General features: G+C 35.8%; 1 pseudogene; it reads left to right on the top strand.

The window, feature by feature from the left end:
* Window positions 1–19,942: 19,942 nt before the first annotated feature.
* Window positions 19,943–70,712, top strand: LOC149166886 (mitochondrial phosphate carrier protein 3, mitochondrial-like; annotated as a pseudogene).
* The last annotated feature ends 1,377 nt before the right edge of the window (window positions 70,713–72,089 follow it).

The following is a 72,089-nucleotide window of genomic DNA, read 5'->3' as shown; positions in this document are numbered from 1 at the left end:
ACATTTGAATATGATGTACATGGTACACAATAGTGATGTGGCATATGAAATCTCATGAAAAAACATGACATGGCACTACTGATATGAACTTCTTGGTTATTGTGGCAGTGTCAGGCCACTACAGCTATTATGAGTGATGCCTTCTTGAGAATGCTTTGTATTTCACCTCCTCATGGCTTGGTGACAGGAATCTTCACCAATATCAAGTCTTAGGTTGCAGTCACGAGTTGTTGTCCTTTTGTCTTGATAGATCAACTTTCGTTCTCAGCTACAAGAAATTCCTTTGCATGTCTTCCCATTCATCTACTTCTTCATCATCCCACCAGGTTCATGTATCTACAATTCACTCATGATGAGACGACATCAACCCGAAAAAATCCTAGCTTAAGATGGTGCATTCTGGTCTAAGGACTGAGTCAGAACTAAGTTGCAATTTCAGAAGGGAGGCTCAGTGACTGCGCATTGTATAGTCCTAGTACCCAGAGCTGAGGTTTAAGGGCTAGAACTGCGTAATGTGCAGTTTAGGCTAGGCTGAGGGATAGTCTCTGTACAGTTTTGGGAGACAGTGAGTCTGGGCCATTATGGAACATTTTTGCACAGTTCTCGAGAGGAAAGATGACTAAATTTTATGTAGTTCTAGGAGATAGTGAGCCCAAATGAGGGGAGGACCAATGAAGGCAGCTTCTGTGTAGTTCTAGAAGGGAAGGCTGGCTGAAAGGTTGTGCTATTATGGAAAGGAAGGGTGGGTCTTGGGTTCATGAATTGTGCAATACAACAGTCCTAAGAGATAGGAACTAGGAATTGCACAGATGCAATGGTCAAGGTCATAGTCTACTCACTAGAACTTTGCAATGCGCAGTTCAGGCAGGCTAGGTGAAGCCAAGTTGAAGGTTCAAGGAGTTTCTGTGGAAAAGGAAAAGTACTAGACCGGTGAGACTGACAGGTGAAATGATGAAGCTTATACTGTGTCTTAACACTTACAATACTTGAAGACTCAAGAAAATTGATCACCCATGACATATGAACAACACTTTCACTTGTTTGTGCATACTTTGTGACCAGTTAAGACAAAGTGCGACACCTAAGATAGACTTTATGATGACCGTGACGACACTTGTGCGACAGTGCTCAAGAAATTTTGAATGAGTGATACATGTGTTTATATGGTAAGGAGAACTCATAAACACAAAGATGAGCCCTTAGAACCACCAAAATGAGCTTATTCATAAAGTGCGACAGCTAGCATGCAAAAAATCAACATATTTCCTATCTTGCTAAAGGGAGCAAAACACTTAGAGAAAACACATGGCATGGCTTTCAGCTTTTGTGACCATACATGTCATTGAAGACATAATGATATGACAATGGTAACCTATCCATCATACTACACTAAGAGATCCATTTCAACTGTTGGCATTATGATACCGGTGTTTTCCTCGATGGCAACTCACTCAGATGACAGTTCACAGTGCAGCAGGTTAACGGCAAAAGATTACAGATCAGACTCCAAAGAATGAAGAAAGAGAGGTATATGCAGGTTCACTTTGTCTAAGGAGTGTATACACATGGGTTAACAGAACAAAAAGAGCATATAACGTATACATGCACTTTCACAGGAGGAAAAGCGTGTACATGTTGGAAAACTAAGTTTTTGGTCCAAGGTATTTTTGATCCAAGGTATTGGTCCAAGGTATTTGGTTTGAGGTATTTTGTCCAAGGTATTGACTCTAGGTATTTGGTCCAAGGTATTGATAAAGGCCTAAGAGTATATAAGGAGGAGAGGATCATTAGGCCAAGTGTGCAAGCATTAAGATTATAAGGAATACTTCTATCTGAAGTATATTTTATGTTGTAGGGTTATGTTTGGGACTAGATCTGAAATATTCATGTGCACCTTGAGTTCAATATTGGATCAGGAATCATGAGACTTGAAATGAATTATTCTTGAATGATCTGATATTAGGTGAGGCTAGATCTGATGTTTTGTGCATGTTCTATTCGTTACCTATCGTGATCTAGGTTTGTCTGAAGTCTGGAATTGCAACAAAATTCTGAGTCAATATTTGCAAATCTGTATGCAGGTTCGTCTCAGCCAAAGAGCATATACATGTAGGTTCGGTTCCTTCAAGTAGCGTATACTAAAGAAAAGTTTCTTTTTAGATTTGATTGATCTATCTGATAAAATTATGTTATTTTACTGCTATCTGTCAATGAAGTCTTCTTAGATCTGAATGTAAAACTGAATGCATAAGGAGGCTGGCATTTGATTGATTAATTGTATAAGTGAGAAGAAGTGATCTCTGTCCCCACCTGTGTAAAGCTCTGAAAGTTGATAGTAGATATTCAGAATATTGATAGTTGATTCAAAAGTTTATGTTTGCAGTAGTTTTAAAGGTATACATAGGTTCAATTAATGAAAGTAGCGCACACACACAGTTTTGGTGTAGTAAAATAGCGTATAAATTCTAATGCATGATTTTTGAGGTTATAGCTGGTTCTGAATGATGATGCAGGGTTCTGGGTTCAGTACAGTGTTCTGGTGTCAGTGATCTGATTGTTCAGATTAATTGAATATTGGTTGATGCATTTTAAGTTTAAAAGCTTTGATGGGTCCAGTATGAAAATTTGATGAAATGTGGCCTTCAGTTTGTGGTGTTGTGATCCAGGAGTATCTAGTCTGAAAATTCATGAAACGTGGTCCCTGGTGGAAGAGTGGAGTTTTCTGTAGGCTGACACCTACGTACTAGTAAACATATTGGCTAGTATAAGAGCTAGGGGGTTGTAGCTCCCTTCCAGTAGAAGCTAGAGAACGAGAGAGAGTTGTAACCTTCTACAGGAAGAAGCCTGCGTACTCGTATGAGTCTGCACCAGTACAAGATTGTAAATATATTTTCTTATTATTAAAATAAGAGAGAGACGACAACAACAAGTGGTTTTTACCCACATTTGGTTTCCACCTTAAATCTTGGTGTTCATGTATGTTTCTTATGTGTGATGCTTTATTCTACTTTTACTGCACTATCTAATAAATCTTTGACATACTGGTTTAAGCTCAACACATGATAAATTGTATAAATCACAAGTTCTCTGCATATACGCTTGTTTCCTTAAGCACAATTGCGTGTACATGCTAGTTCACTTCACTGAAGTAGAATATATAAATATGTTTGGGTAATAAAATTATTGATTTGATAATACTAATTCACCACCCTCTCAATATTATTTCCAACAATTGGTATCAGAGTAGGTCCTTTAGAAGAAGCTTGATCACTTGAAGGGAGATCCATCAACATGAATAATCAAGAAAGCATGGGATCCATCAGACCGCCAATCTTCAATATGAGAAACTTTGTTTATTGGAAAGTAAGAACCACAACCTATCTACAATCACTTGAAATGGATGTCTGGGAAATTGTGGAAGGAGGATATACATTTCCAACAACAATTCCTACAGATGTGGTAGGTAAAAATCAATATGAAACCAATGCCAAAGCTGTCAATACTTTATTGGCAAGTCTGTCACAATCAGAGTTTGTCAAAGTCATGCAGCTCAAATCATCCAAAGAAATATGGGACAAAATCGTTCTTAGCTATGAAGGAGACTCTCAGGTAAAACGTGCTAAGCTTCAAACTCTCAAAATTCAGTATGAAACTCTTAAGATGCATAGTGATGAAAGTATAGCTAGTTACTTCTTACGTATAGATGAGGTAGTTAATTGTATGAAGAATTTGGGTGAAGAAATAAAGGAAGTTACCTTAGTTGAGAAAGTTTTGAGATCCTTGTCTGCTAAATTTGAATCGAAAGTGTCTACCATAGAAGAAAAATAGGATCTGCAAAATATCACTATGACACAGCTTCACGAAATCTGAACTTCCTTTGAGATGAGAAAAGGAGGACCATTAGATATGAGAGAAGCCGCATTTAAAACTTCAGCAAAAGGAAAGGAAGAACACAATGAATTAGGACATATTTTAGAAGAAGAAGGTGAGGCAAACTTTTTCAAGAAGCTTCAACGGGGTTCTAGAAGGTTTAGAGGTAAGCTACCCTTCAAATGCTTTGCTTGTGGCTGAGTCAATCATTATGCTGCCAGATGTCCTCATAAAGATAAATATGAAAAAGGAAAGGAATATGCAAAAGGAAATAGAAAACAAGTTGTGAATAAAAGAAGTTACTACACTCATGAAGGTAGCGATGGTTTATCTAATAGTGATGAAGATGAAATTGGACAAGATTACAGACTTCTCATGGCCTATGATAGCAATGATTTTTGGGATAGTTTAGAAGAGGATAGTGATGGTTTATCTAATAGTGATGATTATAGACTTCTCATGGCTTATGACGATGATAATTTTTAGGATGATTTAGAAGAGGAAGACCTTCATGAAGAAATATCTAAACTCAAAATTTGTTTAGAAGAAAAGAATATGATTATAGATACCTTAACATACCAACTTGCTAAAAAGGGAAAACACAATGAAAAATTAGAATGTGAAATTGTGGGTCTAAGAAATGATCTTGAGAAAACGAAATCTCTCAATATTAGATTTGCTAAAGGATCAAAAAATTTAAATGAAATTATCAAAGTTCAGCATTCTCCATTGATAATGACAGGTCTTGGATATACTGAAGAAGCATCTCAATCACAAAAGTCATCAACCTCCACCAAAAGCTATCTTGATGCAACAAAGACCAGTGAACAGTATGAAAATCATTAGCAAAGGTATAAAGCTAATCACCAGGTAAATCATATTCAATTTACTCCAAGGATGAATAGAAGCCACAACCAACCTCAAAAAAATCATACTCAATTTGCTCCAAAGATGAATATCAATAGAAATTACAATCACTAGGTTAATAGTCGCAGGAACTTATTTAATGGGCAATGTTTTTCATGCCATAATTTTGGGCACAAAGTTGCTCAATGCATTGATTACAAAACTTTTCTCCTCTTGAAAATGAAATAGAATGTTCAATCTGTAACAACTTTGGTCATGAATAATCTGAAGGCAGGAGAAAATTTCGGCAAACATCTCAAAAGGAGCAAACGCCATTAAATCCCAAGATATCGAGAAGGAAAGAATCTCAAACAAAAAGATGTGGTATAGCCTTGTATGTAGAAGGATAAGAAAATTAGTGGTACATCGACAGTGGATGCTCCAAACACATGATAGGTGACAAAGAAAAACTTCACTCATATGATGCCTTGGAAAAGGAAAAGAATGTCTCATTTGGAAATGACACTCCTGTTGTCATGAAAGGTAAAGGCTCTATTTTCTTGAAAGAAAAGGTTAAAGCTAGAAATGTTATGTTTGTAGATAGTTTAAAGCATAACCTGTTGAGTGTCAGTCAAATGTGTGATCAAGGAAATGAAGTGGTGTTTCGATCAAACAAATGTGTTGTTCGTGAGATTGATATAGGAGAGACCGTGATCAAAGGTACAAGAAATCCAAACAACGTATACATACTCAAGAGAGGACAACAATAGTGCTATTTAAGAAAAAATGATGAAAACTGCTTGTGGCATAGAAGATTGGTACATCTAAGCTTTTCTCAAATAAGAAAAGCATGCAGACTCAAGGCTATTCGTGACCTTCCAGATATCAACATCCCAAAAAATATAATATGCAAACCATGTCAAATTGGTAAGCAAACCAATGTTCACTTCATGGAAAAAGAAGGGTCAGCTAGTAAGCCTCTTGAACTTGTCCATACTGATTTATGTGGACCATCAAGGAAAAAGTCACCTCGAGGAGAATAATACTTTATTTTTTTCATTGATGATTTTTCCAGAATGGTGTTGGATAGGTCTTCTAAAGCATAAAGATGAAGCATTTGAAAATTTCCAAGCCTTCAAAGCTTTGGTTGAAAATTAATCAGATCGAAAAATCAAATGCCTCAGATCTGATCGAGGAGGGGAATTTACATTGGATGAATTCTTTAACTTTTGTGAACAACATGGAATAAAAAGGCCATTCTCCACCGCAAGGACTCCTCAGCAAAATGGTGTGGTAGAAAGAATGAACAAAACAGTTCAACAAATGGCTCGAGCTATACTAGATGAGTCTGGAACTCTTGCAACCTTCTGGGGTGAACCTGCATTTGCTGCCATGACTATTCTCAACAAAGAAAATGTTCAGGTAAAGAGCACTCAAACTCCACATGAATTTTGGTATGGTAAGACTCCTACTGTAAAATACTTTAAAGTTTTTGGAAGCAAATGTTTTATCAAAAAGACTGATGAAAAACTTGGTAAGTTTGAGCCTAGAGCAGATGAAGGTATTCTTCTTGGTTATTCTTCCATGAGTAAATGATATAAATGTTATAATAAAAGACTTTGGAAAATTATTGTAACCATTGATGTTGTAGTTGATGAAGCATGCAAAAATCCAAAATAGGTAAAAACAGAAGATTATGACAATGAAGAAGATGGGGACTATTTTCCCACATCAAATCAAAATGATATTGAAGAAGAAACCAATGAAGCACTAGAAGAAAAGATAATGGTAGAAGAAAATACTCCATCCAGGTATGTTTAAAAAAATCATCCAAAAACTCAAATTTTAGGGGAAATAGAGGCAGGTGTACAGAGAAGAAGAACTATTACAGGGACCTCAAGCTATCTAGCATTACTATCCTCCACCAAACCTCAAAATATAAATGAAGCATGCAAAGATGAATGTTTGGTCAAGGCCATGGATGAAGAACTTGAGAAAATTGAAAATAATGATACTTGGGAATTAGTTCCTAGATGTCATGATAAAAATATTATAGGAACTAAATGGATATTCAAAAACAAGCTGAATGAAAATGGAGAAGTCATTAAAAACAAGGGCAGACTTGTTTGTAAAGGGTATGCTCAACAAGAGGGTATATATTTTAAAGAAACTTTTGCACCTGTTGCCAGACTTGAAGCCATTAGGATGTTTCTTGCCCTTTCTAGCTTTCAGAAATTCAAAGTATACCAAATGGATGTAAAATCAACTTTCCTTAATGGAGCTTTATAAGAAGAAGTTTATATTGAACAATCAGAAGGATTCATTCTTTGAAATGATGCAAAACTTGTATGCAGACTCAAAAAGGCTCTCTATGGTCTGAAACAGGCCCCAAGGGCCTGGTATTACTGCCTTGAAAAATATCTATGCTAACAAGGTTTTACAAAAGCTTTAGCAGATAACAATCTATATACAAAGATTGAAATTGATAAATTGCTAATTATTATTGTTTATGTTGATGATATCATTTTCGGTAGCAATGAAGAATCCATGAGTCAGAATTTTGCTTCAATAATGCAGCAAGAATTTGAAATGTCCTTGTTTGGTGAACTTACCTATTTTCTTGGACTACAAGTTCAACAAAATAAAGATGGTATTTTTCTTTCACAAACCAAATATCTCAAACAGATCTTGAAAAGGTACAAAATGGAAGATTCTAAACCTGTATGTACCCCAATGGTAATAGGATGCAGTCTCAGCTCAAATACTAAATCAAAAGCAGTAAATCAACCAACTCATAGATCCATGATTGGCAGTATGCTTTATCTAACAGGTACCCGACCTAACATCATGCATGCAGTAGGAATAGTTGGAAGATTCCAATCAAATCCAAAGGAATCACACCTTCAGGCAGTCAAAATAATTTGCAAATATCTTCAAGGAACTCAGGACTTTGGTTAATGGTGTCCTAGAGATGCAGATCTTACTCTTCATGCATATATAGATGCAAATTGGGCAGGAAGTGTTGATAATAGAAAAATCACTAGTGGTGGTGAATTCTCTATGGGTTCCAGGTTAGCGTCTTGGTTCAACAAGAAAAAAGGTTCAATTGCTTTATCTACAACTGAAGTATAATATGTGGTTGTTGCATCTTGCTGCGCAAAACTACTTTGGATGATGCAAACTTTGAAAGACATTTAGATCACATGTACTCCACCCATCTCCATTCTATGTGATAATACAAGTGCCATCAGTATTTCAAAGAATCCAGTCATGTACTCCAAGACCAACCACATACCCATCAAGTACCATTTTCTACGTGAACAAGTGCTTGAGCAGAAGGTCAAATTGGAGTATGTTCCCTCCAAAGAATAGGTTGCTGATATATTCAGTAAACCACTGCCCAAAGAAACATTTGAATATCTCAGACAAAGCTGGGAATAGTTGCTGCATCATCTTGCTGTTAAATCCAATTTTTTTCAGAGAAAGGTTATTATACGCGTGTTTCATGAAGTATAGCCGCATACACACGCAAGTTTCTGTGGGTCAAGGAGTGTATATGTTTTTCAAACAGGAAAAATAGTGGAGGAGGCTCTAATATGGGTGCTCTGTCTGATGTTGATGATTACAGTCTATCGATATGCTTTGTTCATTAATTTTTATTTGACTGACAAAGATGCCTTGATCATTGACTTGTTAACAATGCACAGGTAGCACAGGTTCAGGGGGAGCATTAGCCTTCACGTGCATTCTGCATTGTTGGCATTTTGGTTGCTAAGTCTAGCTATGGCTTCAGATATCTATACCATTTGTTGCTTAAGTCATGTAAAAGTCTAGGGTGTGATATGTCTTCTCATACATTTGAATGAGTCCTCTTGGACAAATGATGTAATTTGTATCCCCACTTTGCATGGGATGGATGATGTAATTTTTATTTGCATTTTTGTCATGTATAAACAATTGGTATATCCCCACTTGGTTGGGTGGATGAGTCAAATTTGGTATATCCCCACTTGGTTGGGAGATGGATGTATGTGTGAGTCATTGGTGATAGGAAGGTTATACTCACATAGTTGAGTTATAGAGTCATGTTATTCTTTTGGAAAATATTTTGCAGTCTGTGTATGTGCTCAAGGGGAGCATGGATGGTGTAGTGCATCTCAGCATGTACAAAGGGGAGTTCAATCAAAGAATTCAGCATGTACTCAGGGGGAGCATGGACAACATAATGTATATCAGAGGGGGAGAATATCTTGTTTTGCCCTTTGCCCTTGATGTCAAAGGGGGAGAGTGTCTTGGTATTGTTGTTGTCATCAAGTCCAAAGGGGGAGATTGTTGGCATTATGATACCGGTGTTGTCCTTGATGGAAACTCACTCAGATGATAGTTCACAATGCAGTAGGTTAACAACAAAAGATTACAGATCCGACTCCAAAGAATTAAGAAATAGAGTATACGTAGGTTCATTTTGTCCAAGGAGCGTATACAAGCGGGTTGACAGAACAAAAAGAGCGTATAACGTATAAGCGCACTTTCACAGGAGGAAAAGCACGTATATGTTGGAAAACTAATTTTTTGGTCAGAGGTATTTGGTCCAAGGTATTTTTGATCCAAGGTATTGGTCTAAGGTATTTGGTCTGAGGTATTTGGTCCAAGGTATTGACCCTAGGTATTTAGTCCAAGGTATTGGTCCTAAGTGGTTTTGGTCCAAGGTATTGATAAAGGCCTAAGAGTATATAAGGAGGAGAAGATCATTAGGCCAAGTGTGCAAGCAATAAGATTCTAAGGAATACTTCTATCTGAAGTATATTTTATGTTGCAGGATTATTTTTGGGACTAGATCTGAAATATTCATGTGCACCTTGAGTTCAATATTGGATCAAGAATCATGAGACTTGAAATGACTTATTCTTGAATGATCTGATATTGGGTGAGACTAGATCTGATGTTTCTCAACTATTCTATTTGTTACCCATCATGATCTGGGTTTGTCTGAAGTCTAGAATTGCAACAAAATTCTGAGTCAATATTTGCAGAAATGTACGCAGGTTCGTCTCAACCAAAGAGCATATACACGCAGGTTTAGCTCCTTCAAGTAGTGTATACTAAAGAAAAGTTTCTTTTCAGATCTGATTGATCTATTTGATAAAATTTTGTAATTTTACTACTTTTTGTCAATGAAGTCCTCTTAGATCTGAATGTAAAACTGAATGCATAAGGAGGTTAGCATTTGATTGATTGATAGTATAAGTGAGAAGAAGTGACCTCTATTCCCGCTTGTGTAAAGCTCTAAAAGTGGACATTAGATATTCAGAATATTGATAGTTGGTGAGACTTGATTCAAAAGTTTATGTTTGCAGTAGTTTTAAAGGTATACGCAGGTTCAATTAACGGAAGTAGCATACAAATGCAGTTTTGGTGCAGCCAAGTAGCGTATACATTCTAATGCATGATTTTTGAGGTTACGATTGGTTCTGAATGATGATGTAGGGTTCTCGGTTGAGTACAATGTTCTGGTGTCAATGATCTGATTGTTCATATTAACTGAATATTGGTTGATGCAATTTAAGTTTAAAAGCCTTAATCAGTCCAGTATGAAAATTTGATGAAACATGGCCTTCAGTTTGTGGTGTTGTGATCCAGGAGTATCCAGTTTCAAAATTCATGAAAGGTGGTCCCTGATGGAAGAGTGGAGTTTTCTGTAGGCTAGCACCTACATACTAGTAAACATATTGGCTAGTACAAGAGATAGGGGGTTGTAGCTCCCTTCCAGTAGAAGCTAGAGAATGAGAGAAGGTTGTAAGCTTCTGCAGGAAGAAGCATGCATACTGGTATGGGTCTGCACCAGTACAAGATTGTAAACATATTTTCTTATTATTAAAAGAAGAGAGAGACAACAACAGCAGGTGGTTTTTACCCACATTGGGTTTCCACCTTAAATCTTGGTGTTCATGTGTGTTGCTTATGTGTGATGCTTTATTCTGCTTTTACTGCACTGTCTAATAAATCTCTGATATACTAGTTTAAGCTCAACACATGATAAATTGTCTAAATCACAAGTTCTTTGCATATATGCTTGTTTCCTTAAGCACAATCACGTGTAAACGCTAGTTCGCTTCATTGAAGCAACGTAAATAAATCTATTTAGGAAATAAAATTATTGATCTGATAATATTGATTCACCCCCCTCTCAGTATTATTTCCAACATCAAATTCATGAAAGAGGTGCTTTGTTTTCCGTACCTACCCTCCAAAGGGTTGTGAATAAGATGGAGTCTTCATATGGTCCTGATCTCTAATATTCTATCATATGTCATGGTTCCTTAGTATTCTTATCTGGTGATTACCTTTTCTGCTTGTGTCCTTTAATGTCATATAGCATGTCCTTCTTCTTCATCTCCTTCTTCATCATCTTTCCATAGTGTAAGAGAGTACCTACATCTATAACTCACTCATGACGAGCTAACATCAGTTAGAAAACCCCTACCCTAAGATAGAGCACTTGAATTCATGAACTGGGTTAGGGTTGAGTGACATGTCAAGGGAGAAGGCCCAGTGACTATGCAATTGTGCAGTTCAAGTAGCCAAGGGTCAAGCTTGATCACTAAGACTGTGTAGTGCACAGCTTATGCTAGACTATGGGAAATTTCTACTAGTCCTCACTGAGGGAAAAATTTGCGTAGTGCCCACTGAGGGACAAAATTGCATAGTTCAAGAAGGTAGTGGTTGCTATGGGATGGGGCCCTGGGAGGAAAAACTATGCATTTTTAGGAGAAAAGGGGGATTGGGCAGCTGATAGACCTGATGGACATAACTATGCAGTTTTTGGGAGGGAGTGAGCTTCGGCTAAGGGAAGGACACTGGAGGAAGCATCTACACAGTTTTGGAGCTCAAGGGAGGTTGGGATTTCTACACATTACATAGTTCCAACAGACAAGGGAAATTGTTGAAGGTTGAATATGTAAAGTGCGCAGTTCAGGAAGACTAGATGAGGCTAGGTTGCTAGGAATCCTCAAGAGTTTGGCTAAGTGTGGGATTAGTGGAACCGATGTGAAAAGTGATAGAACTTGATTGTGACCACACACTTGGATAATTGGTGATACTAAATAGGTCATCTAGAGCATATGAAAATATACTTCACTTAAGGCAACAACCTTTGTGGCAACTTATGACAAATGCAACTAGGTCGATAGACTTCGTGAGGATAACGACGACACTCATATAATGGTGCGTGAAACTTTGGAAATGAGTGTGAAACATGTCTATATGATGAGAAAAACTCATCGTCATAAATATTTCCCCTTGAAGCAAACCAAAACTCCCCTTTGCATGAAAAGCAATAATTTTCGGAGACAACACCATCTATATAAAGATAAAATCATGAACGACACTTGATATCCGAGAAAGGGGATTGAAATCATCAATTGACCAATAAGTGACTAAGGAACGATCGATCACAGAATCCGCAGTAGGCTCCAAAATTTGAGTGTAGGCCACAATTTTGGAGGGTTTTGTAGCTGCTACAATAGGCACAAAACCTTGTTCCATGCTCAAAACTTGGGTAACTTTAGGCATTCTCAATTGTTTCCTCATGATTCAGAATTGTGCAGCCTAATTATCAATGTACATTCATGGTATTAAGGTTCCATGCCTTACATATATTTGAGTGTTATTTTGAGGGTTTGATCTTGCTATATTTTTTATCTTCCTATATTCTTGGTCTCTCTAGGGACACAAAGTCCTATTGTCTAGGATCTAGGGATAACCTTTGACCATAGAAATTTTTTGGTGAAAAATTTTAATGGTTTAAAAATTCAATGAACATTTTTTTTAATATTACACATTTTATACAATTTCACCCCATATATATCTATATATATATATATATATATATATATATATATATATATATATATATATATATATATATCTATATATATATATATATATATATATATATATATATATATATATATAGATATAGATATATAGATAAAGATAAATTTGGTCCATGTATTTTCCCTATTACACCTAAACTTTTCCCATACTCGATGTAACCAGTTCGGTTGATCACATTAAGGCCAAAAAATATGATTCAATTTTCGTTTGATCTTGTGAAAGACCCTGATGTCAAACCCACCATCCAACCCTAAAACAATGTAATTCCCACTCCAGGCGATATTATGTTATGCTAAGTTATTAGCCTACCCGCAATGATAGATCCTTACTAGTGATATTAGTATCCATATGAGATATATATGTGCTAGCTACATACCCACACCTTTCATGAATAAAATAGTATTCTGTGGTGCACTTTTATAGCTATATCATAATGTAACATAATGATTAACCCTTAAGTTCGAATAAATATTAATTAATATAACATTTGATTAATCCTTAAGCTTGATTAGTGGTTAATCAAATGATTATCTCTTTATCCTAATTAATAATTAATTAATGACATGGATTTTCATATGATTAAATTATTATTAAAAGTTCAATGGGATTATTTTAAAACCATTTATTTGAAGTGACTTTTGGATTGTAATATTTAAATTCAATATTTATTCTATGGTGGGTTAATAAATTGACCACCCGAGGCACATTAATTGGGTTGCACTTGAGAGATTTTGGTGGAGTCTTCATAATGGAGGGATGTTGACACTTGGAAGGAGGAGATAACAAGAATGGAAATGAAGTAAGGGGCAACCTTTTTCGAAGGAATTTATGTTTTCAAGTGAAGGAGGTTGAGAGAAGAGGGAGAGAAAGAAGCTAGATAATGGTTTTTAGAGTTGGTTATCGGAAAGATGTTTAGCATCCAAAACTTAGAAAAGCTACAGTTGCAATTCTGGACTGGGCTCCAAGGGCTAGGGACTCCATAGAGGTTTCCTAGGCTAGGAAGTCAGATAACCTATCCCTAGTTGGTAGCGTCGCATATTCATTTGGGTGATCCCAGGAGGAGAATTACAATAGAGTCATAGTAAAATGGTGTTTCTATTATTTGTTATTTTCATTTAAGAATATCTTGAAAGAAAACATATGTTGTGGAATCAAACATAAAATTAAAAATTGTTTAATTGTATAAAATTATTTTTTTGTTGCATATAAATAATTGATTGCATGTAATATACACATAATATACCTCCAAATAGACAAACATAAATTATACACACACTTAGTTAACTATGGCATCTTGCCATTGGCCTAATGTGACAATAGTACTCTTAACTTCATATGTTTCTTTGTAGGAGACTTGCTCACTCTCTTTTTGTAATATTTCTTGTCTTTGAAGTCTTTTGAATATACCAGTTGGGCAATAACACTCTTACATGAAATCATTGTTTGGCTACAAGTTTGTATTTCTAGTAGTTCTATGATAAAAAACTTCACCAAATATGTATGTACATATCAAGAGGGATTATAACCATATATTCATGATTCTCAAGGTGTGTCCTTAAGTTCCTATAGCCTCATCATATATACCTTTTGTTTATTTAACTTAGCATCTATAGTAGCTATACAACTTCTCCATGCACTAACCAAGGGTACTCCATGAGCCCTTAATGGTAGCTACCTCATCAATGCTAGGGAGAATTAATGAGGGTCCACTGCCTTATGTATTTTCACAGGTTAAGGGTTCAAGTGTGTCCTTGTGATCATATCACAGGTGGATGGAATGGATCTATTCTCCATATGTAATGATGGAAATGAGGTGTAGGCACGAATCCTAAAGATAGCTACCCTCACCCGTCATCATTTGTGGTTGTTTCCTTTTTTCATTTGAACTATTTATATCATTACTTAGGTTTTGGTTACAGAGGTGTTTTTGAATGTTTTGATGGCATTGTAGAAATCTTAGAGCGTTCAGCTCCATTGAAGGACTATTCCATGTGCCAATAGTAGGTAACCCTCATACTTTATCCATTGAAGGTTGTTTTACCAGTAAACATTTTCATATTTGTTATTTCCCTAATACTTCCTTGGTTCTTTTATGGTGTCCTTCGTGCACTAATAATATTTTGTTCTAGGTTTGAAGGTTCTACAAAATATTTTGGTTTTTGGTCTGATTTTTTTATGGTTCCGTTCCCAATTGTTTAGCCTCATCTGTCCATCCCCAGAGGGGAGGTTATACTCCAAAATGCCTTGTTATGGCATGGATTTTACACCCTTTGTGGACATAAATAGCTTTGGACTCAATTAATTTGATGGTATTCTAATTCAATTATGAAGTTTAACTTGGATCACATAAGGTGATACCCAATAGAGGAATTTCATACCGTTCATGGATATTATGTACAATTTTTTTTTTTAGCCATGGCAAGGGTTTTATCAACAATTATAACTTGGATCTTTTTTTATTTCCACGACACAAGTCAAAGCTATGGGAAAAAGGGTTAGGGAATCCCCTTTTGTTTTCTAGTTAAGGATTCAATTTAACTTTATTTTATTTTTCCCTATTGCTTAAAGTATGGCCATGCAATAAGGATTTCACATTATAATTTATTTTTTGTATTTATTGGGTTTCAATTTGTTCTTGAAATTTTGTTATTTGTATAGGGTTTTCATGAGGGTTCTTCATGAGCTACCCTATTAACAAATAGTGTGGGTTACCTATGAGTGACTTCCACTTCTCTTAGGTAAAAAACCTTCATCCTTAGCTTTTCCCTAATCATTTTTTTTTATTTTTCTTGTTTGCAGGTCTTATGAGACTAAGCTCTATATATTTGAGCATTTTATTTTTGCTGTTTATTTTTTAGGGTTATCGACTATAGACCAATGTCGTCGGGTATTTATGAGCCTTGACCTTAAAGGACTGCTTAATTGGTAACATTTTGATATAATTTCTTAGTTTTAATTTTCTAGGGTTTTCTTGAAAAAACTTGATTTTATCCTTCTGACTGGTATTATTATTTCTAGTTATTTCATGTTAGGTTCTTAGTATATTCCAGATGCACTTTCTGTGTATAGAAAAACCCACGTTCTATGTACCGAAATGGTTGTTGAACCCTTCTTCTTCATTTTTGCGGGGTTCACCTAAGCCAAAAAGGTTGGATGGATTAATACTGCCCTAGTTGTTTTTCTACTAAAGTTATCATAGGTCCAACCTCCATTATTAGATTAGTTTCTATTTTGAGTTTTTTTTCACTCAATTATATTTTTATAAAATTTGTTTCAAGTTGATGTTGTAAAGCTAAGCATTAATTACATTATTTGTAAGAAACTTGAATTCTCGTTAATACAATTACTATGTTACTTTTTATTTAATCATCAATGGAGGCATATTTGGTTTCACTACAACAAAATCTTATGATTAACATCCCTTTTTGCTTCCTTTTTTGCATCAGATCCCATTTTTGGTGCTATTTGTGTCCATGGTGTAAACCTTGATGCAAAATTTGCACCGAGTTTTTCACCAAGTCTTACACCAAGTTTAGCACCAGGTATTGTAATAGGTTTTGCACTAGGTTTTATGCCAAGTTTTGTGCCATCCTTTGCACCAGGCTTTGTTCCAGGTTTTGCATCAAGTTTGGAACCTAATTTTGTTTCACCTACTTTTGTATCCACTATTCCATCCACTTTTTGTGCCTACACTTGCATCAACTTTTGCATCATATTTTGCATCCTCATTTTTTAAATCATTTTTTGCATCCTTTTTTCATCTACTTTGCGCCAAGTTTTGCATCGAGGTTTCAGTCTATTTTTGCATCTACTTCTGCATCTACTTTTTTTGCACCCACTTTTGTATATTTTTTTGCATCCATATTTACATCCTCTTTTGCATCTATTGTTGTGCCCACTATTGCATTTAATTTTGTTGTACCACAATTTGCACCTAGTTTGGCAGCTCCCTTTGCACACATTTTTTCTTCTAATTTTGCATCCATGTTTGCATCCTCATTTGCATCTAGGTTTTCATCGACTTTTACATCTATTTTTGCATCCCTTTTTTCATCCAATTTTGCATTAGGATTTTCATCAAGTTTTGTGTCTTGTTTTGCATCTAATTTTGCATTAAATTTTATTGCATCTACTTTTGCATTAAATTTTATTGCATCTACTTTTGCATCAAATTTGGCATCCACTATTACACCCATGCTTACGTCCACTTTTGCATCACTTTTTGCATCTTTACTTCCTCTATGCTTGCTTTTTTTCTTTTCATATATCATTACATCCACTTTTGTTGTGCCACAATTTGTGCCATGTTTTGAACTTACTATTGTACCCACGTTTGCTTCCAATTTTGCATCTCTGTTCATATCCTATTTTGCATGCAAAATTTGCATGAAATATTGTATATTTTTTTTGCGTACACTTATGTGTCTGGTTTATGCATTGCGGTTTTCATTTGATTTTGTATCTACTTCCATTTCATCCATTTTTTGTATCCAATTTTGTTTCATCTGTTGCACCCATGCTTGCATCCATTCCTTACATCACTTTTTGCACCTTTTTTTGCATCCAAGTTTGCATGGTTTTTTTTGTGTTCTCTGTTACATCCACTTTTTCTGCGCCACAATTTGTGCCATATCTTTCACCTACCATTGCAACCCACATTAGCATCCTCTTTTGTGTCCAAGTATGCATCAAATATTTTAATAGGTTGGCCTTTTCCTCTCCCTAGTATTACAACAATTGATAATAAATGATCGAAGGATAGCCTTAGACATGATAACTAATCCATTAATGATACATATAAGTGTGTTGAGGTGTGAAGATTACACTCATAGTTATAACAAAATTCCTCATCTGTAAATATTGATTTCATTTAGTAGAAATCCCTCCTTACTTCCATATTGTGTTTAAAACAACAAACTCTCACCCATTCAACAATCGAAGCAGAATTATCCTAACTAAACTTTTTCATGTTTCATAGAATACAAAACTATAACAATTGCAAAATTGAAAAGGAGTGACCTTTGCATCTGTAAATATTTATTCCATGGGAAAGCAATCCTTCCTCTCCCTTTTGGTCTTTAGGCCTCACTAACCAATTTTTTAGACATCCTAAAATTTGAGGTTGTTGACTAAGAGCTTTTACTTAAATTGAGAGCCAAATTTCTAATCATATTTCACTCTACTTCTAGAGAGTCAATTTGTTGTTTATGTTGTGCTAGAATAATCAAAATTGTGGAATTCTGGGTAGGGACACTAGTGTTCCTTCTCATGAACCTTTGAAGTAATTGAGAATATGGAAGTCCTATTACTCTGAATTTTATTTTCAGCTTTACTGAGGGATCTCTAAAAGTCTTGGGCCTCTTTATAATCCAAGAAAAAATTGACTAAATAGGACTACCAAATTTCATTTGAAGTGGAATTGAGTTAGGATGTTAGATGCACCTCATTACTTTCCCATTCAACGAGTGGTAATCTAGCACGAAAGGACCCAAAGAGATAAGGAGAAATTGCCAAAAACCCTAGAAAAGGAATCAAAATTACCCATAGGAACAATATCACAGACACTATGAAACCCAAGAGAAAACAAGACCATTAATGCCAAGGACACAAAAAAAATATAGAAGCCAATAATAAAATTCATCACATAAAATCCAAATCCCAATAACCAAAGTAAGATAACTTGAATGAAAATCTATTGTGGAAAATTTTTAGTAGATAATCTACAAAGAAATGAGGGTTCTTACGAGAATAGTGTCCTTACTCCAACCAAAAGAGTGTGCATCCAATGCAATTTCCATTATCCCACCATTGTAATAATAAACCTCAACATAATTTCCGAGGGACATTCAAAGGTTAGGAGTGAGCATGCAAACAATTTATGCACACGTCATATCATGTCCCTCAACCTTATATGTAATCCAGAAATCTTGACAATGTGGCATAATGTTAATTTAATGAGAGGATACATTTCATGATTAAAGAATGAGCTATATTATAGGATCGATGGTAAAACAACACCTATTTTTTTCTTAACAACCTCTAAAAAAAATGTGGTCTTGTTTCCTTAGACATCTTGGCAATTTTGAAATCAAAGCATTTGAAAAAACAAGATTTTTTAAAAGAGGAAATCTTATTATCAAATAAAATAAATTCAATAATATTACGTTAATTATTAAACTTGAGTTCCTAATAACTATTAAATTCCTTATTCTCAATTTAGTTACAAGTAAACTTTAAAAAAAAGTATAAGCTTAGCCTAATTATTTAAGCATTCTCCAAAATCCCATGTAAAATTTGTTTCATGTTTTTATTTGAAATCATGAATAATGCCCTTCGTACATGCCATCCAAAAATAAATACAAATACAAATTATAGTAGTCTAAATTATATACAAAATGATATTTTCACCAAAATCTGATGATATAATCTCAATTAAAATTGTAATTTTTTGTTGTTTATAATGCTTTTTTTAAAGCATAAATGGATTCAACACCCTAAAAGACCCTTTGGGTACTCAAATACTACGGATTAAACAACTTAAACTCAATTTTTAAAAATTATGTGCTAGATTTTGATTAAAATTAACTAGAAAAGTGCTCTTAAAGAGGTCATTTCATATATAAGTTAGATTACGTCCAAAGTCTATCTTTATTTATTCTTTCTAAGTAATTTTAATAAAAATATATTCAAATCAATTAATAAAAATGGTTATGCATTATTTAAAATCTTAATTATTATTAAAAAAAGTGATACTATTCCACATTAAAATTTGAATTCCTAATAAACATGTTACACATCTTATGGATGGAGTTCCACCACAATAGGGAGTGTATTGACCATATAATTTCACCCCTTATTAACCAATGAAGTCTCACCACAACAAGGAGAGCATTGGCCATATAATTTCACCCTTTATGAATGAATAGAGTCCCACCATAACAGGGAGAACGTTGACGATAGAATTTCACCCATTATAAACCAATCCCCATAGTTCCTTGAGAGAGAGAATTGACCATGAGATTTGAAACAAAGGATGATAGGCCCATGAATGAATCATGGGTAGCCCCTCACCAAGGAGAAATAAATTTTAAATACAACACATGAAAACCGCCCCCCACCTCCCCTCGAAAAAAAGAGAGGAGAATCTTACAATATTCTTCAATAAAAATAAAATAAGAATATTAATAATAATTAAAAGTTAGAAGAGGTAATCTGAAGCCCTTCTCAAAAACCTAGCCAAAGACAGGGCCGTTGGAAGGAATGTAGAGGAAACCATCTTTCTCTCTCGTGCATTTGATATAGCCACGTTACACATCGATCGATCAAATCCATGGCCATGTCAATGTTTGAGAAAGGCACTCAATATATGATTCCAATCTTTCTTTACTTGCCATCTTCGTCTTCGTTGAGGCATATCAAAGGAGGCTCATTTGTACCAGAGACTCTCCTAAACAGTAACAAACTCTCTATCGAATCTCAACAACACCATGTGTTTTGTAGAAAATGTAAGTTCCAATGCTAATGATTCCAAGAAATCTTTTGTGCTTGTGCCGAGGGAGCCGAGGAGAATCACCATGTATTCCTCGGCCTTCTATGCAACATGCACCATGGGTGGAATTCTTAGTTGTGGTATCACGCATACAGGCGTAACCCATCTAGATCTCATTGAATAAAATATGCACGTTGGGTTTAAAAGAAAAAAATCTATTTTGCCCACATTGGCATTTTAAAAAATAAAATATTTTTAAGCATCAGGATACTTCTCGAGATCAATTTTTTTCATCCTGTGGAGGACCAAATCAATTTCATGTAGTTGGGTATCTGTTAAATCAGTTTTAGTCTTTTCCCTTATTTATAGTTGGTAAGCTATGTGGTAAAGTCTTAAATCCTCTGGTAGGATCTGTTTCTTGTTATTTTTGTTTTTCATGTTGTTTTAGTTGATAGTTGTGTTTGATTGATCCGCTGGGAGTTGCTTGTTTTTCATATAGCTTTAACAGATAATTGTTATTGATTATCCACAGAGAGATTTGAATCCAAATTTGCATTAACACAGTAAATTCCACTTTAACATTGAGGTAGAGATTTCCATTTCATTTGAACTTTTGACCTCTTCCTTGCATGATCAATGCCTTCAACAGCTAGCAACATACAATCTTAGGTAATCTGAGATCTATATTGGTTTAGCAATCCAAGATTTGTATTAATTTATTTTGAAATGATTTTGTTAGTACATGTCCTAGCTATGAACCATGTCAACCTTAATATGGTCCGCGTGAGCATGGATGCCTAGTAAATCTTGGGTAATCCATATTGAATGGTTCTCTAAGCCTGCCAGTGTTTGAACCTGAGATTTCTACATGTTGACATACCGCTCAATCAGGCATATTCGAGATTTGTTTTAGTTGTATAGCCATCTATTTATTTTTATTTTGGGTTTTTGATTATTTGTTGTGATTCTTTTATCTTAGGAAAATCGTTTTGAATCTTGTGTGCATCTACTAAACTTTTTTCTATGATTCTGAGCATATGCTTTGATGTAGCGCTTGCCCATTTTTTTGTCTGTTGAGTTTGATTTTCTTATCTAGACACTAATTCATTTATATCCATCTCGATGTTTGTTGATATGTGTGAGATGATATATACCCTTTTTAGTAATTTCTATGCATCTTGAAATTTCTTAAAAGCTTTAGGAATCCATCTCATATTGGGGTCTAAGCTCGCCTGGGCTTGAATCTGGAATACTTTTGCATGATGACGTCCCATCCCAACCTCTTGGTTAGGGTGGATTTATGATTTGTTTTAATTACATAGACTATTTGTTTAAGTTATTTATTTATTTTTATTTTTCTTATATATTTATTGTCATCGAAAATTTTAGGGGCTAATATTAGCAGGTGGGCTAATCTTCCATGATTTTTCCAAAAGCAATATTCGTCAATTTCCATTTTTTCTAAAAATGATTTGTTCAAATTTTACGATATAAGATTATTTTACCTTTAAAATCACCTACATTATATAGAGGATATATATAAAATCATTATAAATTTGGATAGTTTTACAAATATATCAATAAACATTTTATAGTTTTTATATTAGAAACTAGTGAGATTTGCCAATGTTTTTAAACTTCAAGATAATTTCCCATCTTTAAAATTTTCCCTGTTTATTGTTAAACTTTTCCAATTATCTGTTTTGATTCTTCAACTTAGTAAGCCCTTTCCAAGCTTGTAAGCATCCACTAAAGCACCTGTTAAGGTTTTTAGCATATGCTTTAATTTGGATTTTGTCATCTACTTGTTTTTTGAGTTGGATATGATCATCTAGACACTTAAGTAATTCCTTTCTATCAATCCTGGTGTCATTTGAATCTATTTTGAGCATCTGGTCTTTTTAATAATTTCTATGCAGCTTGGAATTTCTTAAACGCTTTGGCCAACCCATCTCGAATAGCATTCTAATATCGTTGAGCTTTGAACTCTATTCTTTTGCATTGGGATTCCCTATCTCAACCACCCGACTAGGCAGACTCAATATTTATTCTAGTTATGTATGCTTCTATTAAAGTTGTATTTTCAGTTTCCAATTATCCATTTTGATTCTTTTATCTTAGTAAAAAAAAAATCATTCTGGATATCCATTAAATTATCTATTAAGATTCATACTATCTGTTTAAATCCAAATTTTTCCATCTTCTTGTTTGTTGAGTTTGATTTTTTTAAATGGACACTCGGGTAAATTTTTTTCATCCATTTCGATGTTTGTTGAAATTTGTGGTGAAAACAGCTGGTCTTTTTAATACTTTGTATGCAACTTTGAATTTCTTAAAAACTTTGTTAAGCACCTTGCAATTTTCAATTATATTTTATTTAGATGTCTCATCTGCATCTGCCAATTTGTTAAATGATATTTGTTTGCATGGGAAACCTTGAAAAAAAATTTAAGCATCTTCTACGCTCTGTGTGTGTGTGCACGTATTATTTGTCCCATGAAACTATGCAGGGGAAATTCCTTGATACTTCATTGTTGTCGAAAAGTGTAAGTAACGTAAATTGTTAGTGTATACTCTAGTATGCTTGACTTGGTAGGGACATCAAGTATTAACGTCACATATAGCCTATGATGCATTGGTCCTTGGGATGAGGGAATGGTGGGGACATGGGGATGTGTCCCAGGATGGTGAGAGTAAACCCAAAAAAATTTCAAGAGATGGAGGGTTGGGGAATATCTATCTATCTATCTATCTATATCTATATCTATATATATATATATATATATATATATATATATATATATATATATATATATATATATATATATATATATATATATATATATATATAACATTGGTAGTTGTTTCAAGATTGTAAGAATAACAAAATATACCATTAGGATTATGCACAACCCTTGCACTTGCCAATTATGAAATATCTCAAGCAATTTAAAAAAGTGTTGAATGATATTCTATTATTGGTCGTTGGACACAAGAGATATCTTTAGGAAAAATCAGTGTAACTATTTTTAATTATTTCATGCTAGACATGTGCTTTAGCTTTAGGAGACTTAAGTTAACTATTTTAAATTTGCAAGAAGGTCCATGAAGGATATTTTAGATAGAGAAAAATATTTATAGCAGTTTTCTTCCTCACATTTCTTGTTAATGGTGATTATGTTAAACATAAAACACATTCCCTTCTCCATAGGTTTTAAAAATTGATATTTTTGTGTTGAAAACATCTATAAAATAATTTGGTTCTATAAAGAGATTAAATTAATAAATTTATATTTCAGATTAAAAAGGGGATTGAATAGGAATTTATTCAAACATTTAATACCCAATCCAAGTCCTATATGATTGTTTTCATAGTGTTTGAGGTTGGGGTGGTGGAAGCATTGAATTTGAATGAGTCATGGAAACCCATGTACAATACGTAAAGGATGAGATGATCTGAAAAATGAGAAAGAACAAGATAAATAAATAGAAGATTTAGTATTTAGGGTTTTGAAACAATACGTTTTTTGTTTTCTTGACATGGAGGCTTTTTTTCTTGTGATTTTTCCATTGAACATTCAATATCTAGATCACCACAAACCCAAATTAAACCCCATCGTACAAAACCCATGTTTCGAGTTGCAATTTTTACAGTAGATATTGATTTAACACAATGTAAAAATAATGGATGGGAAAAATGATCATAATGTTAAATTATCAAAGTCCATGGTTGTCAAAACTTAAGATATATGCTTGGATTATTCCTAAAATTTTCCCAGAACATCCCTGATATCTGCCCAGAAAACCCTTGAAATCTGCCAAAAGCATCTCTAAAATATGTTCAGAATGGCCCTAAAATATTCTTGGAATATCTTGGGGATGGCCAGCAAGTCCCTGAATCCCCAATGAAGTCCCCAAAAATTTAGGGACGTTTTCTAAGGGTCCACAAGTATCTGAAACATGGGAATGCAGGGTACGCAGGTTTTTTCTTGGGTGGGGGGGCGAGGGGGGGAGGGTGGTCTCGTGCAACATTGTTTGATTGGGGACATGACTCTGAGACATTTTTCCCCTAAGGAAAACCTTGTATGGAAACTCAAGGTATGTTTCCCCACATTTTTGTATGGTGTTGCTAGTAAACCTGTTGACTTATATCACTACACCTAACCTAGGGTTATTTCAACTCGATAGTTGTTGGTACAAAACTAGAAAAACGCCCAACAACATTGGTGACAACTAGTTGAGCTAAGCCCTTTGGCTAATAAATGTGATGAAAGATCTCATCCCACCTTCAATAATGTAAGAAAGTGAAACTGCTTGTGCATTCAACTTGGATTTTGGAAGTGGGTTTGGGGGGAGTGGTATAAACAATTTCTCCTTTTAACCATCCAAGCTAGACCTAATTGACAACATTTTGCAAGCATATCATCCCACTCCCAAGCACTTAAGAGAGAGTAATATTGTTGGTACCTTTCGAGTCCTAATAGGCCCATGGGGGAAAACATGGTGGGATTTGAATTCACTTGGGGTGCGGGGGATAACAACTTCTCTTCATAACCACCTACGCTAAATCTAGCTTTTAACAACAAAAATTTACTTACATTCTACATTTGTATACATTAAATTGCACCTATTAAGATGGGGTTTTGTTAAATTCATAGTGAGAAATGGTTTCTACAACTAGTTCTAGAATTTGTACATGCTTGAAATATGATTTTCAACTGGGGGATATATCAAAGTCTAAAAGTTTCTTCATCCAGTTCTATATTTTCTTGAAATCCCAATGGTTGAATGCATGTATTTCTTAACAACTGAAGAAGTTTTTTGTTTGTGTTCCCATTAATTCCTGACAAGACTCTAATTATGTAAACTATTTTCTGTGGGGAAATATAATCTCTAAAAGATTAAAATCTCTTAACACAAGAAGCAGTGAACATACACATGATATACTTGTTGGGAAAATAGGCATTCTAATTTTCTAGCAAGGCTTCTGAAACAGAGGATCCCCATTTGGATCATGAATCTTCTTGGTTGTCATTGAGGACTTGGATGACATGGATGCTCGACAAGCCTTGCGGCTTACCTTAATATATTATTCTTGAACACATGAAGGTATAAATTAGAAAATAAAATAGACTACATGTCATTTTGGCATCATTTTCAGGCAAGTGAATATTTTTTGTGACCAAAAAATTATTGCAAGCGAGACTATGAATTTTCTGTGTCCTACAAAAGATGAACCTTATTCTCAAGCTTATTTAATAGTTTGACATGATTATAGAAATAGTTTTTGACCAAAATAAATTTTCCTCGAAAATGGAATATATGATTTCTAATCTTCCAAGTTCTTTTATTGACTTCAATGTTTTATCCTTTCCTAACTAATTTTTTTACATCCCTTTTGTGTTTTTTGTTGTTACTTTTAGATTGACCCTATGAAGTACAAGAGAATCTCCATTGGTTTCGGTGTTTTTCTTAAAGAACAAGGAGCAAATGGTTTATTCAAAGGTTGGGTGCCAACTCTTCTTGGATATAGTGCTCAGGGTGCTTGCAAGTTTGGCTTTTATGAGTTCTTTAAGAAGTACTTCTCAGACATTGTAGGGCCTGAGTATACTAGCAAATACAAGACATTGATCTACTTGGCGGGATCTTCATCTACAAAATTTATTGTTGATATTTCCCTTTTTCCTTTTGAGGCTGTAAAATTTAGAGTAAAATATACTCGGCTTTGCTAGAGGATTATCTGATGGGATTCCAAATTTTGTTAGATTAGAAGGAGTTCTTGGGTGAGTTTTTCTCCCTTTCTTACATATTTTCTATCAATTTTGAATAAACTTTCATGTAGTACTCATGAAACTTTACCATGTTTCCTCAATGATTGCAGTTTGTACAAAGGTATTGGTCCACTTTTGGGATGCCAAATTCATTGTAAGTATCAAATATCACAATTCCTATCATTGTTATATATATTGAAGCTTTATATAGAGTATTATAATAACCTATGTTCCTTAGGGGACGAAGCTCTTTTTTCTATGTTTATAAATATATTAATATATTGGAATACAAGGGATAAGTGCATATATTGAGGCTTTATGTAGATAGTGTTATGATAATCTATGCTCCTTTGGAGAAAAGTTTTATTTTTAACATGTGTTTAAACCTATTTCAGTGAATTAAATAATTTTGTAAGAACTAAACCTTTTAATATTTGTTATCAAATGTCCACAGTACCCCTACTCCAAACTTGTTTTATCTAGATATGTTAGTGTTAATCTTGTGCACTCTAATAGGTTTTTTTGGTGTATCATTGTATCATCGTATATGCTAGTTTAAAATTGGACTCTATTGAAATCATTGTAGTAGGCATTTTGTTTATTTGTGCATGACAATATATTACATATGTTAAGTTCTAATAGTTTACGTTGGTATCTACTTTATAGGTATGCCACTTGCCTTAATTTGGAATGTGTTTCCAAGATACCGATTAATTAGCACTGGAAATGATTTTAAGCAAAAACAAATTCTGACCCACTTTGTCAACCTTAAGAAAAGAAAAAAGATATAAGCACTTTTTAGAGAGAACCATGTCAAATTTCATCAACATTCCTTTATTCTTTCCCATTGCATGTATAATCCCTTGAGCTACCATTATCTGATAGATTTTGTGTGTCTACCACAAAGCTTACTTGTTTCAACTTCAACAACTTGAAACACGTTGTGTGGAGTAGAACCAACTATAACAAGAGCTGGAACAATCTAGGAAATAGGTGATGTTGACAAGGTGCCCATGGTATGATTTTTAGTGGCTATCAGGAGGGTATTTGTGTTGAAGCTGGGTATTTTTACCTGTAGGGAATTTATATTGGAGGAATTTTTGGTGACCATATTTCATTTGCAAATGGATCTGCTAATGTAGGTATCTCCTTAAGTGAGGATTTTTATTTTGAAATACTTAAATAACTGTATATACATGATTCATTGTACCCTCATGTATCTTGCAACAATTTTTTTCATCTTGTTGAGGTGTGGGAATTGATTAATTCTTTCTATATTATTATTCAATATTCACAAAGAGTTCTTATCTTTTCACTTAACTTCTTTATCCATCCACTTCTGGTTATATAAAAATAATTCTTTTGAGATTAGGATGTATGTTTTCTACTATAAATAATAGATGTTGACATCATGAATTATTATCTAAAGAGGAGTTTGTATGATTAGAGTAATCACTAGCAGATATGGAAGGCCTCACACTATGGAAAAAATACGTAGTAGTACAGTTTAATGGAGTAACAGTAGGAGGAGAAAAGACATTATTTGTGTATTGAACTGACATATAGATCCGAGGTCGCTTCTCATTTCAACACTAATACAAATGTAAGAAAAAGATAATTATGGAAGATATGAAATCTCATATTTGGGTATTGGGATTTGGATCTTTCCAGCTTCGATTGGAAGGTTTTTGATATTTAAACTCCAAATAAATATAAATTCATTTACTTTGCAATCTCGAATGTCTAGATTATTTAACGCAACATGGATGAATTACTTTATGGTTCAACAATTATCACCAGTGTGATTGTCTTATTGGAGACACCACCAATCATTGTCCAAATTATTATCGCTCGAACATCTCGTGAAAGGGAAATTTAACTATGCAGTGTCATTTGTAAAGAAACCCAATTGAACTAATTGAAATGTCACCTATGAAGTTTGTCCACATAATGGGCCTTGAAAGTCAATCCCCAGTATGACAAAAATGCAAACAATAGATTATGTGAACATACAAATTCTTGAGACATCTAGTCCGAAAATTATGCAAGAAGATATGATTTGAAAGTTACAATATAATGGTTTACTAAAGATGATAATATGGATTTCCTGTATGTTTGGAGATGAGGAAGGGGGCCAATATTAGTACAAGCCAATTAAATATTACCAAAATATGTGATATTTTTTACCAAAGAAACACTTGTGACTTTATAGTGAGGTGAAAAAGGTTATGTTTTGTATGCGTTATCGTGCATAGGAGTAGCAAGACCATACTATCCACAAAGATCCTTGTACAAAATGTATTTACTAACAAAAAAGACCCTTGACCAACTTAAAGCAAAAGAGCCTATATAAGAAATACTATCTAGGAAATCAATCGATGTAAGGAAAAATCCATAGAGATTGTCATGAGAAGACAATCTACTGGAATGGTAAACATAGAGAGATCATAATATATGAAGAGTTTGGGATTATTAGGGATGGATTCTTTGTTTGTGTGATTATAGAGATCCAGGAGACTTTCAGTGACATTAATTCCCTATTTTGGTAGGTTGTCTACATCCATGCTATGGTGCCTGTAAATATGACTGAAGGTGATGTTTGATAAATTTATCTTTTGAAGAGTCACTTACTTAAGAGCTGGAAAAAGATAGATTTTGTGCAAAACAATTTTAAGAAGCTCTTCTAAAGCTCTGCTCTCTAACTACTTGTTAGAATTTCTCCCAAGAACCAACTTGAAAGTAACAAAATGAGCATCAAAAAAATATATCACACCCTTAGCTCCATAGACTTTTGAACTCTCCTTACTAGCTCAATTAAAAATCTGCTTACTAGCACCATTGAAAAGCCCCAAAGGGTCTCTGTCTTAATCATCTGAGACCTAGCTTGTATTGATAGATTTTATGAAAGACTTAAGTGGGAGAATAAGTCTCACCCTTAAGGATGATATTATTTTTGGTGATCCAAATCCCCTTTGATTTGTGACTTGACATAGATAGGTCCTCCATTCAACAATTGGAAATGTCAACTTGTGAGGATCATTCCTATTTACCTTTTCTATCTATGAGAGGTAGGGAGATCCTTCCAGACTTCTTTTATGAAAGTAGAATCCAAATGGATATGCCATGTTGTTTTTTCATTAGATTTGCAAAGGGGAAAAAATCTAGGCCTTTTCCAGGGCCTTCTTTGGAGAACATCCCATGTGAGGGCCTTGTTTGACAAGGGAAGCCAAAACTAGATTTTTGACTTAGGACGGGGAATTAATATTCCAAATTAGTGTCCACCACTAGCGAACTTAAGGTAGCTCCTTAAGAAAACTTGTGATATAATCTGTTTTTTTGTGTATATATTTCCAATTAGATTCTTTGACTAAACCACAAAATCTTTGTCCTTAGACAATCTAATAAAATTTATTTAAAAGTTCAGAGTAAATAGGTCCCATTTCTAAGCTAGATTTGGATCCAAATGAAGAAAATGCTCATCCTTGCTGCAAAAGAAGTGTATCTAAGGGTTGTTGCATCTGCAGGAGAGAAGATGTCTTGTTTTCTTAACTATAATAATAGCTAATTGGAGAGTATGTTTTTCCTTTCACAATAACCCAAGTGTCCATACCCAACATAACACTTCCTTTTACTAGTTTATAGTAAAAGTAGTTTCCCCCATGAAGGAAATCCAACACTAGTTACTTCCATAGAAGGAAGATATTTTTTTGGACTTATGGGGAAATCTTATCCATTCGTCCATGGCAGGGGGCTATATATTTAGCTTGCATAACTTGCTTCCATAACCCAATAGCTGTAATCATTCTCCAGAGACTCTTTTCTATGAGAGCTATACCAAATTTATTAATATTCTTCAATCCGAATCCACCTAGATTCTTAGGTCTGGAAAACCTCTACCATTTGACAAAGGGGATGGCATCTTTATCTCTGTTACCCTATCATAGATAATTGAAATATTTACTTCTCTTGTCTCAGATTCCTACAGGGACATATGATAAAGAGTACCAACACATTGGTGTGGCTTCAAAGATAGATTGGATAAGGGTATGTCTGCCTCCTTTTGATGGCCACCTTGAACACCATCATGTGATCTTCTTTTCAACTTTTTCGTAAATACATACTAAATAAAGGAAACCATATGCATTGGGTTTGGGAATGAGCCAAAGATACTTCATACCAGAATGAAAGTCAACTGCTTGGAAGGGTAATAGTGTCATTAGATCCTTTAACTCATGGTGTTTGGACCTTCTTTACATATTTGATCTGTAAACAGTAGGCCTATGGCCTATCCATTTTACAAACACTGATACTCTATGGAATGAAATTAAAATTAGGTCTTTGTAATTAATAGTAGGGTGAGAACATGTTCAAATATTGTTTATCAAATACAACATTTATTTTGAAAAAATGACAAAGAAATTTTGGGTGAGTTGAATTTCAACCTATGGAAAGAAAGTCTACTATGTTTGTGATATGCTTCATTACTCAATTGCTTGCAATCCCAATTTCACGCATCATTCCACAACTCTTTTGTAACAACCCTAGTGAAAATTCTAGGTAATAAAAGTTAATAAAGGCAAAAATAATAACCATGGTTGATGGGACACTTATTCCAAGTTGAATGTTAGAAACGGCATCATAGTGTGGGTGTTCATTTGGTTTATTATGGCTAAGGAAATTGGAAAAGGAAATGGCAAAGGCTTTGGAAAGGTAAAATGGTGTTTTTGGAACATTTATTTGTGAAAATAATGGAAATTAGGAGAAAAGGAAGGTGAAAGGTCACAGGTTTGAAGCAATGAGGAAAATGAAGAAAATAGAGGCCTAATTGATAAAAGGGCTTCTCAGGATGCGTTGGTACCTTTTTGTTAGTTTAGTTTTGGAGTTCTCTCATTATTCCCTCTCTCTCTCTCTCACTCTTGAACACTTAGAGTTTTCTTGGAGCACAATGGCATTAGATCAAGAAAGGAAAAGAAGGCAAAAGGAAGGAAGGAGCAAGCAAGGAAGACTAGGATCAAGCAGATACAACATGATTCTTTGTAGGTATTGATTTTCATGTGTGTTTTCCTTCCTATATTTGGCATGCATGGTATTGCATGTGGTTCTTTGTTGTTATGGCATGGGTTTTTCCAAGTATGGTAATTTTTTAACCTAGCCTTTCCATTTCCGAATAGCGATGGTGTGATGGGGTTATCATGTTTTAGTTGAGCTAGATTCCTGGATGGATTCGAAGCTGAGTGAGGTGGATCTATGAAAAATAGAACACATGACCTAGTAACCTCTGAAATGAACTATGGCTTGGGGTAAAGACGATTTTGTGTTGCCTCAATGGGCTTAGGAATCCTCAACCGGTGAAGGGTGGGATATAGAGTAAAGCCTAGAGGTGGTTTCTCTCCATCAGGCCTAGTAATCTCAGGATGGAATATGCGGTAAGCCTTGAGAGTGGGTGTCTGTTTAGGTCCTAATTATCTGGTGTGGATTGTGGTAAATCCTAAGAGACTAGGAGATAGGAAAATTCTTCACAGTTTAGGTGGAGAATTCCAGTGGTATCTACACTTGTTCCGGCCTAGTGATTTGGTGGAGATCATGGTAAAGCCTGTTATTACATGTTTATTGTTTTGGCCTAGTGATCCAGTGTGGATTGTAGTAAAGCCTAGTTTCTATTGATGAGGGTGAGGAGCTTTAGCCTCGGGATGCCCTGGTTGGTTGTTTTGGTTTAAGTCCCACATTCATACTTGGAATATGGCATGGAGGTGAATGAATGAAGAGCGATTTGGCTTAGCCATTCTATGGTTGGGTGGAATGTGGTAGTCACATTCTGGTTTGGATTTTGCATTCATTAATAAGATGGTTTTCCTTGACATCTCATGTGTAAATTTATTGGTTTATAGATGGATTCTATGGCTAATGTATCCTTGATATTTCTGTTAATATTATGTTGGTTATAAGAATGTATCACGACAATGATGATGCATTGCTCTCATCATGTTTTGATTTGTAAATGAATGAACAATGTATATATGACCTAATAGATGATAATGCAGTTAATGATATAATGGAACAATGCTCCTTAGTGCTTCTTAAATAAGTACGAGACCCCTATGCTCAAATCCATTGTTTAAACTTGTAGATTGCATATTTGTGATATGTTCAACGAAATTCTTGTCATGGCTAGTAGGGGTCCAGTCAAGTCCTTATTCAAGTAGTTGAATTTACATCCTTATTATGTTGTTATCTTTCAACTCATAAAGTGTCCTTGAGTTTTTGGTAGTGACTTGGGCTCTGGGCCTAAAAAGTGGCACAAATCTCGGAGTTGCAGGCACAGGTTTGAGTAGAAAAGTACCTAGATGCATTAATACCCATGTTGTGGGGGCATCTGGAGCCTCCTGGATGCATGCTTGTCCATATCAATAGAGAATCAAGGGGATTAATGGTCTAAAAATTCACTTGGTCTTAGGGGCTAGTTACCTGAGTCGTTGGATTGGTTCCTAGGTGTTCTGTTGCTAAGGTGGAATGTTTGTGTGGTGTGTCTTCATGGATTTCGCTTCCTTAATATCACCTAGGAGGTTGAATCCCATTATAGTGGCCCATCATCGCATATTTAGCTTGGTTGGCCAATTACTTGGGTAGATGTGGGATGAGGGTCTTACATAATGGTATCAAAGCATGGTTCACGCCTTGGATTGGATGGGAAGTGTGCGTTGGTCATGCATTCATGTCAGCTGCATGTGTGTTAATTATCCTTGTGGTCTATATGCTTGTTTCATATGCATGGTTTCAGTCATGGTTGTAGTGATGTCGCCATATGAAAGAGCATGTTGTTGTTGTGAAGTATGTCGTCATGAGTGTATGATTAGTTACATGTTGCATATGCTTGTGTATTGTCAATGTACATTGCTATGGTTTTTGTTGCCATGCATGAGGTCATCATACGTGTAGTTGATATGGTCATGCAATTATGACTAGAATCTAGCTATACTGATGGTTACATGGTTATATGATTATGTATTATATGTATATATGTTGCAATGATTATGTTATACATTTATTACATTGATTTGATGATCTTGCATATGAGATATCCTCCCTGAATTTCACTAGGTATGTTGGTTTATTGTGATTTGCTTAAGCTAACATAGTATGCCTTTCAAGAAGGAGATCAGAAATGACTAGAAAGATGGTATACTACAAAGATTTCCGCTATCAATCAGATGAGCAGCGTGGTGTTGGGAACTCTTCTGACTTAGAAGACACATTGAGAAGCTTGAAGGAAGAAATAAGGAGTTTGTAAGGCAGACAATGACAAAATCATGAAGACACAAGACAAACAAGCAGAGGTTAATTCAATGCTCCTTTAAAGTTTGTTAGAATTGCAACGACGGGGGCCACTTAGGATTAGCCATGGGTAGGAGGACAAAAATAATGGGGCATGTGGCAGTAGGTCTCATGGTGGTCACAGGTTAGATAGAGATGACACGGTTAGAGATGGAAGGTTGTTAGATACTCCAGATAGGAGAGGTGATGGACACAGGTAGTACTGTAGTTCTGGTTCTGATAAGAATTATGATCGTCATCATTATCATCCTTACAGGAGGAGTGATGAAGGAAATTTTCCAGATGAATTTAAGAAAGAAAAACCATCTACTTTTGATGGAGATGTGAAGAAGGTGGAAGATCTAGATACTTGGATACTTGGGATGAAGAAGTTCTTTGAGTTGCATAATTACACAGATAATATGAAGACTAGAGTAGTTAGCTTTAGCCTAAGAGGTAATGTAGACATCTGGTGGGAAGATGTGAAGCAGGTCAAAGACATTAGGGCATAGGACTTGAGTTGGCATGAGTTCGAGAGGCTTTTCAGTAAGAATTGTTTTTCAGAAAGGTACTACAATAGTCAGGCCAAAGAATTATATGAGCTAAAGATGGGATAAATGACAGATGAAGAGTACATGGCTAAGCTCCTGGAGCTAAGTTCAACGATTTTGTAGGGGTTTTCCATTATCATTTATAGATTGGATTGAGTATGATGAGCCTCAGTCACTTGAGGAAGTTATTGGGAAATTGAAGCATTGCTATGATAAGTTGAAATGTAAGAATGAATATCAATAAGGATTGAAAGGGAAAGATAAAGGTAAATGGCAGCTAAAAAGAACAAGGCCTCATAATGTAGAGGATAAAGAAAATATGGCACAACAAAAGAAGTTCAATGCAGCTAGATAGGGACATGGGCCACAACAACATCATAGAGGTGATGGTACTGGACAATTGGAGTGTTGGGCATGTGGTAAGGAACACCTTAAGAGAGATTGTCCACAGAGTTAGGGTGGTAGGCCTCAGATATATAGTGCACAGGTGGTGCAGGCTGTTGGGGATGTGGGTCAGAGTGTTCCTCGTATCTATGCATCATTGGATAACAAACATGCAATCCATCGGGCATCTATCATTGAGATGGATGGTAATCTTTGTGATCAAGTTGTTCCTATTTTGGTTGACCCTAGATCTAATTATATTTATGTTAGTCATGACTTGGTGGATAAGTGTTGTTTGAATAAAGAAGTGCATGCATAATCTTGGTTAGTACAGTTGCCTATAGGTACAAAGAAGTGAGGTCATCATTGGGTAAGAGCTTGTGCATTTTATTTGAATGGTATGCATACTACAACACATTTGAATGCATTACCGTTGGGATCATACAATATGTTGTTGGGAATGGATTGGTTGTACCTTCATAGGAACAAAGTGGATTGTTATGACAAAGCCATTTCATGCTTGCATGACAATGGGAAACCAAGAATCTTATAGAGAAAGAAGAAATCCACATCATTAAGGATGGTGACAACTATGCAAGAAAAGTGCAGTCGTAGAAGAGGTTGTGTGTTATTTCTAGTGCATATTTCTAGAGACAAAGGTAATGAAGTTGACGATGTAGATGTTTTGAGTAGGTACCTAGTTCTACAATAGTTTCAGGATGTGTTTCCTGCGGAGATTTCAAAGTTTTCACCCCATAGGGAAGTAGAAATTTCTATTAAGTTGGTACCAGGGGAAGCACCAGCATCAAAAGCACCATACAGGATGAGCACTCCAGAGTTGGTAGAGGTGAGGTTGCATTTAAAGGAGATGCTTGAAAAGGGATACATTAGGCCAAGTGTATCACCTTGGGGCACACAGGTATTGTTTGTGAATAAGGAGGATGGTAGTCTCATAATATACATTGACTACATGTAGTTAAACAAAGTGACCATCAAGAATAGGTATCTGTTGCCGAGGATTGTTGACTTGTTTGATCAACTGAAGGGAGCAACAATGTTCTCAAAGATTGATCTGAGATTTGGATATCGTCAGGTATGCATTAAAGAGGAGGGCATTTACAAGATAACTTTATGGACCAGGTATGGGCATTATGAGGTTTTTTTAATTCCACTTGGTTTGACTAATTCCGCAACTACATTTATGTGCTTGATGAATAGTGTGTTTCATCCTTATTTGGACATGTTTTTTATTGTATTCATTGATGACATCTTGATATACCCCAAGAATGAAGAAGATCATGCCAAGCATTTAGTAGCAACACTAAGATTCCTAAGAGAGCATGAGTTGTATGCCAAGCTTAGCAAGTGCAGCTTCTTTTAGATATTAGTGCATTACTTAGAACATGTTGTTTCCAAGGAGGGCATAACAGTGGATGTAGAAAAGATAATGATCATTATGGAGTGGGTAGCTCTCAGGAATTTGGATGAGGTGAGATATTTCATGGGGTTAGCAGGTTATTACAGGAGGTTCATCGAGAACTTCTCATAGATTGTTTATCTTATCACATCATTGGAGAGGAAATGTAAGAAGTTTGAATGGACGTAGGAGTGTGTGGTCATTTTTGAGCAACTCAAGTAGTTGTTGACACATGCACCAGTGTTAAAGATTGCAGATCTGGACAAAGAGTTTGTAGTACGTACATATTCTTACAAGAGAAGACTTGGTGGATTCGTTATGCAGGAAGGATACATAGTGTTCGATGAGTCATGGAAACTAAATGAGTATGAAGAACTATCTGACACATGATCTAGAGCTAGCAGCGATCATACATGCATTAAATATGTGGAGGAATTATCTTCTTGGTAGGAGGTTTGTATTGATGAGTGATCACAGTGGATTGAGGTATTTATTTGACCAGCCGAATATGAATGCTAGGCAAGCTAGATGGTTGGCCATGATCAGTGAGTTGATTTTGAGATCACATACATCAAAGGAAAGGAGAACAAGGTCGGAGATTCTCTTAGTAGGCGGATACAAGTAAATCATATAGCAGTTGTCAACTCCTCTGGGAAAAATCTATAGGATAAGATCTTGTAAGCATGTTAGGAGGATGACAGGTATATGGAGATTGTGCATAGGTTGTAGCAGAGTGCATTTATAGGTACATGTATAGGTAGTGGTATAGGTATAGGTACAGGTAGTGGTAGAAGTAGAGGTGCAGGTGCATAGGATGTGGACTATTATCATACAACAGATGGATTGGTCAGGTTTAGAGACAAGATATTGTGTCAAAAAACAGTGAGCTCAAGAAGGTGATATCGAGGGAGTTTCATGCCAAACCATATTCAGAACACCTAGGCTATCAGAAGGCATTGACAGCAGTGAAGAATTTCTATTATTTTCCAAATTCAAATAGAGATGTAGCAATGTTTGTGGCTAGATGTTGGGATTGTCAGCTAATAAATGCAAAGTGTAGGCATCCAAGTGGACTGCTACAGCCGATTGTGATTCCTGAGTGGAAATGGGAGGTCATTTCCATGGACTTTATCACAAGTTTATAGAGGATATGTAGACAACATGATTTCATCATGGTTGTTGTGGAAAATTTGACAAAGGTTGCGTAGTTTATTCCAGTGAAGTCTACATTCTCAGCTAGTGATGTAGCACAAGTGTTCATCAGACATGTGGTCAAGTTTCATGGTGTTCCAAAGACGATTATATTAGACAAGGATGTAAAGTTTACTTCGAAGATTTTGAAGGAGTTTTTTGTAGTTTTGGGCACAGAGTTAGCCTTTAGTAAAACTTATCATTTGCAGATAGGTGGATAAACTAAGAGGGTAAACAGGATATTGGAGGACATGTTGAGGATGTACGTGATGCATCAACATTGAAAGTGGGAAGAGTATCTTCCACCGATAGAGTTCACTTACAACAAAAGGTATCAGGAATCTTTGAAGATGAGTCCGTTTGAGGAATTGTATGGGCGGAGTTGTAATAATCCCATCAGTTCGAGTGATCTAGTTAATAGGGTATTGATTGGACAAGAAATGTTGGTAGACATGGAGCGGGAAATGCAGGTAATCAAGAAAAATTTGAAAGTAGCACATGATAGACAAAAGTGCTATGCAGATCAGAATAGGTTGTTCAAGGAGTTCCAGGTTGGGGAACAGGTGTACTTGCGCATCAAACCAAATAAGATCTCCTTGCGGGTTGGATCATGTGCCAAGATGGCACCCCAGTTTTGTGTACCTTTCAGGATTTTTGAGAGGCTCGAACCAGTAGCCTACCGTCAGTGAAATTATTTGATGTTTTCCATGTGTCATTTCTTAAGAAGTATGTTAAATATGTTGATCATGTGATTGAATGGTTTGTATTATACATGGAGCTAGATGGAGGATTCTAGTCGGAACCTCAGTGTGTATTGTAGCGAAAGGTGCTCATGCTTGGAATCCAGCAATCGAGTAGGTTAAAGTGTAGTGGAAGCACATTGAGCCTCATAAAGCTACATGGGAGATGGAGGATCACATGTGGGCTACGTATCCTTCATTGTTTGCCGGATGAGGCAAAGCAGTTTTGGTATGATGTTTTGGTATATGTTTTGGCATATGTTTGGGTGATGTTTTGATATATGTACATATGTATGTGGATGTAAATACCACCACGAGATAAGTTATAAAGCTCCAATAAGTGGTATGGGTGTCATGTAATTATATTTATTATGTTGTTACATTGTCGTGTTGGTTTGCTTCTCAGCAGGGTGATCATTATAAATACTGCATCGCGTTATGTTATAAAGCTCCATGGGAAGTAAATTTTATTTTCAACAGTCTTGCTAAGGTATAAGTGTGGTTGAACACCAAGGATGGTGTACCCTAAGGGGGAGGCTTTTGTAACAACCTTGGTGAAAATTCCATGTAATAAATGTTAATAAAGGAAAAAATGATAACCACGGTTGATGGGACACCTATTCCAAGCTGAATGTTGGGAAAGACATCCTAGTGTGGATGTTCATTTGGTTTATTATGGCTAAGGAAATTGGCAGAGGCCTTGGAAAGGAAAAATGGAATTTTTGGCACATTTATTTATGAAAATAATGGAAATTACGAGAAAAGGAAGGTGAAAGGTCATAAGTTTCATGTGTAAATAAAAATGAAGGAAAATAATGGAAAATGAAGAAAACAAAGGTCTAAGTGATAAAAATGCTTCTCATAATCAATTGGTACCTTTTTGTCAGTTCTGTTTTGGAGCTCTCTCATTATTCTCTCTCTCTGTCTCTCACTCTTGGACACCTAGATTTTTCTTGGAGCACTTTGGCATTAGATCAAGAGAGCCAAAGAAGGCAAGAGGAAGGAAGGAGCAAGCAAGGAAGAGCAAGATCAAATAGCTACAATATTCTTTGGAGGCATTGACTTGCATGTGTGTTTTCCTTACTAGATTTGGAATGCATGGTATTTCATGTGATTCTTTTCTATTATGGCATGGGTTTTGCCAGGTGTGATAGTGTTTTCAACCTAGCCTTGCCATTTCTGGATAGCCATGGTGTGATGGGGTTCCCATGTTTTGGTTGAGCTGGATTCCCGGATGGATTCAAAGCTGAGTGAGATGGATCTCTAAATAACAGAACACATGGCATACAAACCCCTAAACTAGACTATGGGTTACAATAAATATGGATTTTGTGTTGTCTCATTGGGCCTAGGAATCCTTGACCGGTGAATGGAAGGATATATGGTAAAGCCTAGAGGTGGTGCTCTCCATCAAGCCTAGTAATCCCAGGATGGGATATGTGGTAAAGCTTGGAGAGTGGGTCTCAGTTTAGGGCCTAGTGATCTGGTGTGGATTGTTGTAAAGCTTGAGAGACTAGGAGACAGTGAAATTCCTCACGGTGTAGGTGGAGAAATCTGGTTGCATCCATTCTTGTTTAGGCCTAATGATCTGGTGGAGATCATGGTAAAGCCTATTATTACATGTTTATTGTTTTGGCCTAGTGATCTGGTGTGGATTATGGTAAAGCCTGGTTTCTATTGATGAGGGTGAGGTGGTTTATCCTCGAGATGCCCTGGCTAGATCTTTTGGTTTGAGTCCCACATTCATGCCTCGAATATGGCATGAGGGTGAATGGTTGAAGAGAGATTTGGGTCAACTACTCTATGGTCAGGTGGAATGTTGTAGTCCCATCCCGGGTTGGCTTTTTCATTCATTAATAAGAGGTTCTTTCCTTGACACCTCATGTGTAAATGTATTGGTTTATATGTAGATTTTATGGCTGATGTATCCTTGATATTTCTGTTGTTATTATGTTGGTTATAAACATGTATCATAACAGTGATGATGTATGGATCTCCTCATGTTTTGATTTATAAATGAATGAAAAATGTATCTATGACCTAATAGATGATAATGCAATTAATGATATAAGGGAACACTTCTTCTTAGTGATTCTCAGATAAGTATGAGGCCCTTATGCTTAGATATATTGTTTAAACTTGTAAATGACATATTTGTGATATGTTTGATGAAATTTGTGTCATGGCTATTAGGGATCTAGTCAAGTCCTTGTTCAAGTAGTTTCATTCACATCTTTATTATGTTGTTATCTTTTAGTTCTGAAAGTGTCATTAAGTTTTGGGCAGTGATCTGGGCTCTGGGCCTCAAAAGTGGCACAAATATTGGAGTCACAGGCATAGGTTTGAGGAGAAATTTCCCCAGACGCATGCATACCCATGTTTTTGGAGTGTTTGAAGCCTTCTAGATTCATGATTGTCCATATCAAGGGGGAATCCAAAGGTTTAATGGTCTAAAATTTTAGTTGGTCTCAGGGGCTGGTTACCTGAGTGGTTGGATTGGCTCTCAGGAGTTCTGTTACTGAGGTGGAAGGTTTGTGTGGTGTTTTTCCATCGATTTTTATTCCTTAAGGTTGTTGGGTAAAGTTAATTGCTTAATAAATAAATAAAACAACTAATCACCTAGACATTAATTATCAACTCGAGGAGCATCTTTTTATTTCAAGGCAATCGAAAAAATATATGCATAACAATACCAATAGCTAACATTGGTTCTATATGATTGTGTTCTATACTATCAAGCTCATTCAACACTAAACAAAATGTAAGACTTGAATAATAAAACTAAAATTTAAAAGAAGAAAGTAAATGACAGGAAAAACAATTATGCTAATCACACAACTTGAATCATTGCTAAATTAAACCACACATTACTGAATTGGAAATTTAAGCTATTGCACCCAACATAATTCAAATGCTAATCCAGAGCAGTAAATTGAATGAAATATAGAAATTGCAAGAAATAACAAATCTGGGAAATGCAACAACCAACAAATTAATTTGAATAAAAGGAAATTTACTTTAAAGAATAATGATTGAAATTCAAAGAAACAAGCACACAACTAAACTATTGTAGATGCTCAAGGAAGCACCTCGTCCAAGGTAGTGGACCCAACTTCCCAAGACTCAGTTTTGCCTTGAGAAATAACTCAAATCAGATTACAAATAATAGATATAGAACTCAATGGATAACTTCCTTCATTAAAATATATGAGAGAAATAATTAAAGCATAATGAAGCTCTTAGCTTTGCCTCAAATTCAATAATTGTTCATTGCCCATCTCTCATCTCTTATATCTTCTCATACATCCTATCTAAGAATTGTCCATCTCCTATCTCCTTATTATTCTTCCATTATCCGCCAATTATCCTCCTTCCCCTTTGATCTCTGTTTTCAATTAAATACACAGAGAGCAAAGGGAAGTTACAAAAAAGTTGATTACAAACTGATTTCCATTACAAATTTGGATTTTGCAAAACAAATTGATCAGCAAGATCATATCTGAAAGATTTTTCCATCAACATTCAACAGGAACAAGTCGAATATGGTATTACAACTGGAAGAATTTGGAAAACGGCTACAACAACAAATCTGAGAAAATCGTCTTTGAAGAATCTTCTTTTTCTCTTAATACAGACTGAAGTTTGGAAAAATCCTCATCCCAAAACTAATTTGGTTCGTTCTGGAAAAATCCATGTCTTGGATTTTCAATATGCTCCTTCATTTGTCTGAAATGTCCAATGAAAAACTGCCACTTCTTATTCCATCAAATTTCCAGGTTTCAATATTTAATTATGAGCTGGAGATCAAATTTGCAATCTGCAAAAGGTATTGGAGGCTAAAATCATGAGTGATGTTACAATAAATTCATTAATAAACCATCATTGGTAAAATCATGCATAATAATCATCAATTTATTAAAAATAAAGGAGAAGAAATAATATTTATCCATAAGAGCATAAATAATTATAAAATGGAATTATATGATAAATTATGATAAATGACATGATAAAGAAGGGTAGCAATGGATGAAATAGGCGTTAAAAAGTGATAATAATAATAATAAATGAGTGGCCCAACATACCCCCAAACTGAGTATGTTGCATGTCCTCATGCAACCCAAAGCCTCAGTATTAACCACGCTATAATACAAAAATGTTCATCCCAACTCATGAAATTGATGTAACAAATGAATTCTTTCTCAAATAATGAATATTCAATTCTAGCAATGTTGATGAAGGCATAACACTTTTCACATTGACTTTTCAACTATATGTATATGAAGTTGCAACAAAATATGATATAAGTAATGACAAACTTCATTAACCATTTTCTCAAAAACTACAAACTAGATTTTGCTGAAATCATGCAAACAAATTTCTACTATATTAATGCTTTTCTAATCCAAAAATCATATCGTTTTCATGCACGGATCATGAGATATAAGCAAAATGGCTGTAGGTGATAGTGCATGATTTCTAAAATTTTACAAACTAATTTAACTTGAAATTTTCTGGGTTTGTGTATTTTAATGATACCTCTTTGCTATCAAAAAATCACAAGAATTCAGTTCATAGTTTTAAAGATATACACAAATCAATTTCTGCACTGTATAAAAATGAAATTGTATGCCTTAAATGAGAAAGAAAGTAGAAAACATCCGTCATGTGTAGCAATTCCTCCCCCAAACTAGAGAATTAGCATGCCCTCATGCAATACTAGAAAATAAATTGAGGTGGTTACTACAATCATTGTTGAAATCGATGCTTGGTGTAAAACAACATGGAATAAGGGAGGTTTTGAGAATGAATAAGGAGATCGACGGATGATGGAATGGTCATAATAAATAAATGAATGAAAGTAACACTCCCCCAAACTGAAATTTTCTATGTCTCTAAAAAATGGGAAGTGGTAAAGATGTGGAATGAATGATGATAAATAATGCTCATTGGATTTTCATGAAATTCTCCTAAACTTTTAATAAATGAGAAACTTATTTTATTTTACCTCAAGTTTTACCTTCGAAAAAATATGGAATGACATGTGTGGACTGGCATTTTTTGAAGTTGATGTAGGCTAAGCTAATGCTGAAAGTGATGCAAAAGTTGGAAGCCATGCAAGCACATATTGTCTAAACAATTATTCACGTTCGCGAGTTGGTCGAGCCTTTTATGTTAGTTGCAATAGTGTGAGCTCGCTGAGAATAGAGTTACCCCCCATACTTGTTGTTCTCCTGTAAGCAATTCGTTATTCTGCATGCAATTTTCTTGAATACACAGTCTTAGTTTTGAACACAACAGATAAGTCGCATGAAAAATTTTCAATCAAAAAAAACTTCTCTATAAATGCAATGTTAGGCCCCTATACTACTAGTGTAACCCCTTATTGTTATTAGTACAACCCACTTATTATATTGATGTACCCATGTAGTGCCCATATTGTTACTGTTGTGCCCCATAGAAGCCCACTATTGTTATTATTGTGCCCTTACATTATTATTGTTATGTCGGCTCTGATTATGTTATGACCCCTTAGACTCCTATATATAGAAAGGAGATCTTTTCATTTGTATCATCAAAGAATTGTTCATTTATGTAATGTAAAGGAGGTTGCCCCCTCGAAGAGGCTGAATTCTAAGGCGTTGATCTATCTTTTCTATCTTTTTCTTGAGCTGGTTTCATAACATTTGGTATCAGAGCTTTGGATTCTAGGGTTTCGCTGCTCCAAACAGGTCATCGTGGAATTTTTTCTATAACTTTTTTTTCTGCAACGTTTCAGAAGTTTCAAAAAAATCCCATTTGAGAAGAAATCGCACTGAACCTCGAGTCCAAATTTCAGAGCTGTTCGCTCTATATTTGCGGAGATATGGTCTGAGGAAGTTGGTCTTTTTGCAGACTCCTGAATTACATTCCAAATAGGTGACCTGGGGAAAAGCGTCATAACTTTCTCTCTAGGGATCGGATTGAAATTTTGTAAGAAGTTATAGAAAGAGGATGGACTGTAGTTTCTTGTATACATTTTTAGATCCAAAGGTCGAAAGAATGACTCGTGGCACATTGTACAAGTTTTCTCTACTGAACTAGTCTATAATCAAGTCACTGTGGGAGATTTCGCATAACTCTTCCTTGGAGAATCCAATTTGGGTCAGACTTGTGGCATTGGAAAGAGAACACAGAGGGCTACCACAAATTGCAATTTCAAAACTTAAAGATCTGAAAGTATAGAGTTACAGTCGTTTCAAGATTGAGCTTCTAAAATCAAGAAAAAGCAAGATGAGGAAGTTTGATGGCAAGGATCTAGTAAATTGGATACTTCAGATGGAGCAATATTTTGATCTACATGGTGTACCACTATTACAAAAGGTATGTACTACATCTTCATATTTAGAACCAGATCAGTTTTTATGGTATGAAGGGCTTTGTTTTCGTAAACAACTTGTTACGTGGTCAATTTTCATGGAGGAAATGATAGCACATTATGAGGATACAAAGAGCAACACCTTCTTTAGAGCAACACCACAACAATAGGAAAGAGTAAAAGGGCTTTGTGACATAGTGGAGAGAAAAATTATGGAAACCAGGAAGCCTACCCCTCACAACTATAAAGATGGAAGTGTTGTTTCTCCTAGCCTTCCACAACCTACAAGGGTTACACCACAGCAATTGGAAGAAAAAAGAGAAAAAGGGCTTTGTTACAATTGTGATAGCAAATGCACTAAAGGTCATAAGTGTGCTGAGAAAAATTATTTTACATAGAATATGAAGAGGAGGAAGAAAATGATCAAGAAACATCAAAGGAAGAAGATATACGCCAGGACCCCACCCTAGAGAAAGAAGAAATGAATGAGAGCATATCTTGTAAAGCATTGGCAAGAATTACCACTCCTCAAACTCTCAAGATAGAAGGAAATATCAAGAAGAAAAAGGTGCAAGAAGTGAAAGATCACATTGAGAAAGAAGAAATGAATCCAACCATATCTTGTAATTCATTGGTTGAAATTACCACTCCTCAAACTATCAAGATAGAAGGACATATCAAGAAGAAAAATGTTCAAGAAGTAAAAGATCACATCGAGCATCAAGAAATGAATCCGACCATATCTTGTAAAGGATTGGAAGAAATTACCACTCCTCAAACTCTAGAGATAGAAGGACATATCAAGAAGAAAAAGGTTCAAGTAGTGAAAGATCACATCGAGCATCAACAACAAGTTCTCCAAATTTTAAAGGATAATGCCACTTTGATGCAAAATCAAATGAAACAACAGGTAGATCAACATCGTAGTGAAAAATGTTTTGATGTAGGTGATTGGGTATTTTTACTGCTACATCTCAAGCAAGCTATTTACGAGAAGGAAATGTTGGCAATACTACATGCACTTAAAAAATGGCGACCTTACCGAATGGGAAGAATCTTCAAGGATGAGGATGTGGAAGCATTGTTTTGTGCTATTTCTATTATCCAACCAGATTGGATAAACGAAGCAAGGGATGAATGGAAGAAGGACGAAGAAGTATGGCCACTTATTCAAAAGTTGCAAAAGATCCCAATTCAAACAATATTGCCAAAAATTGAAGAGGAAGGAAAAATCATATTGGAACCTGGAGCAGTCACAGAAACAAGAACCCGAAAGCTACGAAATCGATCAATTTCAGAGTATCTCATCAAGTAGAAGAACTTACCCGTTGAAGATTCCACATGGGAGGACAAGAATTTTATACAGAAGAATAAAGAACTACTCAAGCGTTGAGGACAACACTTTTTGAAGGAGAGGGGCATGTTAGGCCCCTATACTACTAGTGTAACCCCTTATTGTTATTAGTACAACCCACTTATTATATTGATGTACCCATGTAGTGCCCATATTGTTACTATTGTGCCCCATAGAAGCCCACTATTGTTATTATTGTGCCCTTACATTAGTATTGTTATGTCAGTTCTGATTATGTTATGACCCCTTAGATTCCTATATATAGAAAGGAGGTCTTTTCATTTGTATCATCGAAGAATTGTTCATTTATGTAATGTAAAGGAGGTTGCCCCCTAGAAGAGGCTAAATTCTAAGGTGTTGATCTATCTTTTCTATCTTTTTCTTGAGCTGGTTTCATAACATGCAATAATAATATTTTGTCAAATCAGCAAGTTATGGCAGAGTTCCAGAATTATTACGCATGCTATCCCATAATTCATACCTTCCCCCCTTCAATTACAAAAGGGCATCCATGACCATAAAGCATAGGAAAGAGTGAAAGGACATTGAGGATTCATAAATGCAGGTGACCAATCAAATAAAAGCGGTTTAAAATACGACAAAGGAAATCAAAGCATTACACCTCAAAAGATTTGAAATGCCCGTAAAATAAAATAGAGATTTATACCATGATGTAAATAGATTTATACCTTAGGTGGAAAAGTGGCAAATGCATGACCGACGATAAATATTAATGATTGTTGGTAAAGCGATTGGACAACAATGATATAATGTATATAAGATATAGGTTACCATGCATGCTGGCTATTAGAAATGCTGCTCAAATGGGAACTTTTCCTTTAGAAATGAATCCATAGGTGGTAATAGGATAAAGAGTATTTGGCAGTGTAACATAATACTTCAATACCACAAGCAGAGCCACTACTGCTAGTAGGCGTTCATAGCCCCGACAAGGTTGCTTTTTAACCCCACAAATGAGCTAGAGTCCTCCTTTTAGTATTTAGATGATTCTCTTTTTCTTGCTATAAAGAGACCACTATGCTGGCATGGTAACCAGATAATCATAGTGCCATTCACCAGGATATAACAAAGTGATCAGGCTAGCTTGTGATGAGACCCCCTGTCCTTTGACAGTTTTAATTATCAAGAAGGTCATTACCTTGGTGTGGTGGCCATAATGGAATGTCACCTATTACATCCTTATGATCATGGTAGGCTGGCTCGTACTGAAACACCCTATCCTCTTTAAGACAATGCTTGTTACATTTTCATATTTTTATATTTTGATGCTTTTTTTTGTAAAGAGAGGGGGGCTCATTTACTCCTTAAAAGTCAAGGATAGTGTAAGAAGTAAAAAAATGCCAATGAAAGTTATGCTTTTACCCCCATATCATCATATCAAAGGGATTTATCCATTTGAAAGTGTAAAGGATAAACTAGCATGGTATTAGAATAATAAATCATTTTATGATGTGTCCAAAGGGAAGATATTCAGCTAGTCATTATAGAGATGCACCATGTTAACTTTTGAATAAAAATAACCATCAAAAGCTTTCGTAGGTCATAATGGTATTAACAATACTATTTTTTTTTATTTTAGGCACAAATCTAACCAGATGGTTTTTTATTCAAAACGTAAAAGAGAAATAAAAATGGAAAGAAAAATGACCGACGATGAAACAACAAAGAGAAATCATAGTTATTCATTCTATCGATTTAAACAACAAACACACAAAAAGAAAAATTGGGGTTGTTCAATTTATTGAACAATAATCGTTCAATCGATTGAACAACATACACTCAAAGGGTGTTGTTCAATTGATTGAACACCAATCGTTCAATCGATTTAACAACAAAATTGTAGAAATGCAAAAGTGTTGTTCAATTGATTGAACAACAATTGTTTAATCGATTGAACAGAAAAATCGAAAAAAATAAATAAAAAAATGCAAAAGTGTTGTTCAATTATTTGAAAAGCAATCATTCAATCGATTGAATAACAAAACCAAAAAAACGCACAAGTGTTGTTCAGTTGATTGAACAACAATCGTTCAATCGATTGAACAACAAAATCATAGAAACACAAAAGTGTTGTTAAATTGATTGAACAACAATTGTTCAAATGATTGAACAACAAAATAAAATAAAAAAATGCAAAAGCATTGTCCAATTCATTGAACAACAATCGTTCAATCGATTAAACAGCAAAATCGTAGAAATGTGAAAGACTTGTTCAATTGATTGAACAACAATCGTTCAATCAATTGAACAACAAAATCGAAAAAAAATGCAAAAGTGATGTTCAATTCATTGAATAGCAATCGTTCAATCGATTGAACAGAAAAATCGTAGAAATGCAAAAGTGTTGTTCAATTGATTGAACAATAATCGTTCAATCGATTGAACAACAAAATCGAAAAAAATGCAAAAGTTTTGTTCAATTGATTGAACAACAATCGTTCAATCGATTGAACAACAAAATAAAAGAAATGCAAAAGTGTTGTTCAATTGATTGAACAAAAATTGTTCAATCGATTGAACAACAATCATTCAATCGATTGAACAACAAAATCATAAAAATGCGAAAGTGTTGTTTAATTGATTGAACAGCAGCCATTCAATCGATTAAACAACAAAACCATAAAAACATGAAAGTGTTGTTCAATTGAGTGAAAAACAATCGTTCAATCGATTGAACAACAAAAATAAAAAAAAAACACAAAAAGTGATGTTTGATGGATTGAAGAGCAATCGTTCAATCGATTGAACAACAAAATTAAAAAAACAAAAAAGTGTTGACCAATTGATTGAATAGAAATCGTTCAATCGATTGAACAACAAAATCATAAAAACACGAAAGTGTTGTTCAATTGATTGAACAACAATCATTCAATCGATTAAACAACAAAATAATAAAAATGTGAAAGTGTTGTTCAATTGATTGAACAACAATCGTTTAATCGATTGAACAGCAAAATCAAAAAATGCAAAAAGTGTTGTTCAATGGATTGAATAGCAATTGTTCAATCGATTGAACAGCAAAATCGTAAAAACGCAAAAAGTGATGTTCAATTGATTGAACAACAAAACAACAAATGCAAAAAGTGATGTTTAATTGAGTGAACAACAATCGTTCAATCGATTGAAGAGAAAAATCAAAAAAATGCAAAAAGTGTTGTTCAATTTATTGAACAACAATCATTCAATCGATTGAACAGGAAAATCGAAAAATGCAAAAACTGTTGTTCAATTGATTGAACAGAAAAATCGAAAAAACGCAAAAAGTGTTTCTCAATTGATTGAACAACAATCGTTCAGTCGATTGAAGAGTGAAATTGAAAAAATAAAAAAATGTTGTTCAATTGATTGAACAACAATCATTCAATCAATTGAATAGCAAAATCGAATAAATGCAAAAAGTGTTGTTCAATTGATTGAACAGCGATCGTTCAATCGATTGAATAACAAAATCGAAAAAATGTAAAAGGTGTTATTCAATTGATTGAACAAAAATCATTCAATCGATTGAGCAACAAAATACATAAGGTGTTGTTCGATTGATTCAATAGTAATCGTTCAATTGATTGAACAACAAAATGCACAAAGTGTTGTTCAATTGATTGAATAACAATTGTTCAATCAATTGAACAACAACACACACATACAAATAAGTGTTGTTCAATTGATTAAAAAGAAATCGTTCAATCGATTGAAAAACAACACACACACAAAAATAAGTACTTTTGAATTAATTGAACAACAATCATTTAATCGATTGAACAACACTTACTAAACACACCCAAAGACAAATCAAATTTGTTTGTTTTACTAAACAACTGCTATTCATTCACCAATGGAACGAAAACTACAACTTTGAAGGAAGCAACACCTGAAACACAAAAAAATATGAGAAATCAGAAAAGAAACAACACTTTATTTAATAACAATAAATAAATAAAGTTACAACAACTATGATGTTATTTCTTAAGGGACTATCAATCTGTCAATGGAAAAAAATGATCTCTTGGAAAAATGTTTTGGCAACAGTCACATGAATCTTCAAATGGAAATCAATTCTCCATTTCTTCTGTTATGAATCCATTAGGTAATGAATTGGATGAAATTCCCTTGTTTCATTAACATTTCTTTCATGAACATTTCTTTCATAAATTGACTTCTTTTATTCTCTTGGAACCTGCAAAAAACGAGTGTCTACCTGCAATAAAACATGAAATCATGGAAGAAGAGAGGTGATCGGGGTCTCATAATCCAAGACATATGAAAAAAATAATAAGTAGTTACTCTGTAAAACAAATCCAGAGAAAGATAAACAAAGAAAAATTTATTTGTCACTTGCAGGAGAGCAGTGGTCAACCATGCTAACCAGCAATGTTTTAATCATAATCGTTTGTTTTTCGTCCGATTTGAGTGATTCCAAATCCAAATGAGAGATAATTCAAAGGTATATCACCAATGGAAACATGTTTTAAAATTCCATGATATGTTACATCAATTTTACTTAGAACGACCTACATAATAGAGTCATTTTCGATTTCTCAACTTAGACCAACAGTGGATATTGTAAGCATAAATTTTTCATTTGATGATGGATTCAAATGGTTAAAATTGGAGATTAAAGTAGATTCATTTATTTATCTCCAATAGAAATATTTTTTGAATACAAGAAGAAGTGGTGGGTCAAATACGCAAGTGAACAGTTGGAAAAACAGTGTTTTAAAAATGCAGATTTACGATAGACAGTCAGCATGTTGGTCATAACTTCATCATGAGATATAGAAATTGAGTGATTCAAATTGATATGTAAACTATATTAATAGAGTAATATAGCATAGAAATTTTTTTAAAAAATATAGTTATTTAGACCTCCAAAAACGAACTGTCCCAACTCTTTTCTTGAGTTGCCTACTAGACACCCTATCAATGTTTTGGTTATAACTTTTTCGTTTCAAATCCAAATGGAGTGATTCAAATTTGTTTGGAAAGTAGAAATCAAGGGATAGTTAGGATAGAAATAGATTTTAAAAATAGTCCCTTTTGGACCCTCAGAACATGACTGTATCGACTGTGTCTTAAGAACATTCATCAAGCCCGCAAGCCAAAAAATATGATATTCAAGCAACTTTTCCATATTGGTGATAAAAATGAATATGAGTGTTTGAAAAAATATTATTTTCATTATAATGCATCTACACACACAAATAAATTAAAGCATGTATCACTGATGTTGGTTTCCACAACATGTTGCAACAAAAACAACTATTTTTACATAAAACAAAATGTATTTATTTATGTCCTTATTTATTTTCTACACTAATCTACTCTGCTTTGAAAAATAAATATGTTTACGTATAAGAGTACTTCCAGTGGAGTCATTTTTGAAATAAGGTCTGAAGCATTTACATACCCAAATTTTAAAAATGCATGTTAATAAATAGTAGGGTATGAGAAGCCGACTTCCCTTGAAAAGATGGTGTCAAAAATTGTTGAAGTATGAAGTGATGATGCAAAAAAATGATGGAGTGAAACCAATCTTCAATATATCGTTTACTTTCTTGATTTCCCATAGCCGTCATATCATGAAGTTCTTTAGTTTCTAAAATGACTTGTTGATGCAGACGAGAAGAAACCTCATTTTCTTCCATAACTTCTACAATTTTTGGATTTGAAACATTCCCAATATCAATATAAGTTTTTTTGCAATGGTGCATGTGAGATAGAATGGGTGGGAAGGGTAGCTCAACATTGTATGCATGCTGTACTGGTTTATTATGGTGAGGGTGTGGAATGAGTTGAGCAGGAAATTGTGTAGGGCATGGAGCATTTTGATGATGTAGTTGGTTGGGTTGTGTGGATGGTTTTGATAGATAAATAAGATGTTGTTGAAAAGCTGGAAACAAATATGGATGATGTGTTTGTGCTACAAGATGTGGGAGTGTATCCATGTAATCATAAGATGAACCATGCCAAACTCATAGACAAGATTGATGGGGGTTATATTGAGATTGACATGGTTGCCTTAACACAAGAGTATTCCATATGGATTATGCAAGTAAAAAAATGGAGAGGAAGTGTTTTGAACCATACATGTAGACCATGCTTTCCATGATTTTGACCTTGTTGCAAATTCCCCATCTCTTTGATACGCTACTTCCATCCGAGATAAAGAAGAGTGACTATATATGGGATGCTCCTTTCGGTAATGAGGGCAAAACACTTCATCAAATTCTGCCTGATTTTTCTTAACCTGGAAATCATGCAATTTTGAATTTAGAGAGCTAATAAAATCATTTTTAAAATTTTCAAATAAATCATCGATTTCAACTCCTATATCTCTTGTTCTTGCAGTAGATTTGGAAAATAAATACGAAACTTCTCTAGAATTCTTACCAGCCTTGGAGATTCCTCTTGAATACCTTATGCATGATTCACAAACATCATCATATGATAACTAAAAGACATCACCTTTTCCTATCATATTTAAGAATTCTAAAAATTCATCTTTGATTCCTTTAAGAAGGAGTATTTTTAAGATATTTTCCTTCAAATGCTTATGCTTTGGTTTTTGAAAGTTGTATTTAAATCACTCTACATACAACTCCAAGATTTCATATTTCCCTTGTATCATACTAAAAATATATTCATGGGCGTTGCAATAGTCTTGGTACTTCTTCAAGAGTACATTCTTCATGTGCTCCCATGTTTGGATGCAGTTCCCACCAAGGCTCATGAACCATCGGAGAGCTGTGGTGAAGTAAAATTATGAGTGTGGACACAAACAATTCCTCTAGCCCGATAATGGGTCTAGCCACAACCGATACATTATATGGAATATTTCCTTCGTTTAGAACCAATTAAGAGGTCCTACAACCTAGTATGCTTATCCTGTTTGGTGATGACCTTGCTTGCTCACTCCATCTATCTCTCATTTCCTTCTTCGAACACCTGAAACAAGTAAACAACAACAGACAACAACTGTGATAATAGACAAATTGTAATTCAACCTACTTAAAAAGTCAAGAAACATTAAGCCATGAACATGTAAGATGAAACATCATGTAAGAAATCAATCTATAGTTGCATATATATTGAATCAAGAAGAGATTACAACCATTGTCTTGATGTTGTCATTCTCCTTCGACAAAACCAGGTTCCCACACACTTCTGCTAGCATTCCATGATGGCCTCAATAATGATAGTTTTAAGGCTCTTACCTTTAGGCTTCAAAAGTAAACCAAATTCACACTTCTCCCTCACACAACTAGAGAGCTACAACTATGAATAGCTTGTTGTTTACTCCAAACTTAATTAGCACTACCACACCAATATTAACAGTAGCTTGTGCTTAGGAAAAAGGGAGGTTTATATAGCATGAATGGATGGAAGATGGATCCTCTTCTCATGGGATAAGGTCTTATCTCTTGAGGTAGTTCCATCCTTATAGGGAAAATGAGCCCAAACTGACATCCTCGACCCCATTCGGTCAAACCATATACCAGACTTCCGTTACGAAGCTTATAGAGCTACAAGCTTCTGCTCCTTATTTAAAAAACTTTCCATAAGAGGACTAGCGAAACTAGAACAAAGCTCAGTCGCTCTGGTCAGCTCTAGGGACAATGTTAATCCCTGCATATCAACGTGAGGAGGATAAGGGTCATTAGCGTCGATCTTGTAAACTGGGAAAAACATAAGATTTTGGAGAAATGGTGCAAAAGGGAATTGTTCTGCTCATGAAGAAGGACACAATGGAAGTTTCTTCATGAAGGGAAAGCATGTAGGGTTCACTGTAGAGGTCCTCCATGATCAAGGAATGGGGAGTATAGGGACAGTGACAAAATGTTGCGTAAAGGATGCCCCTGAAAGTGTGAAGGCCAAACTATTGTGAGGGATGAAATGCTTTATAAATCAGTGTGGGGAACTGGAGTGTGTCGTCGGAAAACATGCAAGTAAGTAAAAATACATATACATAACTGAAAACTCTATCAAATGATACATGAATCGTGGTATGGAAGCAACCACCCAAAGAATGATCATGTAAATGGATCTAGGCATGGGCGTAGCCATCCTATAAAAAGGATCATATTGAAACGAAGGTATGGTCGCAGCCATCCTAAATTGAGAAGGATCACATATGATAACTCATTGTATGATCATAGCTATACATCTGAGAGAGACATGTATATCAACATAATCATGTCACTTCTCTTCGCAACATGGACTTTTGTAATCTGAGCCTAGGGTCTTGCGCTCCAACATGACTCAATCGAAGTACAAATTCTAACATGTGAATAGATGTGTTGACGTCGAACATGCTAGAAAGTCGCTTAATTACCATTCAATGATGTAAATTGTTAACAAGTGCGAGAGAAACCACCAATAATGACAATGGTCCTCAAGGTACTATCAATACAATCCACAAAATGTGAACAGAGGAACTCAAGTCGAACACCCGTGAAATCACTCAATCAAAAGACAATGATATGAACTTATCGTCAAGTGCGAAGAACTTGCCATTAGGGCATGTAATCTCTAAGGTACTAGAAGGGAGTCTCTCGATTAACCTCCTGGATAATAAGTTGAAGTTGACAGGAAGTGATCTTGTCGAAGGAGGGCCATGATCTATCCCACATCATCGACATGAGACAAAAGGATGCAAAATGATTTCAGATGATACAGAGAATTAGAGGTAAGTATAACTGCAGAAGGACAACTCTTGAACATATCAGTGACACAACTGGAAGTTTGGTAGCTTTTGGATCCATAGGATCGGTAGACATGATGACATGGCAGAGATCAAATGGAAGGAAAAAATGAATGGCCCAACCTAGGAAGGTCAACGATACAAAGGAGGATATCCCAACCCGACATGAAGCAGAAAGTGTCATGTTCAAGAGTGAGTTGCCGATACAACTTATTAGATTTCCAAATTTTCCCCCACTATTTCTAGTAGGTACCCCAATTAATTTTTACTCGAAAGATTGAAGGGGATAGCATATGCTTGCACTGTAAGTTCATCCTTCGGATGAATCCGACCTAGTAAGCTTAATGAGCCCTAGGAAGGAGAAGCTCATGTTCGTCATGGTGATGAATCCGATGTCGTTTAATATTTTGATGAGTCCGATAAAGGTGTAACTCGGTATCTTTTTCATGTTTAGAGAGTTTGAAAAAGACATGGAAAAGAAAACTCTGCATGGTCCCTTTTCGTACATTTGTGTCTCTTGAGCCCGAAAAGGTAGAAAATGATACTCAAGAGAACCGCTTGACCATTTCAGTCAAGGTGTAGCTTTTTCGTAAATAGTTCATCGCAGCCCAGAAAAGGGGTAAAATTATATTGGGCGCACGATGTTTCACATCCGTTAACGAGTTCGAAACAACAAGGGCTTGGCTATCTTTTCGCTTTTAAAGTGTTAGAAAAGAGCTTGAAAGCAGAGCCCCCATTTTATTCTCTTTTACGAGTCGAAAGGGAAAAAATACTCAGCAATATTTTCATATGAGTTTTACAAGTCGAGAAAACACCTAAAACTTGACTCGTCATCATCATTGAACATCCATCACCTATCACTACGCAAAAAAGGTAAAGTGCATTATCCAATTCTTGAGGAAAAATAGGTCAAAACATTTACAAAATCTAATATTTCATGAAAAAATGAATAAAAGGGAGGAAAAGTAAATATTTCTTACCATTTACTATTTTACCTTGCTATGAAAGACTTGTTACTCACTTTTGTCCTAATTGTTCCAGAGTAGATTGCGGGAGATCCGGGAAGTCATTCACCAAGCCGCTAGTTATAGGTAAGAGCCAAAGCCCTAAGCTTCATTTCCATGCCATTTATTCCTTTTTTTAACCATTTTTGGGATTTTTGAGGGAGGATTTATTAAAAGTTTTTCACCCTCAGTCGGGGTGACTTCCGGGCATAGAATCGCACCGGCCGAGGGTAATTAAAATAGCCTATCATGTTGTCGGCGCAACTGTTTTTAAAACAGGTGTGTCGATGTCATGAATAGGGAAAAAGCCTATTTTCCCCCAAAACCACCATTGGAATTTGAAATTTATGGGTCAAAAATGATTATTGACTTAACTCTATGGTTTTCTGTAGGAAAGAATAGCCGAAAATGGTAGACTGGAAAGAACATGAGCACGCGGATGTGGACACCTAGGCTCTGAATGATCCAAATTTCCTAGACACTTTGAGAGCTTGTGGGCTCCTCAAATTCTTTCTCACGCTAGGGATGCGGCCCCAACCTAAGTTGCTTCAGTACCTGATTAGTCTCTGGGACATAAATCGGGAAATATTTGTCATTGGTGACCAAAAGCTAGAGTTAGAAACTTTAGACATATATTTCATCACAGGACTATCTCGGAGAGGGGAACTAGTTAGCTTATATGGGCCACGACTGAATGGGGCAAGCATATCCATGTTTCTTGCCGAACATTGCCCTAAAGCCCTCAAATCTAAGAGTGGCAAGATTGAGATTGCCACCATCCGAGATCTGACACTGAGAGTGCTATTGTTGACTATCAATAGAGTGGCAGGGTCCCAGGCAGTGCATGAGACTAACAAGTCAAAATTCCTATATGCCATCAACTGCACATCACCAATGATATTCAATTGGGTGGAGGCCATGAATATCAACATAAAACGCTATCTAACCAAAGCTAAGGCGGGGAATCTGAAGTAGTTTTTCTTCGGATTCGTACTAGTGACCTTCTTTCTTGGAATGACTGTCGTTGTTCCATTACCAGTTGACTGAGGTAGATCCTCCCATGCCACGTGACCCGTCGATGGCCCGTTGGAGTCGTTTGATGCCCAAGATCACTAGGGGCAACAACATGTCATACAGGCTTGCCTTCTTTTCCTGGCTACGACGACAAAAGATCGTCATGGAGGACTAGCCATACAGTGGCACTAACTTCCGTGGAGATTTGGACGTGTCGCTACTGGATGGAGAGGATTTTGACGTTGAAGGTAAAAAATCATTTTCCTAATTTTGTGATTTTTTAATTGTTTTATATATATATGTGTTTATAACATTTTTCCCTATTAATGTAGATGTTGGACCAAAGCGCCTGCGGGGATGTACCAAATATCTAGGCGCGTTACCCGCCAGTTTGATGTTGTCGCTCCTTATCAGGAGGGAAGTGACAATGAGGAGGAGATCGCAAGGAACCTTGAAGGGTTGACTCGTGATATCCCAGAGTATGCTCAGGTGGGAGACATTCTTCGCTAGTATGAGAGACACATGGTGGGAGTATCGAATCGGATCCGCTGATTGCTAACTCGTGTTGGATGAGCTGTGTCATGCTACCACTATCACCATACTAGTTAGTTCCTAGGTCCAACATTTTACATTTTTTAGGCTTGTGAGCCGCCAATGTTATTTTGGACATCCATATTATTTTTTGGGTTTTCGATGTATCAAACATTATCACCATATATATATATATATATGCTGTATTTTCTTGCTTACTATGGTACAAAGGATTTGTTTTGGTTTTTCACATGTTTCGTAAATGTCTATCCAACACATAATTAGCCAATGCATTTTTCAATGTATTCATGTGTCTAGGAATATGATGATATGTAATATAATAAAAATTCCTTTCCAGTAGATGAATACGAAGATACTTTCTTAATATTTGAGGGTTTCTGGCAGAATATTTCCCGTTGTTTTGAAGGACAACAAGCTGTGAATCTAGGTTGACAACCAACTCTCGAATGTCAAGAATAATGGCTTCTAACAATAGCTCGATGACTGCACTGTATTCAGAAATGTTGTTAGTTGTGCGACCTAAACAGATACCTTGAAGATCAATCAACTCACCGTGAGGGTCATAAATAGCCCATGCTATGGATGATAGGTTCCAGGTACTACGAAACGCACCATTAGCAAAACCGATGTGGGGAGTCATAAACATCTGCAAAGCAAGGAAAACATAGTAAATAGGAAAGCTGTTTGAAAACTAACACACCAAACCACACTACACAAAAATGAATGACATGCTAATGTACACAAGTAACCATGAAAGATGGCTTAAGCATAGTACTTCTTGAGAGATTCCATGCTGGGACTTGGGTAATCAATCAACATAGATGAACACAAGAGTTTTACCAGTGCCATGACAAGTAAGCATAGACTCGGCCAAATAATAGAGTAGAACTCATATAGGGCTTTGCCCCCATGCCCCTTGGGCAAGGGAGGGTTACAAGGCAGATGAAAACCCCATTGCAGTAATGGGCAATAGGTAAAAGCTCGCAAAGGGAGAAAAATCCTGAATCCATGAAGGGATAAAGGTGCTCTCAGTTGAAAGGCCTTGACTATGTAAGGATAAAGTGACATGTCAATGGATAGTTGAGAAGAGAATTCTTCGAGACTAGTAGACATGACCGTCGGGTGAGGCAAGAATGAGGAATGATGATGAGCATCGGTCCAAGGTGGTTCCTCGAGAGACATTACTCCCATGATACCTTCATCAGAAAGAAAATTCTTGGCTAAGGGATCAAGAGATTCCAAAGTGCTAAGCCATGGGGATTGAGGATACATATCGAGAGAGGTCTTTGAAACAGAAGAATTAGAGGATGTGGAACTTGAGGCTGAAACAATATCCACGTAATTGATTTCAACAGGACTAAGTGGCATAACCTCACCCCCGGTATCAACAAGATTTGGTGAAGGTATGACCCAAGGATCAAATTTGATCAAGATCATGTTGACAAAGGCAACATGAGGAGGTGGGAGCAGAAAAATTCCCATTAAGGTAGAATCTTTAAAAAGAACTTCCCCCACCCTCTCATAGGGAGCACCAGTGTGCTTGACGTACGGACCATTTCCATCAGAGGAAGAAGAGGCAAAGAAGGATAGCTAGTCGATAGTGACAATCTTCCCTTGATGGGGAGAATGAATCATTTGGAATAAGGAGGAGGTTACAACATGCATGGCATGGGTCCAGCTCTGGCTGAGTAGGAGATTATAAGTGAGATTAGAGTTAGCAATCTCTACCTCAACTTGTACTATCTTTCCATCCAGAGTAATGTCAAGGTTAGGTAAGACACCAAAGGGTCGCGAATCGATCCCATCGAAAGCTTCTAATGCGTTCGGGGATTGGTTCAAAGCGGGAGAACCAATGGCCTTCTGGCATGTGATTGACATGATGCAGGTGGAGGCACCTCCATCGATCATAGCCCTTTGGATGGTCTTCTCATTGATGATTACTTGAATGAGAAAGGAAATCTGATGAGGCGGATGTAGAACATGGTTCTCTAGATCAAAACATATCAAATTGGAATCGGTGGGATTAATACCCCCAATCGCCGACAACAAACATTTCCGTTGTGACGTGCAACTTTGGAGCACCTCAAGAGCCAACATAGTTGACGGCACTTGAGCCAAGTCCTCAACAATATTATAGTGCTGAGAAGCTTGAGCATTGGGATTGTATGAGGATTTCCTTATCACACCTCGAGAGGGTGGCCGTATAGCGGAATCAGGGTTAGGGCGCTAAATATGAAGAGGGCCAGAACTCAAGGCAGAAGAAGAAGGGGTGGCTTATTTCTCTTTCCCGGCTGTTGGAGAAGGAGTTTGGTAATATTTTGATCTAGTAGCCAAATTAATAGGCGTACTCATCTTGAACATTTGAGATCCTGAGGAAGCAGAGGATTGAGCTTGGTCTACCATTTGGGTCTGCTGAGATGAAAATGGCTCTTTTAGGACAGCTGGGGTCCCTTTGAGCAAACGACTAACTTTGGATCGTCGAGGAAAATCCTTGGTATAGTGATCCTCCTCACAAATGAGGCAGGGATACTTAGGTTTCCATTGTGAAGACTCACCAACAGACGATTTAGGAGGACCCTGTTTTGGGGCATCGACTTTACCCTTGCCTTTTCCTTTCTTCTTACCTTTCGAGTATTTGTCTGTTACGGTAGACTGGACAATGTGGACCTTTGAGGTTTTACCAGGGCCTAGTGGATTCTAGGAAGAATTATTGGGAACAGTGTTTGAGACTGACTTTTGTTTGGAAGAATATTTAGCAGGGGTATGGGACATTGAACCAATAACTCCATCAATAGGGGGTGTAGCCTGCGACTTTTATGCCGTGGTAATGGATGATGGCCGCGGAGCATCGGGTAATAACTCATACAAAGTGCCAGACTAAGAGTAAACTAGATCTAAGTATTGGGCACGAGCAATGGCTTGTTCTTCAGTAACGCACCCACCCATAGCTATATCGCGAGAAATTGGGGCCACGAATGACTTAGTGAACCATTCGGTGAGAAACTAATCAGCAATCTCTAATTTGATCAGGCAACATCAATGTTTCCATTCATGGATGTGATCGGAGATGTGTGTCACAGTATCTTGCTTAAGCGATGTGAGAAAATAGGTGTCAGTTTCATAGCAAACCGGTAGTTTTGAATGCATAAGGAAAGCCATGGCTAAGGAGTTAAAGCCATGGGAAGTACCTCAAGGAAGCTCGATGTACCATTTGGCTGCAGCACCTGTGAGGGTTCGTTGGAAAAGATGGAGATGAATGGAATCATCAATGTAAGAATTCAAAGAGCACCAGAGGTGATATGTCATCACGTGGGCTTGAGGATCTTCTTTTGCTTTCCCATCAAATTTTGGACAATCGCTCAGGATCTTGGACGGAACCAAAGACTAGTATGGTGAATGAAGAATTGGATCATTTGTAAGGCAAGACACGTCTGGAAACTCTAGTGTGGCCAAGAACAACAATTGAGTATTAAAAGGCATTGGAGGTTGATAAGCGGGTCCAAGTGGAGGAGCCCATCCCTGTTGGTAAGGATTTTGGCCCCACAGTGGGGGATTTTGGCCATATGGCATTTGATTCTGCCCCCATTGTGGGTTACCTTGGCCATAGGGAGGATTTTGACCTTGAATACCTTAGAACTATCCAGTCATAGGTTGTTGATAAGCAACGTACGAGTTAAGAGGTTGTTGAGCCTGTTGACCTTGGACATATGGCTATTGTACCTATTGTCCCTGAACATACGGGTGGTGAACCTATTGCCCCTAAACAAGAGGATTTTGGACCTGGTGTCCTTGGGCATAAGGATTATACACTTGTTTCCCTTGGACATAGGGATTATGTACCTACTTCCCTTGTCCAAAAGGATTCTAGACCTGTTGACCTAAGACATTAGGGTTTTGTACCTACTACCCTGGCCAAAAGGATTCTTGACCTGTTGACCTAGGACATTAGGATTTTTGGCCCGTTGTTACAGGACTCGACCCTGGCCTTGTCCTTGCAAGGGTTGACCCTGCTGATATGTATACAAGGGTTGTTGCTACCTGGGATGGTTTTGCTACTACAAGGGTTGGTCTTGCAACTGCAAAATATGTCCCTAGGGCTGCAAAGGTTGGCCCTGCGAAGACATGGGATGGGAGGTTTGTGGAGCATACTACATCTACTGCTGCATGGTTTGTTAAAATAGTTGCGAGGGTTTCCCTGTAGTTGTTGCAGTTAACCTTACTATGGGATCATTTACCCTTGCTGATGCGCAAATAGCCCTTGCTACAACAAAGGTTTCCCTTGCGGTAACAAAGGTTGCCCTTGTTGTTATAGAGGTTGTCCTTGCTGTTGCAAGGGTAATTGAACAATGCTCAGAAATTTTCTGAACTGAATATGGGCATAGCCACCCTAGAAAGTGGATGAGCTAGGCTAAACATACTACCAAGACTGAGGGGTGTAAGGTGGATTAATCATTCCTTGAGAACTATATGAAATTTAAGGAGTTTGGTATTGGACCTAAGCCTCATAAGGATGCTGATACTAAACATTGCTTGACCCAAATAGACCAAAAAAATTTTGAACCTATTGGTACTGGACATTGCTCGATCTAATAGGACCAGCAGGGTTTTGAATAACGCCAAACAAAGGCTAGTTCATATCAAGCATGTGAGCCTATAAGCCACTCACATTGGTGGAACCTAACACCATAGACACATTCAGATTCTACCCCCTAGGCGGTGGCACATCTTGGCCACTAACCGAAGGGATTGAGGAACTGACAGAGATATTCATCAAGACCACTGGTTGAACTGGATTGGTGACTGGGACGGATGATACAAGAGGGTTCAAAATGGTGGGTTGCACCGAGACTGAGATAACGGCCTGTTGGGAGGTCAAGATCACAATGAACAGACCTGTAGTAGGCATGGTGCCGGATGCCCAAATAGGGTTATGGTAAAGTGATGAGGCACTAGGTGTACATGAAACCAATTGTGCTAAGGATACATAATTAGGCAGAAATTCCCAATACACACTGATGGGAATGCTCCCTATATAGGGGAAACCTTCAAAAGGAAATGGATGTTCTTCCTCCTTGACAGTGTGTGGAGTAGAAACTTCTGAATCATCCGGAGAGGTGACTGGAGCATTGCCTTCGGGTTCCATATTTGGGAACAAACAATGGCGAATGGCCAAAGTACGAGGGGATAATTCCAAAGGAACACCTGGCTGATCATAGGAATTGTACAGACGCTGTGGTGATATCACAATAGGGTCAAACAAAGGATTGGGACGATAGATAACCAGTCCAAGCTGACTGTCAGTGGTCAGCAAACTCTTAGGAGTTTGAAAGGGATTGTCTCGAGATTCTAGGCCAAAATCAAAAGGTGACCCAATATCTGAATTAGACGGATGATGTGATGACAAAGGTTGAATGCTTAGAACGATTCTAAGTTCAACACGTTGGTCCTCGAGTGAATCTGGTAATTCAAGAAACGGATCCTTAGGCAATCTTTCAGATGGAGGAGAGGAAGAGGAACTCAGTGAACCAGATGGTTCATCCATGATGACCTTGTCTTAGTTAACAGGAAAAGGGAGAGATAAAATTCAAGGCTTTAAAATTTTCCTTATGGGAAACACACGATTTGGTCTAGAAAATACTAACAGGGTGTTATAAGATCGTGGGAAATCAGTTTATTAAGACGCATAAATAGACTGGTGCTCTTTCATTTTTTAAGAGTCGAGAAAGAAACAAAGATAACTCTATCACTTTCGATTGGAAATGAGCTTGGAAGGACAAGTGCTCGAATGATCTTTTAAGTTTAATGAGTCAAAAAGATCAAATGACTCCTCTCGATGATCTAGGTAAAAAGGATTATCAGGCAACTGGGAACTGCAGAATACATCCTGGCGAACCAAGAAGTACGAGCAGGAAATCTCCCCGAATGCTACATTCAGTGTATCACATTTGCAAGGCGGCCGACTCGGCTTCCTATGGATAAAGGATTGCAGCCTAAAGGGGTCTCCCGCTATATACTCGACAGTACGGGGAGCACAAATCCATACTAGCATTGTTTAGAGCCGAAGCTAACGACAACTGCTAGGTTTTAAGACGCCGGAACACGTCTCTAGCCTAGACCTTCTAGATGTGATTGTTAGATTTCAAATGTGCCTTACTTTAATTGAGTTCATTTTAAATTTTATCTTGAGTTATGTCTCAGTTTTCAGGCCTTAGCGATGCGACTTGAAAAACCTTAAATGCAACTAAGTGAGACAAGACACTTTCAATTCGATGAATTGTCTACACTAGAGAGGGTAGAAAACACACAATCAAATGCAAACAACCAAGCAACTGAAAGCAAAATGAATTTTCACTACTTCACTTTTTGAAAAAATAAACTAATTAAAAATACATTCCAATTCCTAATTTCCTGACAAGTACATTTCTATCAATCCTTCCAAAAGAAAAAAGAGTTCTTTTTCTTTTCAAATTCCAATGTAATCCTAGTCTTCAATGATGATGACTACTGTAGCAAATTGATGCAGCAAACTAGAATTTCATACTTTTCATGAAATGACGAAATGAGTTTTTCACATACAACACTTCAACAAAATTTTTTTCGAGACAATTATCTCTTCAAGTAAATGAAAATACGAAAAGAGAATCTCTTTCAGACTAGTGAAACCAAACTTTACCAAAAAAAAGACATGCAAAGTGATCCATGCTGGAAAAGAAACGTTTAGACAAGAAAACGAAAACTCTTCAAACTTGTGTAATGGGAGTCAAAGTCATAGCAGGACTGCAAATGAAATGCAAGGAGTAAATGCACTAACAACTCAATTCACTGAGTTCAAAATCAGCTAAATGGATGAAAATCTAGATGGCCTGGTTCCACTAACCATCCAATGACCAAAGAAATCAAGCAAAAAGATGACAAATTAGCAAGCAAACAAACCAAATGAAAAGTAGACTTCTAGTTGGGGAGAAAACGGTCTAAAAGGCTTAAGGGGTCAAAATCATGAGAGCAAAACACATTGTCCAAGATTTGGGACAAACCCTAATCTTCACTTACAAGCATTGGTGCGACTGCATAACTGACAACAAGTGCCAGAAGTAGGTCGGCGCGACTATTTCTTAGCATATCGCGCTGATCGATGCGACTGTCAGCAAATTAAGCATGCTGAGCGGGGAAGCCAAGAAAAAAAATATTTTTTTTTAAAGCTGGGACCAAATTTGCTATTATGAATTTCAAACTCATGCCAGTAAGCAAAGGAAAACAAACAGAACCAAAGGGAAGAAGTGGAACTAGAAAAGTTCACACAAAACCATGAAATCTCAAACAAGACAAACAGAAGGATTGGCTCCCTAGTATGGTCGCCAATTTGTGGTGAAGTGAAATTATGAGTGCGAACACAAACAATTCCTCTAGCCTGATAATGGGTCTAGCCATAATCGATGCATTCTATGGAAGATTTCCTTAGGTTAGAACCAATTAAGAGGGCCTACCTCTTAGTATGCTTATCCCGTTTGGTGACAACCTTACTTGCTCGCTCCAGCTATCTCTCGTTTCATTCTTCGAACACCTAAAACAAGTAAACAACAACAAACAAAAACAGTGATAATAGACAAATTTTAATTCAACCTACTTAACAAGTCAAGAAACATTAAGCCATGAACATGTATGATGACACATCATGTAGGAAATCAATCGATAGTTGCATATATATTGAATCAAGAAGAAATTACAACCATTGTCTCGACATTTCTGTTCTCCTTCGACAAAACCAGGTTCCCACACACTTCTGCTAGCATTCCATGATGGCCTCAACAATGATAGTTTTAAATCTCTTTCCTTTAGGCTTCACACTAAACCAAATTCACACTTCTCCCTCACACAACTAGAGAGCTACAACTATGAATAGCTTGTTGTTTACTCCAAACTTGATTAGCACTAGCACACCAATATTAACACTAGCTTGTGCTTGGGAAAAAGGGAGGTTTATGTAGCATGAATGGATGGGAGATGGATCCTCTTCTCATTGGATAAGGTCTTATCTCTTGAGGTAGTTCCATCCTTATAAGGGAAATGATCCCAAATTGACCTCCTAGGCCCCATCCGGCTAAACCATTTACTAGACTTCCGTTATGAAGCTTCTAGAGCTGGAAGCTTCAAATCTTTATTTAAAAAACTTTCCATAAGAGGACTAGCGTGACTGGAACAAAGCTCAGTCGCTCCGGTTGGTTCTAGGGACAGTGTTAATCCCTGCATATTAGCACGAGGAGGACAAGGGTCATTAGCGTTGGTCTTGTAAACTGCAAAAAATAGAAGATTTTGGAGAAATGGTGCAAAAGGGAATTGTTCTGCTCATGAAGTGGGACACAATGGGAGTTTATTCATGAAGGGAAAGCATGTCGGGTTCACTATAGAAGTCCTCTAGGATCAAGGAACGAGGATTACAGGGACAGTGACAAAATGTTGTGTAACAAAAGTTGTTGCTTTTAGAGTAAGAGGAAACACTTTCAACCTTTGATCATTAGTACAATAATCATATCCTTTAAAAAGTATTTCAAACTCAAATAAGAATGTATCTGGATCTTCATTTTCCAAACCATGAAAATTTGGTAGAGCAGATGGGGGAATAATGTGCATTTGTGACACTCCTAGATCTCTAATAGGGAATTTAAAAGTAGCAATGTGAGCCATTTCTTACCATAATAGAAGATGTTATTCATGTGTTTCTTTGAGGCTCCTCTTTCAAATGTTCCTGTCAATTGGTTAGTGAAATGGGTGGTGCTTACATCACCACTTAGTGGAATCATGAGGTTTTCTTCTTTCAAAATTCTACCTCTAGAATTCCTACTTCTATCAATGCATGCTATATGACCTAATCCTAACTACTGAGGGTAGACCCATCACTGGTTCCCTAGGATGCCTGCGTAGGTTCTTACCTCCCATCTTCAATATCCAGCTCTCATGAAGTCAGGTATGTATCTATATCCATATACTAGTGTGGTAGTGCTATTTAACTACCTTCATGGCAACGATGCCAAAATGTTGGGTAAAATTAATTGCTTGATAAATAAATAAAACAACTAATCACCTAGAAATTAATTATCAACCCGAGGAGTGTATTTTTATTTCAAGCCAATCGGAAAAATATATGCATAACAATACCAATATCTAACATTGGTTCTATATGATTGTGTTCTATACTATGAAGCTCATTCAACAAGAAACAAAATGTAAGACTTGAATAATAGAACTAAAATTAAAAAGAAGAAAGTAAATGATAGGAAAATCAATTATGCTAATCACACAACTTGAATCATTGCTAAATTAAACCACACATTGTTGAATTGGAAATTTAAGCTATTTCACCCAACATAATTCAAATGCTAATCCAGAGGAGTAAAATGAATGAAATCTAGAAATTGCAGGAAATAACAAATCTAGGAAATGTAGCAGCCAACAATTTACTTTGAATAAAACGAAATTTACTTTAAAGAACAATGATTGAAATTCAAAGAAACAAGCACACAACTAAACTACTATAAATGTTCAAGGTAGCACCTCGTCCAAGGTAGTGGGTCCAACTGCCCAAGACTTAGTTCCACCTTGAGAAATAACTTAGATCATATTACAAATAACAGATGTAGAACTTAATGGAATATAACTTCCTTCATTAAAATATATGAGAGAAATAATTATAGCGTAATGAAGCTCTTAGCTTTTCCTCAAATTCAATAATTGTTCATCTCCCATCTCTCATCTCTTATCTCTTCTCCTACATCCTATGTAAGAATTGTCCATCTCCAATCTCCTAATTATCCTTCAATTATCCCCTAATTATCCTCCTTCCTCTTTGATCTCTGTTTTCATTTAAGTACACAAAGAGCAAAGGGAAGTTACAACAAAGTTGATTATGAATTGATTTCCATTACAAATTTGGATTATACAAAACAAATCGATTAGCAAGATCATATCTAAAAGATCTTTCAATCAACATTCAGTAGGAACAAGTCAAATTTGGTATTGCAACTGGAAGAATTTAGAAAATGGTCGCAACAACAAATTTGAGAAAATCGTCTTTGAAGAAATTTCTGCTTCTCTTAACACAGATCAAATTTTGGAAAGATTCTCATCACAAAACTAATTCGGTCCATTCTGGACAAAACCCATGTTTTGGATTTTAAATATGCTCCTTCATTTGTCTGAAACGTCAAATGCAAAAATGCCACTTCTTATTCCAGTGAATTTTTGAGTTGGAATATTTAATTATGAGCTGGAGATCAAATTTGCAATCTGGAAAAGATTTTGGAGGCTAAAATCGTCATTGATGTTACAACAAATTCATCAATAAACCATCATTGGTAAAATCATGCATAATAATCATCAATTTATTAAAAAGAAAGGAGAAGAAATAATATTTATCCATAAGAGCATAAATAATTATAAAATGGAATTATATGATAAATTATGATCAATGATGTGATAAAGAAGGGTAGAAATGGATGAAATGGACGTTAAAAAGTGATAATAATAATAATGACAAATTAGTGGTCCAACAAAGGTCACCTAGGAGGTTGAATCACATTATAGTGGCCTCTCATTGCATATTTAATTCGGTCAGCTAGTTACTTGGGCAGATGTGGGATGAGGTTGTTACATCTTTCAGTGGAAAAATAAAGTAGGAATCTATGGTCTTCAATGATACACATATGTGCATTCATAGTTTAATACGAGTGATACCATGCAAGTAATGGATTGGATATATATATATATATATATATATATATATATATATATATATATATATATATATATATATATATATATATATATATATATATATATATATATATATATACATGCACAAGCGAATAAAGAGACACCCAAATATATGGTTGGAAGTCATTAATTGATTGGGCTTCAGCAAAATTAAATGTCTAACTCATCATTGTCCAAAATGCATTTATAATTTATTTTTCACTGAAACATAGAGGTTTAAGGAATTGGTGCACTGATTGGAGAGGGAATGGACCAACAAGCAAAAGAGGGATGATTGGGATGTTGTAGGGGATGCTTAGGACATGCTACTAGAGATGTGTACAATATTTGTGGCTTCCATATCACTACGTATAATTCTAGTGTAGCTTCATAAATTACATTTGGTTTGGGGGATGTTTACAAGCTCATGGATGGACAAATCTAACTTTGAATTTTCCTAGTAGAAACAAACATTGCTAATAGGAGAGGGGAACAACCTAGGAAGAACTAAAAACAACCAATAATGTTAAATATGCTCAACAAACCACTAGACTCAAGTAAACCACTTTGGAAACCTCCTATTTAAGTGTAAATGCTCCAAGATAATTTCCAGTGATCTTCAATCTCCGAGTATAATGGATGGATGAAAATAGTGAGTTGTTGACATTTATTAAATACTTGTGGGAATTATAGGTTAGGATGAAACTTTTTATCATAACCATGTGTGCAACTAACAATAACAATAAACCAGAAATTATAGCATAATATCACATTGAGTACATAACATTAAAACACACAGATATGGAGAGATGTTCCTGGAGACACAACTGGGAAGAAAACTAGGTTGATTAAAGATTTTATTAAGTAGGAAATTAATTACAAAAGTGTGAACTATACACAGATTTAGTGTATTATTATTAACTAACATGAAATTTGCATATGGATATGGATCAACACTAATCTTCACTCACCACAAGACAAAATCTATCCTCTTCTCATCTGATCATCAAGAAGACTGCTTCTTGGAGCTCTCATCTTTGATATTCTCCATTTCCTTGTCATCTCTTCTCTCTATTGAATGCGCTGCTTCTCCAAAAACTTCACTTTTAATGGGCTACCATTGAAGGCAAACCACTACAATGGTTCACTCCAACTTTCGAGTGAATTATGGACATTTCCTCAACTTTCCCAAAATAAAACAATTAAATGCTTGTTACCAAATTTACAAAGATATTTTTGCGAAGATCCAATTCATATCAACTTTCCTCTTTCTCCATTTGACCTTGCTTAGTTTTTATCTTAAATTGAATTTCAATTTTCTTTCCATGTTGTTCTTCTTGATTGGAATCAATATTTGTTACTTCGCCCACAATATTTAAACTCATACTTTTTATCTGTCTTTCTTCATTTTTCCCTAGTGTTTCCATCTTCATTCTTATATTCCTTGTTGCTTAGCATACATGATTGGAATGTTCTTTGTTTAAATTTTTGATACTTTCGTTCATGCTTCATCAGATGGAAAAATATGCATTTAAAGAGGAGGACCTTCATTGTCTACTCTCTTCTCATGTTCTTGATCCACAGATCGAAACATTATTCTCTGTCACAATTTGTATGGGTGACATTAAGGAAAAGAAATTCATATACACCATTATACCTCTCCATTATAATGTCCATAGATCTAATATATTCTTCTATTATGTTTTCTATTTCTTCAAACACTTACCAATACTCTAGTTGGAGTGTGCATAAACTAAAACATATTGGAGTTGACGATGGTAATTCTTTTGTTGGATCAAATTCCACTTTCCAATATTTCATGGATAAGCTTTCCCTGTCAAGGAAGCATAGCTCTCTTTGAAAGATACCTTCTTTATCCTCCATGGTACTAAATTCTACTATTAATCATTCTTTTGTACATGACTAGTGTCTATATCTTCTCTTTGGTTATCCATTTTTAATGATCCAACTAATTAGAATTCCTTTTAGTTGTACTCAAAATAACTTACTATTAATGTATGTTGGCTCATATATGTTATCTCATCTCCATGACATGTGTTTTAAATCTAGTGTTTGGGATTTCCTTTGCTCAAGATAGATATATACTCAACAATATTTTCACCAGTGGTTTACATCTTCTTCCTCTTTGGAGCATTCTTGATTAAATCCTTTCATTTCTCAACTAACAAGTCTAATGAACCCTCCTTGTGACATCATGTTTAAAGGATATTTCATGGGACTATTCTAGCACCATTTTATTAAATTAAATTATTTTTTTTCTCTATTCTATGTCCAATTTTTTTAACTAAGAATACATATGAGGCAATGGAAACACTTAAATATGGCTCAGTTGAATTTTTTATAAGGACATTTGTGATTTTTAATGTTCTATAATATTCATCAACTACATTTTGACTCTCTAAAGTGTAGAAACTATATTTTCATGACTCTAATAGTGGTGTTATGTGTGTTGTTGCAGACACCATGATGAAGTTTGCATCTTTTGAAACCATAGTAGAGTTGATCTACAAGCATGTAATTCCCATCCCCAAGGACCAATGTAGCAAACTCTACAACTCGAAGTGAGTTTTACAGAAGGATACATTGCTAGTGTCTTTTGTGCAACTGTTTCACACCCTACAGACAACTTGGTTTCTTTCCTAAACAATACTAAGGGTGCTACAGTTGGTGATGTAAGCTATGAACCCATATTTGAATTTTATTAAGTTGTTAGTTTACATTTTTGGGTAGTCCTGGTATGTATATTTGGTGGTTTGTAGTACTAACACTATTATGGATGCTTAGTTGTTGTTTGATAACCAATCGATGTTTGCTTTTGGTTATCAGGTTGTGAAGAAGATGGGTGTTGTTGGTCTCTTTACTCGTGGTCTTCCTTTATGTATTGTTATGATTGGAACACTTACTAGAGCACAATGGGGTATCTATGATGCTTTCAAGGTGTTCATTGGCATGTAAGTTCTCTTTCCTACTACAAGTGAATACACCATTATGGGGTATCTATGATGGTTTCAAGGTGTCCGTTGGCTTGTAAGTTATTTCTCTTTCTTGCTACAAGTGAATACACCATTCTTGTTATTGAATTAATGTTGGGGTACTCCTGAATTATTTATGTTTTTGCATGCTAGGAAAAAAACGGTGGATTGAATAAGGTTTGCATTTCATGTATTTTGACACAAGAAAACTACTAACTTCTGTTGGGAATCCTCAATCATTTTTATGGTCTAATTTTCATGTTGTGGTCATTTCTATTTTATTTTGCTACTTTTCCAATGACACTATACTGATCTAAGAGGTTATGAAAATTAAACAAATCACTATTCAGTAGCATTTTGTTCTTTCTTTGTTTTTCTTTTTTGTTCCTTCTAGGAGGAAGGCTATTATAATGTGATTTAAAATTCACACACTATTATTTCACAGGCCAACCACTGGTAGAGTTATGCCCCCTAGTGCGGAAGTTAAGGAACTAAGAAAACTGAACTAATTTGAAGAAGGCATTCTTGAGATCAAAGTTTAATGCTTAAAGTTTGTCCTGCAGCACACAACTTAGACATGGCTGAATAAAAGACCATGGAGGATTGACTCTAGATTTTTGTTTCTTCCAAATTTAGGTTGATTCACACAACTTTCAAGTGCTTGTGCAAGTCTTATTTTTTAAGGTTAATTTTTTGTTAAAAAAGGTTGGTTTCATGTTATTTTTTCCATCCATTCAGACATTAGTAGAGAACTAAACATTTAGGTTGACCATTGGGCTAAGATGGCTAGATCTTTAGTGCCTGCAATGTTAAGGAAAAGTGGGGTTATAAGCTTTTGTTTGGTTCCTTATTCCCCATGTCTAAAATTATAAAATATAAAAACAATAAATATAAATTCCTATGTAGATTAATCATTGTGAAATCCAATGGAAATGTTACAATTCTACTAATCCTGAAATCCTGAAAACTATTAACTTTGTTGAATTTTGAATGAGATATGAAATTCTACTTTCTCCATATAAAGTCTAAAGAGATTGGAACCACTCTCAAATATCTTGAAACAATTAATGCTAATGCTAAAAAATTAAGTAAAATTGACATTCTCTTGATCTTAAAGGGAATGATACTTTTACTTTATGAATTTAATATTACCATTAATTACCAAGGTCCTAGACTCCTCAAAGATCTATGACTTGTTTTTTTTCTATCTTCATAGGTTATTAGAGAAAACATTCCTCAGATGAGCACTCAGGTGTTGCCATTATTTGAGAAAGGGGGGCTGGAGGCACTTAGATTTCCCCCTTTTGGGGGAACATGTCCCTCACACTGGGAAAATGAATTTGGAAAGCATGTGCTGAACTTAGGGATTCTTAAAAAAATGAATTTGGAAAGCATGTTGTCCAAACTTAGGTCCACTTAAATCAATGATCTCTAAATACTACATTGGCATAACTAAGATGGGAATTGTCTTATGGAAAACTATCATATGTGTATGTCTCATATATTTTTTGATGCCATTTTTCTTTACAAGATAAGCTTTGGTGTGCGGGGATCAGAGAAACCTGTAATACTTTGAAGACAACTGGTATTTTAAATATTTGTTCCCAGTTCGAAATGATTGACAATAAATGTATCAATAGGTCTTGAAGAGAATGTTAAGCCAAGGAAGACCTCCCACTCACCATTGTTCCTTTATATACCACTGGTGTCATGTGTTAATTTTTGGGGGATTTAGAAGAGTTACATTCCAGAGGTATGTATATTCATGGGGCCCATGTGATAACTATGCATTGGATTTCATGTTGGATCCATCATGTTTAGTCCCTTTGTTGAATTGCCTACTCTACATGATTTTGATCTTTAATCATCATATTAGTTACAATGCC

Source organism: Pinus tabuliformis, chromosome 5_1, assembly GCF_031772625.1.
Source record: "Pinus tabuliformis cultivar Carrire ecotype Pingquan chromosome 5_1, CPIR1, whole genome shotgun sequence".
Taxonomy (NCBI): Eukaryota; Viridiplantae; Streptophyta; class Pinopsida; order Pinales; family Pinaceae; genus Pinus; species Pinus tabuliformis.
Note: the sequence above shows the minus strand (reverse complement) of the source record. Positions and strands in the feature narration are given on the sequence as shown.